The 72,089-nt window shown below is 27.7% G+C and overlaps 7 protein-coding genes across 8 annotated transcripts; 4 read left to right on the top strand and 3 right to left on the bottom strand.

Annotated features, from left to right (window-relative positions):
• The first annotated feature begins 9,906 nt into the window (after positions 1-9,906).
• LOC145831449 (uncharacterized) lies at positions 9,907-13,680 on the top strand. Its single transcript, XM_082938710.1, has 3 exons — positions 9,907-9,916; positions 11,086-11,198; positions 12,566-13,680. Exon 3 carries the CDS (start codon positions 12,575-12,577, stop codon positions 13,670-13,672), a length of 1,098 nt encoding a protein of 365 aa, XP_082794836.1. The 5' UTR covers positions 9,907-9,916; positions 11,086-11,198; positions 12,566-12,574; the 3' UTR covers positions 13,673-13,680.
• Positions 13,681-25,870: 12,190 nt separating this feature from the next.
• Positions 25,871-28,899, top strand: LOC145831779 (uncharacterized). Its single transcript, XM_082939116.1, has 6 exons — positions 25,871-25,910; positions 26,008-26,103; positions 26,358-26,519; positions 27,231-27,365; positions 27,729-27,908; positions 27,981-28,899. The coding sequence occupies exons 2-6, from the start codon at positions 26,011-26,013 to the stop codon at positions 28,326-28,328; spliced, it is 918 nt and encodes a 305-aa protein (XP_082795242.1). The 5' UTR covers positions 25,871-25,910; positions 26,008-26,010; the 3' UTR covers positions 28,329-28,899.
• Positions 28,900-32,882: 3,983 nt separating this feature from the next.
• On the bottom strand, positions 32,883-42,117 carry LOC145831573 (spermatogenesis-defective protein 39 homolog). Its single transcript, XM_082938873.1, has 7 exons — positions 41,945-42,117; positions 38,405-38,731; positions 37,869-38,095; positions 36,796-36,973; positions 34,350-34,604; positions 33,629-33,741; positions 32,883-33,394 (listed from the first exon to the last, which is right to left on the bottom strand). Exons 1-7 carry the CDS (start codon positions 42,097-42,099, stop codon positions 33,183-33,185), a joined length of 1,467 nt encoding a protein of 488 aa, XP_082794999.1. The 5' UTR covers positions 42,100-42,117; the 3' UTR covers positions 32,883-33,182.
• A 9,295-nt stretch (positions 42,118-51,412) lies between these two features.
• LOC145832239 (casein kinase II subunit alpha-like) lies at positions 51,413-52,453 on the top strand. Its single transcript, XM_082939559.1, has one exon. The coding sequence runs from the start codon at positions 51,413-51,415 to the stop codon at positions 52,451-52,453; it is 1,041 nt and encodes a 346-aa protein (XP_082795685.1).
• Positions 52,454-56,038: 3,585 nt separating this feature from the next.
• LOC145832238 (E3 ubiquitin-protein ligase Iruka-like) lies at positions 56,039-56,359 on the top strand. Its single transcript, XM_082939558.1, has one exon. The coding sequence runs from the start codon at positions 56,039-56,041 to the stop codon at positions 56,357-56,359; it is 321 nt and encodes a 106-aa protein (XP_082795684.1).
• Positions 56,360-58,607: 2,248 nt separating this feature from the next.
• Positions 58,608-61,135, bottom strand: LOC145831386 (NHL repeat-containing protein 2-like). The gene has a single exon (XM_082938635.1). The coding sequence runs from the start codon at positions 61,081-61,083 to the stop codon at positions 58,966-58,968; it is 2,118 nt and encodes a 705-aa protein (XP_082794761.1). The 5' UTR covers positions 61,084-61,135; the 3' UTR covers positions 58,608-58,965.
• Positions 61,136-61,436: 301 nt separating this feature from the next.
• Positions 61,437-66,910, bottom strand: LOC145831458 (tRNA (carboxymethyluridine(34)-5-O)-methyltransferase alkbh8-like). 2 transcript variants are annotated; one of them, XM_082938726.1, is made up of 3 exons: positions 66,855-66,910; positions 66,179-66,319; positions 61,437-63,320 (listed from the first exon to the last, which is right to left on the bottom strand). In XM_082938726.1, exon 3 carries the CDS (start codon positions 63,301-63,303, stop codon positions 61,543-61,545), a length of 1,761 nt encoding a protein of 586 aa, XP_082794852.1. In that variant the 5' UTR covers positions 63,304-63,320; positions 66,179-66,319; positions 66,855-66,910; the 3' UTR covers positions 61,437-61,542. The 2 variants fall into 2 exon arrangements, with proteins under 2 accessions (XP_082794852.1, XP_082794853.1); XM_082938727.1 differs by lacking the exon at positions 66,855-66,910 and having other exon boundaries at positions 66,179-66,325.
• Between the last annotated feature and the right edge of the window lie 5,179 nt (positions 66,911-72,089).

Genomic DNA, 72,089 nt, shown 5'->3' with positions numbered 1-72,089 from the left:
ATAAGTTCTGTTTTGGTAGTTTTCTCCTTTTTAGAAGTATACTTTTCACAATTCTTTCACTCTGTTCTGGAAAATATTATAGTTAAATTATTTTAAAAAGGTTAAATGCGATCGAGTTAAAATTTATTTTTGTCTTCTAAATAATTTTCACAAGTTCTTACACCTATGCTTATGTTTATAAAACTACCCAAAAGCTTTAAAATTGTAAATAATAAAAAATATTTTTATTTGACGTGAAATTGTTTTTTATAAGGAACACAAAATATCGAAATAAAAACTTTTAAAAGAAAACAAACTATGGAAATATACCTGTGTTAGACTTTTATTAAGAACAAAAATAGTTTTATACATTGTACTATTTTTTTTAACTTTCACACACCTTTCATAAGCTTAGTCTATATTATTAACAGTTTAGTTTACTATCGTATTGTTAAATAAAAAATGAGATTTTTTTAGATAAAAAAAGCTCTCAAAAAGTTTTGTCTAAGGACCTGATGTACAAAAAAAACCTTTCAGTTATTTAGTTGTACAGTACATGATTTTAAAATTTTTTACGAGCTAATAAAAACTAGATTTATATAATCTAAACTTTCAAATCTTAAGAAATAAAACAATCAATAAAAAAAAGAAAATTAAACGAAATTTAATTAAGCTTTGTATTTACTTAGAAAAGACATATTGTCTCTTGTAAAGTAAAATATATTGTATACGACAGTAGTGTTAAAAGTATAAAAAGTAGCTGCTATTTGAAGTCTTTAACTCACAAAAGCTTATAAAATCTACGTTAAAACAATTTTTATGTTGGTGAATAATGGTAAGTGTATATGAAAGCATTGAACAAATTTTTAAGTTTTAATAGCGTTTAATAATTTAAGTGTAAAGCTTTTTTAATCATAGTTATAACTAAAACTCTATATTCTTATTAATTAAAACTAGGTACATTGCTTAATTTGCTTGCATAGTTTTAAAAACTTTTGTGAAAACCATAACCTTTATAAACGATCGTTTCAATATTAAGTTAATATTTTATTTAATAAATTCAGTAGTGCAATCTATCTATATTTAGTGCACATTCAAAGTTTATACCAAAATTAGGGATAAAGTTTAAGCAGTCTAAAACGTTAACATATAGCACAGTGAGTTAGCGAAAGTTACATAATTAAACTTTATAAAATATTTACTCTTTGAACGTTTGAAATTAAAAAAATGCTTTTTTTCAATGCTTCATATACTGTAAAAAGATCTATTTTTAATCTAACCTCTGACTGAAAATAAGTTTAAATATTACTTTTAACAATTATTTCAAAATTAAATTATTGTATGTATAAATAAAGTTATTTAACTGTAGGCAAAACTAGTTTTTTATACGATTTCGTATCTGACAAGTTCAATAGAATTTATAGCTGAGTTAAATAAGGTACAAAAATAAAGTAAAAATTGTAGATTTAGTATTAAAATTGAGAACTAAACATTAACTTTTTAAACTAAAGCTGCTAATTATAAAAAAATTAAAATTTATTTACTTTTTTGTATCTACTTAATTGTTGTTTAAAGAAAGTTTTACCAAGAATCGTTAAAAAAGTAAAATCTTGTTGAGTTTAACAGTAAAATTAAAAACAGTTGAAAAAATGAAATATAAAATGGTCTAATAAAACTTATTTTATAAATAGTTAATAAGCCTAAAAACACATATTTATAATGTTTAAACAAAGTTCTTTTTAGATAATTGTCGGTTCCTTATGTCAAACTAACAAATATTCTATCTAAAATATTTATTTAATTAAAAAATTTTATTAAAATTAACTTTTATTGACCTATGTACTAAACTTTAAGTTTTATCTACTTCAAATATAACCTAAAAACCCTATCATGCTTTTCTTTTCTTTTCTTTTTTTTTTGAGCATCTTTGTTTAGAAGTAGTTTTCGAAGTAACTAAAATGCATTAAGTAAAAATATTTTAGTATAAAAAGCTAAACTTTTTCACTATTTACTAAGTTTTTTAATAGTTTTGTTGTTCAAGATATTTTTTCATTAATTCTATTTGTTTCTATAAAAATCTTAAGCTATCAAATATCTTTTTTTTTTCAAAATTATTTTTGGTAAAATTCAGACAGATTAGTCACACAATTTTTTAATAAATAAAACTGTTATTGTTTTTTGAATTTATTTTTGTACATTTTTAGAAAGCGAAAAAAAGTTTGTAGTGTTTGCTATGAAGTTTATTAAATAAATATTTCGTAAATATTCAACAAACTAAAAACTATTGTATTGTGTCGTTTTGTACTTTGTTTAGAGTTTAGAGTTTGTGTTTTAGAGCAGTTTAACAGTTAAACCGCAGTAAACAACTTAAAAAGGATTTTTTTAACTAATTAGGTTAAAATTTTAATTATTTTATTATTCACTTAAATTTAAAACTAATTTATAACACAAGTAAACAAACTTGAACAATTCTATTGGACTTCAAAAAGTACAATTTTGCTAAATAGTAAACAATAACAACATTGACTTTTAAAAACTGCAACTAGTTATTATTTCTAATTGAAATATTTAAACTATGAAACAAATATTTATAAACACTTTATACGGGACAGCATAGTTATCATTTAAATCTGTTTTGTAACTACTTTCCCTTTTTCTTACTTTATATCATTTCAGAAACTACTTTCATTTAAATTTTGTTAAAGTTTTAATAGGATAGTAATAATCTATGTACAAATATTGAAAATACTGTGCAATGTTTATAATCTGAAGTTTATAACATATCAACCTAGTATTATAACGCAGCTTTTATACAAAAGATTTTTTTATTTCTTTTAAGTTCGAAATACACAATCATCTTAAAGTAAATAGGTTGGCAGTTTAATTTTTTTGTAATACTTTTATAACCAAACTTTTTAAGCGGTGTTTTTGTAGTTTAATAAATATATATCTTATCTAGTGCCATAACTTAAATTTTCTTAAAGTAGAGGCTGTAAATACTTCGAACTATTTGTAAATAAAAAATAGTAGTTATACTAGTATATAAATTTAGATATAATGAAAATGATCATAACTTTAATTATTAATAATTAAGCCTTTAAGTTACAAGTAAAGTTATGGCACTAGATAAGATATATATTTATTAAACTACAAAAACACCGCTTAAAAAGTTTGGTCTTTTTACCTGGTGTACGAAAAATCCTTTGGGTTATCTAGTTATACACCACGGATGCAGTTTAATTTTTTGTCTGGGACAAGGTATAACAACTATTTATAGAATTGAGATTTCAATATATGTTTAAAAATTATTACAGTTTTAGTTATCATAATGAACTTTATTTTGTCAATTAGCTGGATTGTAGAAATAACTTAGGTTGTAATTGTTATAAAATTTATAATTTTAAGTTAAGTATAAGGCAATGTAAAAAATACATAAGCTCTAAGTGAAAAACTACACACGTATTGAGATTATGTTTTTGTTTATGTTGATTTACTTTGTCAAAAATTTGCTTAACTAAAAAAAATAGTTTTCAATTAACAAAGGTTTATACTAATTAAACTTAAACTCAAACATTGAGTTTTACAAGTCTAAGAATTTCTACGGATAAAATAATATATTTGTAAGTCTTTATAAAAAATAAAGACTGTATTTTTTATGTGAACAAAAAGATTTTAAGATAACATAAACACTTAAATCAAAACAAAACAATTTTGCATAAATGAGTCACAAAAAATTACATTTTTATACTTCATAAATAAAGCTTCTATTGTTTACTTCATAAGTTAAAGTTGAAGAAAACATGACAAAAATTAACAAAATAAACTGATTAATGATTTTACTTTTTATCATACTACTTGTACTGCCTTCGTAGGCATGTACCTTCGATTTTCCAAAGGATTGAATAAGGGTATAAAAGAAAAAAAAAACTTTTAATAACTTATATAAACAAATATTTATTGAATAAACATTTATTTTGTAGTCTAGTAATTGACTTATAACGAAGTACTTTTCTCGTTTAAATGTTTTAGGAAAATATTGTACATCCATATATAGACTAAATAAGTTCCGTATCAAAAGAAAGTTTTAAGTTTAACAAAAAAGTTCAAGCTACTATATTAAGATAATATTGAAAGAATTGTCCGGTAATTTTTTTCTACATTTTCATTAAAACCATCCTTTTAGTTACTCTTTTTTAATAAAACTGTTTTTAAATTAATATTATTTAATATTGACTATTTATCTTTTTTCAACAAAACACTGTATAATACCAATTGACGATCGGCTTACTTTACATAATGAATTGTAAATTTATGGTCAGTTCAATATTTTTTCCTTTATATTATCCGCTTTCTCCTTCAAACTTTTTTTCCCCTTACCTTATTAAGGTCAAAAGTAATAAAATCTATTGTTATTTACTTTTCTATAAAACTTTATTAAAAAAATAAATTAATTTCATACTTAACCTTGTAAAAGTTAAGTTATAGTTTTAAAATCTACAATTTAGTAGAAAATAATTTTGCTTAGACTTTTAGTTCTTAAGATTATAAAGTTTTTACATATAAAGTATAACTAAATCTTCTTTCAAAAATAAAAAAGAACAAGTTTTTGATTTGACTCAGTTTTAGCTAACACTTAATTTATAAACTAACAAGTAGAAAAATTTTATATTGATATTTTTTATAAAAAAAACAAACCATGTGTTAAAAAGTTTTAAAAAGTAAGTTTAAATTAAAAGAAGGGAATTCAAAAAAATAATAATTGAAAAAACAAAAAATAAATACTATTAGTTGTAGCAGAAGTTGTTAAAGGATTTTCGAGGCCTATATAAAAAAAACTTATAGCTATTTATGTGTTACTATTGTTTTCTATTTTTGCCTACGCAACAAAAAATTCAACGATTGTGAAATTAACTTGACCGCGTTTTTCAAGAATTTTATAAAATTTCCAAACTTTGGGGACCTGATTATTGTCTTATCTTAACAGCTAGTTAACTATTTTTTTTTTGTGTTCTTGGCCCTAGGGTACGGTTCTTTGCCAAAATCTTTTGAAAAATGTTTGGTCTTTGAAAAATCCATTGGATTAGGGTTGGGTTTTTTGAGTGGGGCTCCTTAGAAAAAATAGGGTTTTTTTATGAGTTTTTTTATTTTATGAGTTTGAGTATAAAAATCATAAAAAATACAAATTTTTTCTAAGGGACCCCACTCAAAAAATCAAACCCGAATTCAATGGATTTTTTTTAAGTTAAAGGCAAAGGATTTTTTTCTAGAATACAAAAAAATAATTAAATAGCTTCTAAGATAAAGAAAATAATGGGTTCCAAAGTTTTGATATTTTATAAAAATTCTTGAAAAACGCGGTCGAGCTAAGTTCACACTCGTAAAAAATCATAATGTCCTGCTCCAAGCCTGTTAAAAAACCACCATACATGTAAAAGTTTTTAAATAATAGTTGCAATAATAGACTCAGCAAATATGCAAATTAGTTGCATGATTTTAAAGTACATAATTCAAAAACAGTATTGGAAATTTGAAGCTACCCAAAAAAAAGTATGTTCTCAAATATTTGGTCAACTGATTGGTGTTGAGAAAGACTATTTGGTCATCAAGCTACACACTATTAGCTCTGTTCTCCTTTGATAAGGGAAATGCAGTTTGTGCTGTTTCATTAGACTTGAGCAAGGCTTTTACTGTGCAATTAGAAAGATTTTGTTAGACAAATTAGATTATTGGAATAATCGAAAAATGCATAAGTTTTTACAGGGTTGCCAAAAACCTGGAAAAACCTAGAATTTTGAACAATTTTTACATAATATATAGAAAATTTTCAATATGACACAAAAATCTATCATATATATAATTCTTTTTGGTTTTCACATCATCAAAGTGTTTTTATTCAAAAAGCATTTAAAGTAGCTTTACAGTATGTTTTTAATGTTTTTATACTATTTAACACAGTTTTTTACCTTAAACTTAACTTTAAACTAAATATATACTTTATACCTTTAATGTGTACTTGTTGTAAATGTTTAAGCCTATATTAGTTTTTCTAAAAAAAGTTTCTTAACCCTTTGTGCCCTTATAAATACTTAAAAGAAACAGATTATTTTTTTAAAAAGTAATAAAACTAAGAAAATGCAAAAAAAAGTTTCTGCAGAAACATAATGTTCATAGTTTTTTGGTGGACCAAACTTGAAAAGATCCATTATTTACACAACTTAATTATATATAATAAAAAATAGATTAAACCATGTGTTATAACTGAAAAAAAGTAAAAATTTAAGTAAATAAATTTCAAATAACCTGTTTTTTTTTTTCTGTCAATGTTTTACTCTTGTATTCAAAATCTTAATGTTAACTTAAAAAGACTACCTTTTAAAGAAGTAATCTAAAATTTTCATTATCTAGTTAAACATATTGTAGCTATTAAATAATAACTAACAAATTAATACTTTCAATTACTTAGAAATTGAGAATAATATCATTATCTATTACAGGGTTTCTAAAAATTGGCCATATGGCCCCCTTGGGGGCCATAGCAGCAAAGGGTCAACAGGGAGGTCTTGAGGCTATAATTTGAAACTTACACTAGATATACTGGAGTTGATGGTGAAGAGAAAAAAGGTCTTAAATGTAATTTCAATCTTAAACTAGATACTTTAAAAAAAAAAATTAGAAGTTTAGGGTCCCATAAGCTGTAAAAGAGGGGCCATAACTTGATACTTACATTAGATATTCTGGAGTTGTTAATTAAGAGCAAAAAAGGTCTTAAATGAAGTTAAGGGAAGTTTTTTGAGAAATCGTGTCAGAGGGGGCCATAGCTTTCTTTAAAAGGGGCCTTATGAAAAAAGTTAGTATATGCTACTAAAAAAGTAAAATAACTCAATGCATACTTTGTGCAAACTTTATAATTTATAGTTTTATCAGGATACACTTGTTATAGAGGACAACTCTGGTTAAAAACTAGAACCTTGATTTTGGAAAAATGCTGCACATATAGTAATGAATTAGGTTAGCTACTCAGTCCAACTAAGGCTAGTTTGTACTTTTTAATACTCAGGCTGACTCATGCCCGTTTGATTAATTTTTGCAAAACTCAGGCTAGTTTGCTAGTTTAGATACTTTTCTTAAATTTATGTTTTTTTAATGTGTTGGCATTAGGTCATTTTGTTATTATTATACTTTTTTTTTGGATTTATGTGATTGTTTAACAGTATCTTTTTAGTTTTTGGTATATAGCTTTTTTTTTACAACTTTCTAATATATTCAGCCTGTGTTAGGCTAGTTTAACAAACTCATGCTAGTTTTTTTTTGCTCTAAAGAATGGTAACCCAGCCTTACGGTCAACCTATAATGTAATTAAGAGCTTAGTTTTATTTGATCAGAACAAGTAAAAAAAATGACTCGAAAGTTTGTACAAGTAAAAATAATGATCCAAGATATATTTTAGTATGATGACCCCAATGACTCACTTTGGGAATAGTAAGTGTCAAATTATTTTATTTTTACTTTTTAAATGTCATTTTTTTACTATAACTTTTACCCCAACTATTGGTTGGTAACTTTTTGTTTTATTTATTAATTTTTATATATTTTTCTTTTTAACTATTACTGTTACCCCTAACCTTTGCCCTTGGTCGGTATTTTATCATATTATTACTTTATTATTTATTGTTTTCTTTTTTTTTTACTATAACTGTTACCCCTTACCCGCAGATGGTTTTTTTTTCTTTTTAATATCTATTTTTTGTTGTAATTTTTTTAAGCAAACATTTGTTATTGAGCTTATTAACTTTATCACGTAAAAAAATGGCCCCCAAAATTTGGACAAAGTAAAAAATATGACCCCAAAAAATTTTGATCCACTTAAAAAAAGACCCCAGCTTTTAAAAGTAAAAATAATGACCTGGGGTCGTATTTTATACTTGATCTAAACGTATATAGTATAGAAATAGTAGAAGTACTTTATCTTTTGTTTAGTTGTGAATAATTTTTTAATGACAGTACTAATTTTGAACTTGATTTTTATTTCTAAAAATTAATTACTTTTTAAGTTTTTCATTTATACTTTGTGAACAGTAGATAAAAAAAATATGTCCACACTATATCATTGTGTAAATACTTTGTGGTACTAAAATGACTTCTACTTATGGTTGAAATTATGATTATATTATACTTAGTTTTTTTTTTGTAATCAGCAAAGTTTTTGTTTACAATAAACTAAATTGTGCAAACTTTGATTGATACTGCCATAAGCAACAAGCAGCAAATTTACTGAAAAACTTAAATTGTAATTTACTTATCTATCTAGCAATAATCTGTCACTTGATTTTTAGTTGAACTCATATGTTTACATTATTAAATAAATTGTCATAATGATTGTACTATTTTATATAATAGTAGTTGACATACTTTAATTAATCATTTTACTTGTATGATGGTTTTTTAAACGCATTTGTTCATTCAGATTTTTTTTTGCAGACTCTACTTATTTATTTTATATAGCAGTGCTTGTAATAACTTAATTTAAAATGGATCATTTACCTAATGTCCAAATTTAAACTATTTTTAAGGAACATAGACCAAGTGCGTGCAAAAACCCTGACCTTAACAAAGTTTGTGATACTGTCATTAAAAAGCTTAACCTTCTAAAATCTTGCAAGACTAAGTTGAGCAAAGATATTGAACCGTTATGTAAGCAACACACCGTTTTCATGGATAGTTTACAAACTATACACAGCTGAAAAATTAAAAGGAAAAGTTAATGAAGAAATTGCTCTGAATAAATTTGGGCCAAGACTCTCAAAAGTTGATGAGAATATGCAAGCCAACAACTCTACAGATGCTGAAGGACCCCAAGTAAAGTTCAAAGAACCGCATTTTGCTGAGCCTTTACTAGAACTTGAAAAAGCTTTTAAGAAGTTAGAAACTGATAAGCAAAGAGATAGAAAAACAAACATACTAGTTGATGCTCTACTACAGGGTTTCCCAACCTTTTTCGCAAATGGTCCCCTTTAAAGAAATTAAAAAAGCCATGGCCCCCTTCAACAAGATTACTCAAAAGCTACCATTAAAAACAACTAAGACCTTTTTTTTTGCTGTTTTCTGCAACTCTAGAATATCTAGTGTAAGTTTCTAAATTACCATTACAGACATCTAAACTTTTTTTTTGCTCTTCATCTGCAGTGCAAGAATATCTAGTGTAAGTTTCTAAACTACTATCAAAAACACTTAATTCTCTTTTCTTTTTTGCTCTTCATCTGCAACTCTAGAACATCTAGTGTAAGTTTCTAAACTACCATCAAAAACACTTAAGTCCTTATTTTTGCTCTTCATCTGCAACTCGAGAATATCTTGTATAAGTTTCAAATTATGACTTCATGGCCCCCATTGGCTCCTTTACCCCCTATTACCCCGTTGCAACTCGTGGCCCCCTAAGTATCTGTCATGGCCCACTTTGGAAAACCCTGCTCTACAAGAACGGGTTGACAATGAAAATCAGCTTGTAGTGGAGATTACCCATTAACAATTAATGAAACTTTAGGCTTTCTTCTATCTTGTGTCAATAGAGAAGTTTCTTCTCACAATCAGAACCATAGTAAAGATTTAAAACAAATTGGTGACAATATTTTCAAATAATTAAAGGTAGAGAAAAAAAAAACTTCCATGCCAGTTATAATATTAGTTAATAATGTTTAAGTAAATCTAATTTACATGTTTAAAATACTCAGTACAATTTTTTATGGAAACATGTAAAACTGACTGACAATTTGTAAGACTACAAATATTAGTGAATTATGATACTTTTACTTTTTTTTAAATTTCTAAGAATTTTCTAATAATAATGTATTGATAAAAAAATTTTCGGATTACTTAGTAAACAATTCAACATTATTTTACAGAAATAACAGTAATTCAATGGCAGTGTAACACACAACAAGTAATTTAATTTATATTCTCTTTAAGTTTTGTGTATTATTTTAATTGTTACTTAATAATTATTAATGTCTTAGATAATTGCTAAAGTAAAATCAATTGTTAGATTCTTTTAAGTATGGCTGAAATTTTTTTTGTTGATTTTTAAATTAAGTTAAGGTTATTTTTATTTTTTATGTTAGTTTTCGTTTGTAATAATCTCTTTTAAAAAATGTTCTTTATCTGCAGAACCTGTAAAAGATTTTTTTTACAAACTTTACATAAACATTATTGTTGTAGCATTATAAATTAAGTTTTTTGTTATAAATGCATAATAAAAGTAGTCTTGCAGTTTTACTATAATGTCCATAGTAGGGCACAGTAGACAATAAAAAGGAAGGTTCTGTGCATACCAAATTAATTAAAAAACATTTTTTTAAAGAATATTATTTTTAAAAGTCACTTTCCTTAGGTAAAAGTATGAAAAATAATGATAACCATTAGAGATAAGAAATTTTTTCAAGAATAATCAAGGTCTTCTAGCAGTAAAAAATAAACTCCCTGGATTTTTCCTTTTTTTAAATTAGATTTTAAAAGGCTACAAATAATACCACTTCATTTATTTAATGTTTGCTAAAGTTCTGTTTTTCAATTTTGGTACAAAAACAAATATTACCTTTGAATTTATCATGCATAATTAACTCATGTTTTTAGTACATTTTGTTAATTCACAAGTACTAAAGAACCTGTAAAAGATATAATAACAAGTATGTAATTCATGATGCAATGTTTTAGAAAATTTATGTTTCATTAACGTAACTATAATTATAATTTAGTTAATATGTGATTATTTTTATTAAATTAAACTTTAAAATTAAATTAACTATATTAAATTATTGTTGAAGCTTAGCTATAGAGCTGTTCAACCAAACAATGTTTTACCTAATTTAAATTTTAGCTTCACTTCAAAAATTAATTTCAAACCAATATTAATCCTAATGTCTCAGAACAATTTTAAATTACTAGTTTGTTTTAGATTATTCAGAGTTTCTGATAGGGATCAAAATATTGTCAAAATTTTGGGTTTTATAATGTTGTGTTTTTCGGTTTTAAATCTAAACATACTGTTTAAATTTATAAAAAAAAAATATAAGTATTATTTTACAGATGTTAAATGACTTTACTAATTTGCAGAGTGGGATGCTAGTTACGGTGCAGATGATGCTTTATCTAAACACTGAAAATTTACATTCAATAGTATGCAAAAATGTTAAGTTTTTGAACTTTTATAACACCAGACCAACAAAGTAAGCGGAATGTCATGAACTGTTGTTTTGAAAAGTGCAAAATTGTTTTAGTTTTAAAAATTTATGACAGTCAAGGCTGTGTCATAGACTGTGTCTCCATTGTTTTTACTGCTGTCAAAAGTTTAAGTTAAAAGCTTTGAAAAAACTATTTATAATTCTGTTTACAGTAACAATTTTCGTTTACTTCAACAACAATATTGTTTTACTTTTTAGCAAATGCAATTAAAAATACAGTTACAAAAATACTGAAAGTTAGTACATTTATGTAAGTATTTATGTAAATAGTTTTTGTTACGTTTTTCACAATATGTAGACTTTAAAACTTTTAGTTAGTTTGTTTAATATTATTTGATGGTATCAGTCGACCATTTCATACTTGTATACATGGTTGTCACAAAACCTGGAATTTGATAAATTAAAAAAATAAAACAGGAAAAACCTGGAATTTTGTACAAAAAATAATGAAAAACTGGGATTAAAAAAAAAAAAAACAATTTTTTAAAAAATAATAAAAGTAAATTTTAGCACTTTCAGACTTAAAAAAGTGTATTACAAGTTTTTACTTAGTAGTTGATAAATTATTAATTAAATTATTACTAAAAAAACAAAACTACTTTTTTTTTATTGTTTTGAAAATCAAGTATGTAAGGTCAGTTAATAAGAAACTATTTCTGATGCAACTTTTATAGTGTTTAGATTAAGAGCAATATAAAATTAAATACAAGATTATAAAAAAAAGTTTTCAAAAATAAGCTAAGTTTCAATGTCTCTATAAATGTTATTACAATATAAAGGTATTTATTATAACTCAGGATCTTCTAAATCTTTTTGTTTAAATGAAACAATAATTTATAAATAACTTTGTGAATAAATAATTTGTAGTTTTCTCCTTTGATGCAAGTCAAGAACTTTGATTGTTACTCTTGAAATAAACTAGAATATACAACTGTTCAGCAATCAAAAATTATAGGAGTACTTAATATGTAAAGCGTGTTTGAGTTTAGTTCAATAATCAAGACAGTAAAATTGAACAGTAAATTTTGTATTCCTTAAAAAACTGAACTAAACGATATACTTAATTCTTTAAGCACTGAAACAAAGTAATTCGCAATAACTATAGACTATGTTTCAAAATAGAAAACTAATGTTTTGTGTCTTTTGTAAATGCCGAGTGTACCCACAAGTGCTAAATTCCTTGTAACTGTCAAAGCTATAGCTGATGACAGGGCTATGAGTTGAGTCTCAAAAAGTTTTATTTTAGTTTAAAACGTGAAAGATAGTTCTTACTTTCTAGAGTTAAAATCATTTATTCTTCATCCATATAAAAGTTTTCACAAGTCATTAACTATTACAAATGTTTTCTACAGTACTTAAATATGAAAAGTAATGAACTATACAAGCTTTCAAAGTACACTCCGCCCGCGTGGGCAAGCAAACTCACCTTCAAACCCGAGCACAGGGTCAGGCTGGCAATGCTGCCCACCCCCATGTCAAAGTGGAACGTGCCGATGAAACCTCCGAAACTGAACTTGTTCGTCAAGCGAGACGACATGACCGGGAACGCGACCAGCGGCAACAAGATACGAAAGCTTGAGTTCCTGCTGGCCGACGCGCTGGCGAACAACTGCAGGAACGTCGTCACTTGCGGCGGGATCCAGTCGAACCACTGCAGGGCCACCGCCGCCGCGAGCAGGGAGCTCGGCCTGAACTCCTACTTGTTTCTGAGGGCGGACGACCCGACGAGGGACGACGTTTCCGGCAACATGCTGGTCAACCTGATGTGCGGCAGCAAAGTGTTCTTCATACCAAAGACGATGCGGTACGAGGGGGGAATAGAGGAAAGAATGGCAAGACTCGCCCGACATTTGCTTGATAAAAAGGGAGAAAAGTCGTACTGCGTTCCCATTGGAGGATCGAATCTGGTGGGGTCTTACGGCTACATGGAGGCGTGGCGGGAAATGATGGATGACGAATTGTTTGACGTCATCACTGACGTTGTTGTTTCTTGCGGCAGCGGAGGGTCGGCCGCTGGGTTGGCGATTGCGAACCATCTGACAGGAAGCAAGAAGAAAATACACGCCGTTTCGGTCAGCGACGACCAAAAGTACTTCCACAAGCACATCAACGACACCCTGCTTGGGCTCGGTTTGCACGACGTCACTTCCGAGGACATTGTTGACGTCATAGACGGGTACAAGGGGTCCGGTTACGGCGCAACGACCCCTGAAGACCTTCGGGACATCAAGCTGGTCTCGTCTTCAACCGGGGTGTTCTGCGATCCCGTTTACACGTGGAAAGGGGTGAAGGGTCTCCTTGGGGAGTTTGAAAGCAACCGCACGAGGTTCAAAGGAGAAAATGTTCTTTTCGTTCACACGGGCGGGCTGCTGTCGCTTTATGACGGCAAAATGAAGGAGTTGCTGCAGGAAAGTTTTGATGAACAAGCGTTCAATGATCTTGATGATTTTGTTGATTAACTTTTGTGTACTGGCAATTATTCTAAGCATTTATCATTTTAAGTTTTTATACCTATGGACATTTTATAATCATTCAAAATTTTTTATTGATTTAGTTTTGTAGTTTACCAAGTGTAATTGTTCTTAGTTGTTTGTTTTTAAACAGTTATTTTTATCAAATTTAGCATATTACTTTTAAAAATCATTTAAAAATGTTTTTTATTTGTGCAATGCAATCTAATATAAATAGCAATATTGGACTAGAAATCTAATCATAGTACTAATATTCTTATAATTTTGAACTAAATTTTTCTTAATTAATAACTATTATTAACTTAGGGTTTTAGATTAATCAAAAGTTTTGAACAATTCTCATATATAAGTTAGTTTAGTGTCTTGCTTTTAAAAAGTAGCTTTAACTTGTTGAATCTCGAGATTTCTATACACTTTTCATCCCTAATTTTGGTAATTTATTTTTCTAATCATTTATTTTATAAACTTTTTGTTCTAATTTGAATTTTTATACAAAATAAATGAAATAAAACTACAAAAATGTTTAAACGAACTTAAATATATATGTTTTTGACTTTTAGATTACTTTTTAAATTCTTAATCTAGAATGTTTTTACTTAATGTATCTTGCTTATTTGCTAAATTTGTGTAAAGTACAGAATTATGTATTTTTATTTTCTATAATCTTTTACTCTATTGGTACCAAGCATATACCAGGTGTTAATTTTTAATGAGAATATCTATTAATCTCTCAAATACAACTTGGTTTAACTTAAAGGCAGAGTCCTTATAAATAAAGCAATAATAAATCTATCACTTGATGCATGTAGTGTAAGAATGCAATTAAGTTCAAACCACTAAATTTAAAAAAAAAATTTGGTAGTCCTGAAACCAAGTGCATCAAAAAACTCTAAATTGTGGTAACTGTGAGTCATAGCAAATTTAGCTTTTGTGCTACCAGTACATTGCCAGAGAAATAGCTAAAAAGCTGTCATTTTTAAGAAATACATGTTGTTTAAAATTTTCTCTCCAGATAATTTGTTATACTTTACCTTTTTATATGGTAAATATTTATATTTTTTTAACTAACCATAAAACTAACTAAAGTTTATGAAGCCATGCATATATGAAAGTAAAGTTAGTTATGATAAAGTTATAAAAGATTAAAAAAAAAAAATTAAATAGATGAATTATTAAATTCTTTAAATAATTGTTAAGTAAATTGTTTTACAAATGATGGGCAATTATAAATCTAATTATGTTTTTACAAAATAATTTTTAGACTCTTTTAATTTTAATCTGTTGTGCAATTAAAGAAACAAAGGCAGATTTAGACAACTTTGAGTTTTTTTCAATGTTTGGACTAGTGTTTTTCGGAGTTTTTTTAAATAAATCTAATAACTGGAAAGAAATCTCTACATACAAATAAGTTCTTTTTTTCAGAACTTATTACTATATATACCACTTAGTTTTGTTTAGATACTAGTAGTAAAGTTGTACCAACAGCTAAAAAATTTAACTTTAAAGCCAATATATTTTAAGTATTAAATCTGGAACATTAGCTAATTTTCAATGGATCGGACTTTTATTTTACAACAAATATTGCAAACTATTGTTTTTGTAGTGCACAGCTTTGAACATAGACATGAAAAGCAAAATTTTGGTGTGCTGTGTCAATTAAACTGTAAAACAAAAACTAGTTTTTCAAATTTACAAAATTTTATTAAGTTTACAAATAGTTTTGTACATCATCATTTTAATTTACTCTTCGACATAAATAAATTTTTTCAGTTAAAATTTTTACTTTAAGCCTTTAAATCACTGTAGAAATTAAATAAAAAAGTTGTTTTTGTAAATAACAAAAATGTATTAGATTACGGAAAGGTAACGTAATTAATTGGAAAATTGAAAAAAAAAAAGACATAATATAAATCGGAAAAAAATATTTTTTTTTAATGTCACGAAAATTCAAGAAATTTGATACAAACATGCTCTTAATAAGAATGTTTACCATCACTTTAACTGCATTTAGCAAGAGTTGTTTACATAAAAATTTTATTTTGCAAATTGAATTGTCGGACTCATTAAAATATTCTATGATCTCACATGTGTATTTACTATGTGGTTGAGGTACAGGCATATTGCTTATAGAGCTGTTCATTGAAGCACTAAGTCATCGATTTTGAGGGAGGCAAGCATGTTAAGAAGACGCCACCGGTACAAGTTACAGGGTGAGGCTTTGCGCGTGCAACAAAATCTCGGACTGAAGCGATTGTTCTTTCTTCAAAGCTCTAAAAGTTGATCCTGGTATTCCAAGTGCGCCGATTGCTGTGAAAACATTTAGGAACGCCGAAGGAGCGGTCATCATCAGCTGGATCCCGCCCCGCAACTACCGGCAAAATCGAGTACGCGGTTTATTTGGCCGTCAATCCAGCTGTATATGTGGGCAGGAAATATGATATCAGTTTTATCAGGTTATGTTACGAAACTGAGCCAAGTTGCCAGCTAGGCAATGAGCAGATAAAAAATGCTATTATTGAAGCAGTTTCCAAACCAGCCATTATATTCAAAATCGTTGTTAAAAATTCTAGTCAAGGTTTTGGTCCAGCAAGAGAAGTCAGATGGCTTCAAGGTGGTCACAGCTAAAAGCTCCAAAAACAACCAGTCGCTATAGCTAACAACTCTCAGTCTAAACTAGTAAAGTTCATTAAAACTTCCAAAAAAAGAAATTTTGTACTGTCGTGGTAATTACATAAATAAATAAAGTATTTACTGTAAAAGCTGTTTATTTTTTCATAAAAGCATCCAGCTACTTGTTCGAAACATACTGTTGTGATTATATTAAGAACTAGTATTGTGCGTACGTTAATACGAAAAACTTAAGTAGAAGATAATACGCAACTTTAAATACATAAATATTAAAGTTGTCCTCTAAATTGTTTAAACGCGTTGTGCTTCTTAAAATTATCTAGAGACTTGTCTAATATAACGTATTAAAAAATGAATTTTATTTTAAAATATTTTAAATAAAAAGTTATAAATATAAAAGAAAATTAAAGCTATACTAAGCTTAAGACACGTTTGCAAATCTTCCGACCAGACCACTGTGGAACAGATAAGAAATGCAATGTTTGAAGATGTTTCTAATTGCACATCCTGTCAAAACTTTATCATAGTTCAAAACTTTAAAGTTTTGAAACGATGTAAACAAAGCGAACTCTACAACCTGGAACCAATATTGATTGAGGAAGAGCGACTCAAACTAAATACGCAAATAGCATTAAATGGAAAAGCAAAATTATTAACAATTTATTATTAAACATACCTTTACTTTAGTTTTACTTGCAAAATCTCTAAATTTTGTATTTTTTTGAGTTTATTCATACTCATAATTTAAAGTTATTTTTGAAACTGTTTACTAACCAAAAATTTTTTAAAATTTAATTTAACATTTACCACTTGAAAATGGAACTATTATAGTTTTGAAAAGCTTTGTGAAATAAAATATAAAACAAAATGTGTAATCTGTTAATAATAAGTTGCAAATGGTACATACTACACTACTTAAATCATGGGTAGGTGTGGCAACTTTCACATTTCTGTTAAGAGGGCGGTTGGTGTTGTACACAACACGTAGCGAAATTCTATTAAAGGTGGACTTTATAGCTAATGAAGCTTGCTTAGCCAAACTAACTGAGTTTTCACTATTTTTAGCTAGAAACTTAAAAATCATTGGATATAACTAAATGTACACTATATACTTATAAGTTTTTAGCAAGCTTATTCCGATGATGCGCTAAATTAAGTTAGTTATTTTTTTTTCTTTAATAAGTGACTTACGTTTAATTTTTTTTTAGTTAAAACCAGTACCAAAACAAAATTATCTATATAACTAATTATCTTAGTTACCTATTATAGTTACTACTTATCACATAAAATTCCCAATAAACTTGGTTCATCTTTTATACGCTCCTACTAGTTTTATTTTAAAATAACAAAATAGCTTATTATGAAACTTAGCTTTTCAAAAATAAAGTTGTTTAACTTAATTTTGTTTAAAAAACCCTAATAAAACTAACTTAGAAACTTTCACTTTGAAAAACTAACCATTAAAACTTTTTAACTATAGTTTTATTTTATTTTTTAGGTAATTAAAAACGTTTTACAATTTAAATTTTTTAAGTCAAGTTGAAAAAATTAAAGTGAAACAAAACACTTTAAAAAAAATTTAAAACAGCAATACGTTTTATTTATGGGTGGGTGTCACTTTTGCACGAAGTATCACTGCTGCGAAATTTAAAACTTTAGCACGAGCAGTCACTGTTACATAGCGTCAACTAGCACGTATTCGCCCTGACCCTAACCCTGAGTATAACCCTGACACTAATTCTAACTACGCCGCTTATCGTAACTCAGACTTTAACCCTGAGCCTAACCTCGTGCAAAATTGATGCCTTGCAAAAGTAGCCCGTTTTCATATTTACAAGCTTTTAATATTATTAAAAGCAGAAATTGTCTTACAAAATTGTATAAATTTAATCTAGTTTGTACTTTTACACAGCTTTACAGGTTAAATAGAAGTACCTGATTGTTAACGAGCAAACTTTTCATTTATCTAAATGCTGTTTTTGAATAATGATATATAAGAAGTTTATTGTCGAAAGCAAATTACAGTGTAAAACAATTAGATATTATTCACAATACGAACTTCACAGATACTTACAAGTAATGTGGAAAACCTAAATTTCAGTTATTTAAACAGCTTTATTTGTTTAAGGACAGGTTTCACAAGTTAAATTACTTAACTCTTTTTCTACCTTTACTTAGCTTATTGACTGAACTTAAAGAACTTTTTAAAAAGTTACAAAGTTAATTATATTTACTGATGTTTGGATAACATCACTGGTCACTGAAAATTAACTAAAAAAATACGTTTTTTAACTAGTACTTATACTATAATTTAAAAATATCTAAAACTTTAAAAATCTGCAAAATAAGAAACTTTCGGAATAAAATGTTTAAGCAATCTATAAAATAAAAGTCTTCTAGAACCAGTTTTTAGTTTTAAACATTAGAAGAAAATACTTTATTTTTGTAAAATTTTCAACTTTTTGTTTCCAGTAAAGTTTTAATACACTTTAATAACATTTTTTTAAACGTTAGTACTTTAAGTGTTTGTTATAAAAAGAGTTAAATATAGAAAGTCATGTTTTCCTTAGAGAACAGTTTTGAACAAAAAAGTCCCTAAAGGTTAAACTCGTTTGATTGATAGCTTATTGATTAGTAATATGCTTTAGTTAATATAATTTACTTACACTGTATATTAAGCTCTAACCATAACTTTATAAAACGTATTAAAAATTCATCTCTATGAACTTTAAAATTTCTACTTAGTGTACAAAACTAAATTTATAAATTATTATTGTTTATTTAACGATTAAAAAAAAATTTCAAAAAGTTTGGTCTAAAGACCTAGTATACAAAGAAACCTTTCAATTATCGAGTCATACAGCTATTACACATAGTTTTTTTATCATTTAAATATTTAAATCTTTAGTAATAAAACAATTAGTTAAACAAAAAGAGTTTAACAACGATAGATTACAGTATCTTTTTCTTTGGTTTATTAAAATATACATAAAAAGAAATTAAATTTAAAATAAAATATTTTGAATAATTAAAAATCTTGCTGAAAATAAAGTATGATCTCTTCAAAATTAGAAGGTTACTTAAATTTCATGATACAACTATTACAGTTTCGATTACAGAAGTTTAAAATGTCAATTACATGACCCTACTCGTTTTATCACTATTGCCGTAACTTAAAAATATATTTACTTTAAAATAATTATTCACTTGTTGTTTTAATTTACAAGAAAAAAAAATCAACTCAACTTAATTTACGTACACAATCTTTACTCAAGTAACTGTAGTCGAAGTTGTTCATATAAAATTATAATGAACTTATTTGAATATATAAAAATATACGCCGTAACATGTAACAGTGAGTAAGCGTAAAATTATACACCATACAGATTTAATACTTACCAAGTTTTAATCAAGCATAAGACAGTCTCACTATAAAAAAAGAAACCCTTTCGTAGCAAAATACAATAATGCTACATAAAGTTGTATGAAGTACGAAGTTGATATTATATACGCACTCATATAGTTTTTCACTCAAAAACATGGTCTATATTTAAAATATCTTGTTGAAAAGTTAACAATTTTAGCACTACGCGTTTGTATCGATTATCGATAATCTGCTATTTATAAAGTTTATAAATTTAGTAACTGGTATATATATATAAACATTTAGTTTACAAGTTAGTAGTGTCACGTCTATTTTAGATAATTTATTAAAGTTAAAAGATTTGTCTACAACTATTTATATAAACACAGTTGTCTAAATACTTATACACAAAAAGATTCTAAAGCAACGATTGTTTAATAATTTTTTTGATTATTTTTAAGCAGTTATATGTTTCTCTGTCAACTTTAAAAAAAATTTCATTGGTAATATATCAGATCTGAAAACATTTTTTATACTCAGCAACACTGGTCAAACAAAATTTTTTGTTTTTCAACGGTATATATTTTAATAGTTTTCATTTTATTTTTATTGATACCTGTCGAATCTCAAACCACTTACTTAAATTTGAGTACATGTAGAAATCGAAGCAAGTTGCCAGCATTTCGAATATACTTCGCACTTTGCGTTTTAAACAGCTCACAACTCGTCTGTAGAGAAACGCCCGTAATCTCATTTAGAATGTCAAGCTAAATTTGTTCGACATTTCCCGAGCAAGTAGCTGTAAATATAACCGCTGAGCACCTTGCCCGTGACATTTGAATAAAAGGCGACAATTTCACAGCGGCGGCCGTTTCAATCCGGGCGGCCACTCGAAAAGGCTTTTGGAGTGCTTTTCAACGATTTCACAAGTTGTTTGCTTGCGTGCAAGTTTGCTGAAATCAATGTTTCAACTTATGCTGCTCGTTTGAGTTTTGTTTGACAGGTTTGCAAGTTGTTAATTAGTTTTTTATTAAACTGAATTTTTGTTTACTTTTTGTAGTTTTAAACTGAAACTAATTGCAAGCTTCACTAAATTTATATTGATAATAACAAGTTTTTCATTAAGTCAATAAAATTTTAAGTGCTAAAGAAGGAATTTTTTATGTTATTATCGCAATATTTATTCCAAAAATTTAGAAACATATTTAATGATAGCTTTTTGTTATAAATGTTAGTGTGTTTTATTGCTGTACTTGATAAAAACTTAAAATATAAAATAAAAAAGGATAATTTAATTCTACCCTAATTTAATTAAAACAAAAGTGTGTTTTGACAATATTTTTTACAATATCATAATAATAATTGCAGTACTAAAACAAAAATATTTAGATTGAAGCGAGCAGTTTTATTAACTAAACATATTTTTTTTCTACAAGTTTATATAAGTGTATCCTTCTATTGAAGTTTTGTTTTTAGTGAAGTTTCAAAAATATTTATATTTTTCGACTTCTGATTAGAAAACTTAGTTTAAAAAACTTGCTTGTAGTAATAATATGGTAAAACGGGTTTGAACAAGGACTAAAAGAAAATTTCATAAATAAAAAATAATCATCGTCAATAACTATATACAATAACTATAAACAAAATATCCAGTTTACTGTAATAAAACTATTTAAGTATTAGTGAAAAATCAATAACTCACTTCAAATACTTGTTTATTTACAAAACTTTATTTTATTTAAATGAAAATTTATTAAAGTTTTATTGTTTTTAATTTTCCCTTTAGAACAATAAAATTGTATTTTACAACACGAGTAAATATCACTTTTAAGCTGTTTGTAACTAATATTTATCGAAAGTATTTTGTCTAAACGAATTTTTGTCTTAAATTCTAACACCTTACCTTCTGTTTTGAAAATTAAAGAATACTGAGTTACTTTATTGATTTCTTATTACTTTGGTGGTTTTCCTGTAAATAAAAAAGCACAATTTCATTTAAAACACAAAAAAATTCACTTGAAATTCAAAAGCATTTAACAATTTATCATCCTTTGATACTTCAAAATGAGCACTTTCAAAAATTTTAATTCGAAATATCTATTGATTTATTCATGCACTACACTTCAAAACAAAAGCAGCTAGAGGATTATGGTTAATTTTGCATACTGATATTTCTTTTTCAAAAATCTAAAGCACCTTATATTGATTATGTTTTTTTTTGTTAAAGAATATTTTTATTGCTTTTAGAATAAAGTTTCTACTTTTTATCTTTACTTATTGAAACTACCTCTACAAGTGTACTAAATCAACGATTAATAATAGTAAGTTTCTTCAAATTAAAAGTAAATTTGATTACAAAACCACGTACTTTTCTTCTTAAAAAGTATTTAAGTATTATTGTCTGATTAAAACATAAATGGTTGTTTTATTAATACATTATGTGTAATAATATATAATAGTACTTAAAAAAAACAAACAAAAAAGCGTTTAATATAATTTTTTAAGTAAAGTTAACGAAGAAAGTCTTTTCACGTTTTATAAAGCTCGTGTAGTTTCAAAAACACCACAAAACATTAACTTGACATTAAAACTTGCAAAGTGTGTTAGCGCTCGCCAATATTAAATTTGAATGACGTATTCACATCGCTGTTTTGACGTTTCTTTGATACTTCACTTGAGTCTTGTAAAATCCGCAGAGTTTTGAGAAAAAATTGCGATATTTTGGTTAACATGAAAGTATTCATGGCGTTAAAAAAGGTAAAGTTAATCATTATGTATAAGGAATGAAGTGAGCTACTTTTTTTACTTAGTTTATAAAGAATGAGTTTTTAAGAATATAGTTAAAGTTTTAATGTATTTACGAGTAGAAACTTTATACCTTGATCCTAAAAAAAAACAATAAACTTTCATGCTATTTTTAAGGTACAAAACTGATCGCAGTTATTTATGTTGTTGCTTAGCTTTCAAACTTTTAAAGCTTCTACTAAAAGCATGAATAAGTTTTAACATTTTAGTTTATTATTATGCGGTTTAATTAATAAATTTGGAAGCTTACTAACAAAAAACACACTTAAACTAGTTTCGCTTATAAATAAAACTTTTATTTTCAACATTTATATGCATTTAGAAAATATTTATATACAAAGCTTGTTATTAAAACTTAGTCTATATAAACTAATGTAACTTTTTTTTTACTCAGAAACTTACCATAAAACTCTTTACTTAAAAACTTATTCTAAAATATCATATTGACATAATGTTTTAGTTAAATTTGTAAGGTTTTTAAATTATTTAAGAGTTCAAAATTCAAACATTAACTTGAATAAAAGTTAATGCATGTTGTAAAACCCCTATCTATTGAGTTATTCTGTTTTAACGATTGTATTGTGTTCTTAAATAAAGGTCAAATCTTTTGCATTAGTATTTTTGATCCTTGAAATCAATATGCTAATCTCAGTATGCCTGAACAACAAAGCTTTAGAGTCACATGCCGATTTTCCTGTAGGTGTTTTACTCAGTATTTTAGTAAACAAGTTATTTTCTCTGAAATATCATAAAATTTAATAAATAAAGCGTTTTTTTTTTGTAACTTTAACATACTAATTTAAAAAAATTTTCTTATGCTTTCATGTACTTTTATTATGAAATTTTAATTTTTTACAAATTTCCTAAACAACCTTTTGTTGTTTTACACATTAAAAATAAATTATTTATAGATTATTTTTTTGTCTGCATTGTAGCTTAGTAATAATAAATGGGTGCATGTAAGTCTATCTTAAACGTTTTTTAATTTAAAACCTGCATTTAAGAACAAACAATAATTTTTATAAACTTTTCGAAGTCTTACTTATAAGAGAATTTAACTAAAGTTAACTATTGGTGAAAAATAAACTAGTTTTAAAAGTATTAAAAAACATTGTTACTTTTGTTTAATAACACAAAAACTTATTTATTTCAAAATGTTTGTTCTTTATTACCAAATCATAAAAAGGAGTTGAAAAAACTTAAAAACAAATTTTGAGTTGATATTTAAAAGATTTAAACAAAATAGTTTATATTTTCTCTTTTGTAAACGTAAAACAATAAAGTACCAATTTTTTGTTATTTATCTATTTAGTGTACTAACCACAATACTTTTGTTTTGCTTATATGTTTGAAAACCTAGAAAAACTATTTCTTAAGGATCTGATACCTTTATTAATCTGAAAATATATCGTGTGCTTCACAAAACTTACTGCTCCCAAATTTTTCTTTTCAAAACATTGTTAATCTGCATGTTAAATTGATTATGTATTTCTGAGTGGGCATCTGCTAACAAACTTTTTAAAAGCTTATCAGCTTATAATGACTCCAACTTATATAAACAAAATGTTTTTTTAAAGTGTATTTTATAATTTCTACGTAGTTTACTTAGCTTTTGCTAGTTTGTTATAGTGTTTAGTTTTTTACACTTTTAAGTTAACATTTTGTTATAAAACACACTCTGATCTTCTTTAAATTAAAAACTTTTATAACATCTTGTCGGTGTTTTTCTTTTTAAGTAATTTAGGAATAATCCTGTAACGTAAAGAATATTGTAAATACAACTAATGTTTTTTTTCAAAAGTACAAATTTTACTCAAAATTTTTCTTTATTTAATAAGCTTTAAAAATAAAATCAATTTAGTTTTTTTTTTTTTCTAAAACACGGTTTTAAAACAAAACAATAGGCATTTAATATATTCGCGTTTTTTTTTTTATAAAATATGTCTTTTAAAATTAAAGCGCTAAAAAGAATCTGAGATATCTAAAAGTTCAAAGTGTTCTGAGAGAGAAAACATCAGTGTTTCGCGTGCATTAAAGTCAGATAAAATATTAGACATAAATGTCAATAGACTAAAAATACACTGATATTGTCTGTAAAATATGTTACTAGTGTGTAGCATATTAAAAAGAAGTTGAATTAATTTTCAACATCGCAAAACAGAAAAACTTGTTTGAACTGTTTAAATAATTATATACCAGTGTGCTTATAGAGGTACAACTTATAGTGATTTGTAAGAGTAAATTTACTAGAAAAAGTTTGTACATCACATAACTGTTCTTTTTAAACATATAAAAAATTTACTCAAATTCAATTGCCATCTTTTTTAAATTTGTTTAACTTGAAAAAGTTTAATTTGACTCTTAAATTCTTCTTAGTTTGAAGATTCAAATTAATGCTTAGTTGACCATGATATTATGTCTAATTTTTTTTCCAACTAGATCATTAAAAAAAAAAACTGTTTAAAGTATAACTTTGTTAGATTTTGTTGTAATTTCAAACAGTTATATAACTTTCCTTTAAATAAAGAAAATTCATATTATTTAATTTTTTTTTTGTCTTCTACTTTGTTTTTATTTTTTGTAAAATCAATGTTGCTTCTAAGATTATGTAAAATCGATGCTGATAAGTATTTAGCATACTAAAAGTAAGTTTTCAGCAAAAGTATATTTTTTTGTTTATGAAACTTTTTGTTAACAGAGCAAGTAATTGAAGCTTTAGCTATTTTTTAGAAGTTTTTGTTGTTTTATCCAATTAAATATAAACACAACTAGATTTATATGGTTTTTCTTAAGTATATTGTGTTCTATGTGTGAATGTACATAAGACTGTTGTAGTTTACAACAACATTAAAGTTCAATCATTAGCAGTTCTTAACCAGTAAATAACTTAACTGAATAAATGTGTACTGAATCGAAAAAACGTTTTACACCCATGTTTTTCTACTTTAGATTTTTGCAACTTTCCTAGTTTTTTAAATCATTCAAGGTAAATGTTACTTAGCTGCATTTTCATAAAATTTTTAATTTTTTGTTTGATAACTTTGTATTTAAACTTTATAAAATCCCAAATGTACATGCAAGAAAAAAATAGGAAAACCAGTGTAGTTAATCAAAAAGGAGCGCACCAAATTAAACAAGCTGGAAATAATTTGTCAGTCGCAAATTTTCTCTTTTTCAGTCACCCTGCGTTTTATTATCGATTGCCGCAAAATGACGCCGAGTTTCTCTGTGAGGAGAATGACTTGCACTAAAATAACCGTAAAAAAGAAAAAAAAAAGGCAGAAAGCCTTCTTATATAAGCCGGCGCTGAGAAGTCGAATCGCTTATTTTTGCTTTGCTTCATTTTCGGCTTTAGAACACTTTTGGTTTTCTTTTTGTACAATGCGAAACTGTAAAAGCAGACGCGGTAGCCTTTTGGACGAGTCAAATGTATGTTTTTTTTTGTGTTTTAATTTCAGTTGTTTTTCCTTTAGATGTTTTAAAACAGAGATATTACTCAACATATTTACAAAAAAATCTTTTTTAGATAATGGAAGATATTTTATCGAGTGAGCTTTTAGAAGAGTATCGCCAGGCCTTTCAAATACTAGACATAAGAAATGTCAAAAAAATATCAATAACAGTAAGTTGTTTTAATAAATTTAGAAAAAAAGTGCCTTATGTTAAATGACTTGTTCATTTAGCAAACATTTAATTTCTTGTTAGTATTTACTTATTTGAAAACAAACTATGTATTACTTTTGGTAATTTTTTGTTAACGGTTACATCAATCACAAGTTAAATAACAAAGTTGTTTTTTAAACTTTCATTTTGGTCATAGATTTATAACTCAAATTTTGAACCATACTTAAACTATCATTTTTACTGTTTTATCAGGATCTCTCGACTATCACGTGTTCTATCGGAATTCATTTAACCGACGCAGAACTTCGCTTGTACGTCAAGCAGATAACGGGAATTGAAATTGACAGGAAGGACGTTGTGAAGTGTGTTATTGATTTTAAAAACTTCCTGCTTCTGATGGCTGTTATTCTCACCGTGAGTTGGAAGAAAATAAATAACTTGATTTGGCTTTAGAAAAAAAACTTTTGTTTAAAACGTCAATATTTATTTACGTAACTACGTAAATAAAACGATTAGAGTTCACTGCACATAACAAGTTTCAATAAGTAATACTGTATTTATTACTGCAAAAGCTAATAGAAATTTTATAAAAAAAAGTAGTCTAATTTTAATCAACCGTGTTTGAATTACTGATAAATTGAGTTTAAATAGGTTTTCATTGAATTATGAGTTGAACAATCTTTTGTTCTTTAATTGATTTTGAATAAGCCTATTTAGTTTGAAAATTTATTTTTTAGATTTATTTTGGGCAAAGTATTTTAAATACTATTATGTCTTTGTTAAAAATTTATAAAATAAAAGTTACTGCCTGTAGAACAAAGTAAATTCATGTTATCAATTTTTAAGCATGCATAAATTATTTCTACAAAGTGTGCTTGTAGTTTATAATAAAGTATTTATTATATTGTAGTTTAATGTTCTAACAAACTGTACATTAAAACTATTATCAGTGTTAATTTTTAGAAAAGCAAAAATTGTTAAAGGTAAAAATGTAAAACCTTATCAGCTTTGCACTTAGAGTTTTCGAACCTTAAACAAAAGCATTACTACAAATTTATATCAGTTTATGAATGAATTTAAATTTTTACAACTTTGGTAAACTGTTAATTGACAATTTTTTTTCAGGAGTGCATATCTGGTGAGGAAGTTCTTCGCATCTTCAAAGAGTTCGACAGCAACGGAGACGGGTTCATTTCTCCCGATGAGCTGAAAACATTGCTGGCAAGGTACGGCTACGAAGCAAGCGATGCGGAAGTCAAGGTTGGAGCTAATTAAAAATTTTAATCTAAGCTATAGTTTACGTCTTTTTTGTTGACTAATTAATTACACGTACCACAAAAAAACATCAATTTCGTTGTTTAAAGTCTTAAGTATAGTTTTATCTATAACAGGTCATACCTTACTTGTAATCTATTTTCTAGAACAAATTTTAAAAGATTAAAGTTTAAAACCATTATAAAAAATAACTATGTGAATTTGAATTTTAACTTAAATATCAGTTTGTTTCTGAACTCCTAGAAAATTATCTGTTTTATAGCTTTGAAAAAATTTTAAAAGTTAACAATTCAGTAGCTTAAAAAGTTTGACAGTTTAAAACATTCAAAATAATTTAACAATTTGCAGGAAATGATGGCGGAAGCGGACCGTGACGGAGACGGGAAAGTTTCGTTGCACGAATTCATATCCGTGATGAGCACCAGTAGCCTCATGCACACAAGGATATTGCAGAATTTACATCCGCAAGAGAGCGCCAAAGTCGAACCGTCCACTTCGAAGCTTCGCGACGAAACAGAAGCTCAACAGGTCGGCTATTTAAAAAAAAAAAATTTTTTTTTAGTTTTTGTACTTTATTTTTTAATTTCAAACCTTCAACAGACCGAATCGAGCGAAGATTCGTGCGAGTGCCACGTCACCGACGACGACTCCGGTCTCGTCCAGCATCCAATCACGAAGCGGCGGAGAAAAAAGAGCGTCGTCGGTTGGCTGAAAGTAAAATCGAAGAGTTTGAAATCGAACTACCCCACCAAACTGTTAGCGACGTCGAACAACAGCAACAACAATAACAACGACAAACAGAAAGAAGCAGTTCCGACGAAAGCTTCAAGCAACAAAAGGAGGAGAAACAGCCTGACTCAGAAGCTTTCGAGCTCACTGGGATTGATGAAGAAGCAAATTTTAAAATCCCCCAAGCTGAAAGTGATATCGGACGAGGAATCCGACTGAGCGTTGTGGAGTTTTTGGCGATGAAATGGTTTTTGGTGGAAGATGACGGTGGATTGTTGAAAAGCTTCATTTATTGTGAACTGGTTTTGGTAGTTATTTATAAGTAGTCGTTTAAACAAATTCTTCGAGTGAACAATTATAATATGTTGTTATTAAAGTTGCAATGTCGGTTAAAAGTTTATTTAGTTGGAAGTTGTTTTTTTCAAGGTCAATTTAATTATTTTTTTACAGAGCAACTTACAAAAATTGTTGCATGTAAAGTAGTTGCAGCACGAAAATTGTAATCATTGATTATTTAAAAATTCTTCAATGTTAGCATTTTTTAATTGCTGTGATTAGTTTTTTTTTTTTTTATCAATCATTTTTGAACATTTATTAAATTACGTTTAAAGTAGTCCAATTTTTAGTGTGTTACTATAAATTAGAAAACTAACCAAACAACTTTTGGACCAAATTTAAACTTTTTTTATTTATATAAAATGTAATGTTTTATCAAGTTTAGTTGTTATTTGATTTTTATTTTAAGTTCTATATCTACATATTTTAAAAATTAATACTTCTTTTGTTTTTATGGCACAATAACTCAAATATTAGATTTTACTCTAAAATACAGTTTTTAATTTTTATTTTACAAAGCGAGTTTTATAAACGAGTCTATTTTGTATAAAAATAAATACTTCATTACAAAAACTGTATATAAAAAATGATACGTATTATAAGAAAATTATATTAAAAGTAAAATTAAGTATAATTTTTTTTATCGAAAACTTTTATTGCATCAATGTCGTATTATTAGATTCTACTGATTAATAAAAGTATTTTAAGTATTAAATTTAAAAAAATAGTTGTGAAGAGCTCTTTTAGAAAACAGCATTTATTTTCTTTGTTGCATTCTTTTTAAATCTTAGCAAAAATTAAAAATACTCATTTTGTTAAATTTTAAAAGTTTTTATGTCCAACATTACACTGTAATATAACTAGACAAATTATTTTTTTTTTAATTTTTACATTTAGTTTAAAAAAAAACACCGACCAAAAAATAGATAGTGTAATGATGAAATATATACTTTTTTGAAAGTTTGTTTAATACAACCAATACTACTAAAGTAAGATTATACATAAAAGATCAACAGAGAAGTAGTATTATAAAAATTATAAATACAGAGCTATAGTGTTTTTATTTGATTTAAGCTTCTAAGTTTTATAGTGTTTTGTTTGTGCAAACTATCAAAAGAATTATTCTAACTTGATTTAGTCGTAGCAAATTTGTTTAGTATTTATTAACTAAAGATAAAAATTTTAAATCAATCACTTATAAATAATAACTATTCAAAATATAAATTTAATCGTTTGTTTACAAAAGATTCTAGCGAAACAAGTTTACTGGAATATATAATAATAACAAATTATACAGTATCCTTTTTTTATTACACTGACATATGTTTCTGTGTGTTAAACGAGTCAACACACTTCAACTGAGCTCTGTAAAAAAATATATACTGTAAGGAAAGAATAGAAGCTAAAGTAGGTATACATGTATCCATTAAAGATAAAAATAGTTGCTATAAATTTTTATAGGTTAATAATAGATAACATACTAAATTAATTCGGATTAAACATATAAATAATATAAATTTCAAATATCTTAAGTTAAAAAATACGATGGCTGTATTTTTTAAAGATGGAATACAACTTTTTATAAGTTTTTTACCTGTATTCAAATGAAGCAGTCTTTTGTTTGAAAAAATTATTGGTAATACAGAACTTTTATACTAAAAACTTATTTTGAAAAAAAAGCTGTACAGTTATTAACTTTCAGCAAGATATGCTGCTATATACAGTAGGGTTGCCTATAAATAGTGTTAATTTTAAGCTTTCAGCTTGAAAACTTATTTTTATTTGGCAAATGTAACTAAAACACCACCTTCTGTAAAATTTAAGATGTTTAAAAAAATAGGCTATATTCGATATATTGAAAACAACCCTAATTTAAACTGTTAGAGATCCAAAAAGTTCTACCATAGATTTTTAGCTAAAAAGGTGTTTAACATGTAGCAATTATCAAAAAAATACATTGTGCAGAATTTGAGGCGAACTAAATCAATTTTTACAAAGATACTTCTTTAAATTTTTTTTTTAACAAAAAAAAAACAATAATCGCCTTAGTTAAATTTTTTTAGATATTTTTGAAGTTTGCACAATATTTTTATGTGATAATTGCCTGATGTAAAACAAATTTTAGATAAAAACTCTAATGTAGCAATTTTTATGTCCCATAAAGTTAACATTGGGGTTGTTTTCACAACATCGAATATATCCTATACAAAATCTTATTGAATCAGCTGAAAGCTTGCACAAAGTGTTTAGTGATATTTTCCAAACAAAAATACTAGCTAAAAACTCAAAGGTTGAATTTTTTCTAAGTTATTAAAGCTTGAACTCAAGTATCTCATTTAAAGTTTTTCATGTTTCTAGTTTTTCCTTTTGTTAAAACAAATGTATTAATAATAACAATTACATAATTTAAAAATTGAAATATATTTGTGCCTTTTAAAAAAATATCAAACTTCACATTAAAAGTTTAATCAACTTATACTTTTAACCTGATATTTAGTTTTCTAATGTCTAAAAGAACGTGAAGTAGATTTTGATTAAAAAACAACAAGACCAGTAAAAAAAATAGAGTTATAGTGCTTGAAATTTGTTTAAACAAAAAGTAAAAACTAGAAACATGAAAAACTTTAAATGAGATACTTGAGCTCAAGCTTTAATAACTTAGAAAAAATGCAACCTTTGAGTTTTTAGCTAGTAAGCTATTTTTGTTTGGAAAATATCACTAAACATTTTGTGCAAGTTTTCAGCTGATTCAATAAGATTTTGTATATATTGAACATGACTATGTAAGTATATATTCAACACTACTAGTAAGAATTAAAATGAACTTTATAACTTTTTATTTAGCATTTTATCGATAAAATATTCTACAAAAAAAACTTATAAACAGTTTTGTATTTGTTTTTTTCAAAAACGTAATAAACACTGATTAAAAATTATTGATTTAATAATTAAATAAGAGTATTGTTGGTATTTTGTAGTCGGATGCCTGAAAAAGTCCTTAGCGCACCGGAATTGATAAAAAATATTCTCCGGTTGTATAATTAAACATTTATTTAAACTAAATGTTTTTTTTTTTCAAAACTGAGATGAAGAGATAATTTAACTATTTACTTAAAATCAAACAAATTTTATATATATTTTTTTCAACTGAATTATTTTGCTAATTATAGAGTACGTCGCGGGCCAGAGAATTTTGCTTAGTTCTTAAACCAGCCAAAGTTTTAAGTCCATCGGTGAACAAATAAAAATAAGTTATTTATTAAAAACAATTTAATTTAACGAAATTCTTCGAACATTAACATTTGACAAAGTTGTATTGTAATGCAGGCATTTCAAAGCTGAATAGGCAAACAACACTTAAATTAATCTTTATTGTTATGTAGATTTAAAAAAAAAAGTTATGCCTAGTTTAAGGTTCCTTTTCTAATTAATGTCTAAATAAATACTTTACATAAACGTTTTGTCTTGAAACTACTTTAAGTGTAAATAACTACATCGGTTCCAATACTTTTGAACTTTTTTAAGGAAAATTTTTAATGTTATCTAAAGAAACATTACAGCAAAAATAAGTTTTTGCCGACATTAAATGTTCAGTAATATATTTTTGTAATAATAAAAAACCACAGTATTAAGTCTTTAAAGTTTATACAGGATTTTTACTACATAATTAAAACTGTAATGAACAAAACAACTATAATCATTTTTCTTTGGTGCATACTGAAATACATTGTATGATTTTTGATCAAAATGTTGTACACATGTAAAGTATACTAACAATTTTTTCTCAAATATTGCAAAAATTAAAAACTTGATAAATATAAATTAAGTTTAACAAAAAAATTCAACTAGAAGCAACAATTTTACCAAAAAGTTGTAAACAACTTAATTTTTTTTAAAGTGTGCACAATAGTTTATAATGAACAATAAAGATAGAGAAAAGTTAGAGGAGTAAATAAATTATAAAATTGTACCATTTTATATTAAATATTAAGGATTTAATGTTATATGATAAAAAAATAAATACACAAACAGTGGTAAAAAAAGGTTTTATAAATTAGTAGGAAAAAACAATTTTAAGTTTTAAACAAACTAATTTTTATTCCACTTAGATATATAGTTTTAGCTATTTTATTTTGTTTTGTCTAACTATAAACTTGTACCATTATTTTAACAAAAAAAATTAAATTCATACTTATACTTAAGTATAAAAACAATACTGTTTATCTAAAACCTAAAGCTAATCAAAAACACAATAAAATCAAATAAAGTTGTAAAAAATATCTGATAACAACTTTACAGCTATCTAACCTATTTTAAATAAATTTGTTGCAGCTACCAAAAATTACTTCATATAAAAAAATTGGTTAAACAATCTAAAATAATTTCATTAAACTAGTAGTTTTTAAACAATGTTACTAAACAACTTTATCTTTTATTTTGTATACAAGCAGCTAATAGCGTAAAATATTATAAACTAAGAGTCTTAAAACTAAATATTTTATTACGATCTCTTTGAATTCTCTTTAATGATTTAATTTAAATATTATAATCGTACTAAACAAAAATATTTGAAAAACATATCTTAGCTGTATAGGTAACTCAGATTAAAGTTACCGAACTCCAAACAATTCATCTGAATTTTAAATCAAAAATTACGTAACATATTTTAAAAACTGTCCGGAAACCGAATTGAGAATGACGAGACTCGACATTGGGACTTTGAGTTCAATTGTGACGTCACATCTTCCACTTGACGTCGCTCGAGTTGTACTGCCTGAGCGCGTACTCGTGCAGCACGTGCTCGTCGGCTGGCAGCTGCCGGATGTACTGCTGCAGCCCCGACCTGTTGCGCATCTGCACGTGCGCGTCCACCGCCTGCTTGTGGCACCCGAACTTCGTCGCCGTCTTCAGCCTCGTCTCGTTGTCGCCGATCAGCTGGCAGTACTTTCCTGCGGAAAATTGTGTGTGATGTTTACAAGGGGTTTTTGTATTCTCCGGTTGTATAATTAAACATTTATTTAAACTAAACACGTTATTTTTTTTCAAAACTGAAATGAAGAGATAACTTAACTATCTTCTTAAAATCAAAGAATTATTATGTATATTTTTTTCAACTGAATATTTTTGCCAAGTATAGACTACGTCGCGGGCAACGAAAGTTGCTTGAAAAACGCTTCACTCACCCAACACGTCCTTGGGCGCGCCGCAGCTGTACAAAATTTCAACGACTTTGTCAAAACCGATGGTCGAGCTCATGTGAGCGCTTCTGTAGAACGTCTTGCTCACTCTGAAGAACCTGGTACAGAGTAGCTGTTTATACTACGAGACAACAAGCATACGAGTTTCAACATACAGGGTTGCCAAAGGTGTTTTGAAAAATTTTCTTCCAAGATTTTGAAAAAACAAGTTTAAGGTAAAAACCTGTCCTAAAAAGTATCAATTACTGTAATGTATATAGTAATTTATAGCAATGCTACTTTAAATGTGCTTTATAATAAATTAGTTTAAAATTATCAAAAAAAAAATCATGGTATATTTTTTTATCTAATAAAAGTTTCATCGTTTAACATGTTAAATTTGTCTAAAACTCAAGGTTTTTTAGTTTTAACTTTTAGTTTTTCTTTTAGTTTTAGTTTAAACTGTCAAATTTAATATTTTTCGGACTCAAGACTTTTTCGCATCCCTGAATACAGAATAAAAGTGTGAACAACAATATAAAAAATATTTAAATCTAATGAATACTTCTACGTGACTTTAAACTGAACTTTCTCTAATTTAGCTCAATTAACTCAATTACAGCTATAATAAACCACCTCTTACATTTAAAAACTAGTTTCAAGCTGTACTGCTCAAAAAAACATAACCTAGATACTTTCAGCATTAATCTAAAACCACCACCCGTACCTTTCGAGCTCGCCGTAACTCCGCAGCCTGCCGAACGCTTCGGTGACCGCGTACTCGTACTGCTTCTTGCTGATCGAGTGGAACTCCCTGATCCTCGCCGGGTCGCCCTCCGCCGAGCTGCCGAAGTGGTAGAGGCAGCCGTGCAGCAGGGTGTGCGCGACCGGCTTGTACGCCTGCCGGCCGCTCCTCGGGAACGACTTCATGTTCGGGTTGTCCTTCTCCGTGTCGTCGTCCAGCTCGTCTATTTTCACCTGCCTGTGCGGGAAGAAGTTTTTTTTTAACGGTTAGAGCGTTTTAAAATCGTGAGATTTTTTTGTTAAGAGCTTTAAACGTCTTCTTTAATGCAAGTAAGATTAGTAGAAATAAAAGTTGGTTTTTAGCTAAATGCGCATCAGTTTTTTCTTAAGCATTTATTTTACTTGCCTACTATTAATGAAAAATGTAGTTAACTGCATTTTTTTAAATAAACTTCAAAGACAAGCAAAATATTTTTAACTTAAGAAACTAATATATTGTATACAAGTATCTAACTACATTAATAAGTAAAGAGAAAACTACTTTTATTTGTTTAAATTTGGTTAAAAGTGCTCTATAAACAGGGTTGCCACTCATTTTTTCAAATTTTTTTCCAGGTTTTCCAAATTTCTTCCAGGTTTTAAAAAGTACACATTCCGGGTCTATTTTTAGCTTTAAGTTAAGTTTAATGTAAGAAACTGTGTTAAAAAGTAAAAAAACCTTGAAAAGATACTGTAAAGTTACTTTAAATATGTTTTTAAATAAAAAAATTGTTGATGATGACAAAAAATTTATATTTATATGATAACTTTTGTGTAAAATTGAAATTTTACTACTGAAATTGTTAAGTTGAAAAATTCCAGGTTTTTCAAGGTTTCCAGGTAAAGTGGCAACCCTGTATATAAGACAGGTTAGAACAAAATTTATAAATAGTTTAAATCGAACAGTAATTTACACGTGTTTGTTATAATAAGTAAAGTATACGTAATTAAGTTTCAAAAGCTAACAAATAAACGGTATTTAAAATGGTTAAAAACTGCCCGAGTTAGAATGTACAGATATTAAATAAAAGTTTTTTTGTTTTTTATTTAACAAATAGAGCATCTAAGGCCTAAAAACTTTCTCTCCTACTCAAAACTTATATAGCTAATTTAAAAGAAGTTTGACTTTTAATTGATGATGATGACAAAACTTATAAAAATAAAACTTATAATCAAAAAAAAAAATTATTTAATTCAAAATACAAGAAGCATAGTTTAATCATTTTATATTAAAAAAAAAATTAAGTTCAAAAGATTGGATGTAAATTTGAGTTAACTTAAAAAGCACACAATCAATGGACTTTGATACTAATTTAAAACTATAACCTATTTTTTCAATTTATGAAAGTCTATTTAACGTTAACAAGATTATTATTTAGGTTTCTAGGAGGGTCATCATTAAAAAATTCTAAAAGGAAATTTCTATTGATTACATTAACTAAGTAAAAACCAGTGTAACGTATGTAGTCGTATCAACTTCAAAATTAATTATCAGAACAAAATATAAAATCAAACTGTTGCTATTACTTTAAAAAGCAAATCAATATTAAACTGAAAAAAAAGATACTTATTTAAAAAATATCAAACGTTAAAATACATGATAACTATTTCGCTGAGAAAGAACAAAAATAAAAATAGGTAATAAAATTAACTCAGAGTTTAACTATTTTACTGGTCAGAAGTAATAATCCAACAACAACAGCTAACAGCAAAAACTAATAAACTTTTAAAACAACATCTATAAAAATTAAATAGTAATTTTTACACTTATATCTTATTTAAAAAATAATTCAATTAAAAAAAAATTATGTTTAAAATATAAACAAACTGCAAAAGTACAACAACATGCCAAAAATTCTAATAAACGATACTCTAAAAAAATAAAGACATGTGTAACAAGCTGTGTGTTTACTCAGATAAAAATCACAACTTGCATGGCAAAAATTTAAACTGTTCGAAAACATACCGAAATAAAAAACACAAGTATATTTTTTACACTTATCTCTCATTTAAAAATATAAACAAACTGCAACATGCTAAAAACTATATGATGAAAAAAACAAACACCTCTTATGTAACAACTTGTATTTATAACATGACACAATCACAAACTGCATCGCAAAACTTTAAAAAAATCAATAATGTACATAAAGTAAAAATTAAAATACGGGACACGTTCAAAATCCACCCGCAATCAAAATCCACCCAGTTTAATTCGAAAACCGCTTACCGATCAAGGGTTAGGGATAACAGTGATGGTGAAAAACTAATAAAAAATAAATAAAAAATATAAACTAAAAAATAAATTAAAAAATAAAGAAAATATAAAGAAAATCAGGTGGATTTTGACAGTATACATTAAAAAACACATCTGTGACGTAACAACTGACCTGTCGAGCATGGCCTTCTGCTCCTTGATCCACTTGGCCTCGTGGTTGAGCGACGGGTCGGTTTCGAAGTAGGTGAACACGCAGTCCTGCAGCTGGGAGCTCTTGAGCTGGGCGGACAGCTTCGTGTCCATGATGTGCTTGTACTTCACCACCGCCGCCTCCTCGTTCCTTCCCAACCCTGTTTCGAAATTAAGATAAAAAATTCAAGAAAATCAAAAGTAGCTGTAAAAATAAGCATCCTAGATTGTTTTCTTTGACCCTTTTCTTCAGCTGTCTAGTTGTAAGACAGCAACAAGAATATTTATATTTCGCATATATCTTCGGAAAAATTTTACTTTATTAGAAATGTTTTACCAAACTTAAGAACTTTAAAGATGTTGCAGATAATATGACGTAATAATTATCTTGAAAATTTTTGTGTTTTAACCCTGTTTTGAAGTTTGGTTGAAACAGTGTTAGCGTTTTTCTGCGAGTCTTTTCGATTTAGTTGTTGTATGCTTTTCAAGATTAAAACAGATTTTTTGCATGTGATGAGCTGCTTCCCAGCGAAACGACGTTATACAAATAAAGTAAAACAAAAAAACTAGTGTGACGTTGTAAACTAAAAAGAAATGTTTCGTAGACACCTAGCACTGTGCAAAGTTTAAGTATGATTAAATAAATTAAGTAGTTTATGTAAAAAGTTGGAAAAGTTGGAGTTAGTTATGCACACATGACATCTTTGAAAGTACTATAACCTTGAGACGGTTTCTGTGTATAAGATATAAAAAAAGTTATAGTTGTATATGAACGGATAAGAGTATTTGTAAAAGAAAGACAAAAAACACTAACTATAAAAAAATATATATATAATAAGTTAAGTGTATAAATATGAAAATGTCCCCGTAAGCTGTCATAAACAAATGTACAATGAAATTACTGCCTTAAATACTGTAAATTTATTAAACACAGAACATTTTTAAACACAGAACAGTGCAAACATACACAAGTTAATTTTTTGTATGATTTGCATTCAAAACAACTTAATTTTGTAACTGAACATAAAAATTCTTCTAAACAAGCCACGTGCGAACCTGTGAGTGTTTCGTGCAGTTCCTCGATGTCGCCGCTCTGCTGCAAGTAGGCGCAGTAGTGGTCCACCGCCATCCTCCTGCCCATCAGCTCCTTGGTGAACAGCTCCCTCCTCAGTGTGTTCCTGAGGTGGAGCGTGCACGCCAGTACCGCGTTGCCGTCCATCCTCCGTATCGCCCCGTCCAGCACCTCCAGCTTCTCCTGCTTCGACTTGTACAGCTCCAGCACTCTGGAGAAAAATGTATGTCTTATTGAAATATTACAGTGTTTGAGCAATTGCTTGAAAATTTCTAGTACAATCAAATGATAGACAAAAAATATTGTTTTTTTTAACCTTAAACAAAACTTAAAAAAAGATTTAAAACTGAAATAAAACTAATCGAGCAAAGTTATTGTATAAACTTTTAGTCTTTAGTCAAAAATACATTTCGTATTGATAAAACCTTCTCATTTATAAAATACTCAAGTAATACTTGAACAAAGCAATACACGAATGACTGTACAACTTGATAAAAACACACATACTAAACATCAAAACCTGGGCATTTTTCCGGCCATGAACTGGTGCAGCGTCACTTCCACCGACGGCCCCTTCTCGGCCGCCCTCTCATGCTCCTTCAGCAGCCTCCGCAGCCGGCTGTTCTCCGCTTCCAAGCTCACCGAGGCCGCCGTCGTGTCCATCTTCACTCTGTCGCTCAAGCCGGGCTCGTACGAACTCTGGTGGTTCGCGGGCTGCTGGGGGGTTCGCCGGGTCGTGACGGGGGACGGTTTTTTAGGGGTGACAAGGTTGGGGATGAGCTTCTTTTGTTGGGGCGGTTGGGGGTTTGAGAGGGGAGCGGCGGACGTCGGCTTGCGAGCAGAAAACCTTTTGGAGTTTTAGTGTTATAAAATGAATGGTGTTTGATTAATAAAAAAGTGTTTTAACAAAAAATCAACGAAAAGTAGGGTCGCCACTCTTTGAAGAAAACCAGAGCTTATGAAAAAACCTTTTAAAAAAGATTGGCTAAAAACTAATAAATTATCATCAATTTTATTATCATCATAAAATTGAATGAAGTAACAAGTTTTTTTTTGATAACACTTATTGGAAAGAATGGTCCAGTTGTTTAGATCCTTATTTTTGTAACTAAAACTAAATTAAACTGCATATTATTTATAAATATAGATATAACTTCACAATAAAAAAAAAAAGTATGAAATAGTTTACAAACAAAATTACATTTTAAAAATAGAACCTAGTACACAATACTCCTATGTATTTAATTAAGTTTTGAGGTTTAGGAGTGCATTAATAAAAAATCTGATCAAACAATATTTCCGAAAATATACTTTATAAAAACAAAAAAAAAGCATTATTTGTATACTGTATGCAAGTGATATGTAAGAATTCTACATGGTTGATGTCACTATTAGTATTAATCATTTATCACAGTGCCATAAACACCATGGTAACAAGATAATTGATGTCTAGTAAAACATAACTTTTTTTTCATTGCTTAAAACTTTATATACTGTTTAATTATTAATTATTTTTATTGTAAATTGTGTTAATTAAACGTTATATGACTTTGTTTATTTATTGATTTTTCAGCTTTCATTTTAATAACTCTGGTTTCAACACTTTAGTCAAGTTGTTGATAACCAACTTAAAATTTTCTTAAAATCAAAAGTAATGATCAGGATTGCCATATAAACTGGAATCCTGGAAAAATTTAAAACTTGACAATTTATTTAGGCAAAAAACCTGTATCTTGATATTTTTGAAAAAAACTGGAATTTTGAACGAAATACTTAAAAAACCTAAAACTTTAGAAGCATTTTTTATGTAAAATAATGAAATATTGATAATATAATAAATAACTCTTGTATATAAGAGAAAAATTATTATATACTATTTATTATAAAGACGTGTTACGGTATTTTTTATTAATTTTACAATATATAAAAATAATTATTTTAAATTTAGTTTTTTACTAAAAAGGGACAACAAAACTTGTAGTTTTAAAACCTGGAAGAAAATCAGAAAATCTGGATAGAATTCTAAAAAACAATTTACCATCCTAAATGATTAATAAAAATATATTAAATGAAATTTAAATTTGATTTTCAATTTAAATAGCTGAATATTATAGAATTAAGCTATATAAAACAATTGTACTATATATTTTTTAAACATTACATTTTGTAACTAATTATATACACATAACTTAATGCGAAAATTCGAATTTAAAAAGTACAGAACATATGTTTCATAAAAACAATGAATAATTTTTAAATAATTCAAATATTCGCAATAAATTATTTAAAAGCCCTGCAAGTGGGCTCTGTGGTTTTGTTTATACAATCACATTATTTTCTATATATACATATATATATATATAATTATTTACTTTTTATTTAATTAATTATACAATAAAACAAACATTTGAAGTCGAAATTAATTTCAAACAATACACAAAAGGTACTCAGTGCAAATATATATAGTACATTTTATGTAGTAGTAGTATATTTATATACATATAACTATTTAAAACGATTTAAAGAAAGTTTTATGTTGGCTTTTATAAACATAAAATAACTGGAAATTAAAGAAAACTTACAAAAAGTGATAAAAACTACATAAAATCACTAAATGCCACCATAAAACTTTTCCTAAATTGTTTTAAATTGTTCACAATGTGTTTGTGTGATAATTAGCCACATGTAAAAAAAGATCAGCTTAAAACTCCAAAGTTGCATTTTTGGACCCCATACATTTTTTTTAGTAGTTTTTAGAAAATTGGTTAGTGCCAAAGTTAAAGTTTCTTGGAATCATCTAAAACTTTGCACAGGCTTTTTTATGATATTTCAAAAACATAAAATTTTTCCAGACGGATAACCAAAAGTAGCTTTATAAAAATAAGCACCCTAAGTTGTTTTTTGACACTTTTCTTTAGCTGTCTGGTTGTAAGACAGAAACAAAAAATATATATATATATATTATCTTTGGAAAAACTTTACTTTAAAAGAAAAGTTTAGTGATTTTTTAAATTTCAAAGAAAATTGACCCCAACAATTTGTGGTCCATACAATTTGCAGTTTGTCAGAAACTATTTACAAAAATTATATTATCTCAAAAGTTAAATAAGATTTTTCAATTCTATAAAAACTGGCTTGTAGTTTGTAGTTAAAGCTTTCATATAAGATCCATTGTTATTTTTAGTAAAATAAAATGTTGGACCTCCCTCTGTTCTTAAATAAATAACAAAACGAAAAGCAGCTTATACTTAATCTCAATTAGATCAACAACAATATTTAAAACCATTACAATGTTTTAATATCAATAACATTTGTAAAGTTTAAATACATTATATATGTGTGTACTTATAAAAAAATCAAAAATTTTCAACTTCAATTTGAGCTTTTTTTTAATCAAAATTGATTGAAATTATATAACAAACAATATCAGTAAAAAATGTATGCATTGAATTAAAATCAAAATGTTCTAAAACCGATTAAAAATAAAAATATATATATTAGTACAACAAGAAAAAATAAATGTTATACACAATTTGTTAACCCTTGAGGGTATGTAAAAGAGTAAACAAAAATTTTTAAACTTAAAAAAAAAATATTTTCAACAGAATAGTTTCTAGAACTTGTATTGAGTGAAAAATATAAAGATAAGAAAAAATTTATAACATATTAAAAATACTTTTCATTACTTAAACTAATGTGTTAAAAAAATTAAAAAATATATATATAAATTTTATTAAAAACTAAACAACCTTTAACAACTATTTTAAATACAATTTATAAACTTTTGGTAGGTACTTTACAAAAAAAAATTAAGTTATAGTAGTTTTGTTTTGTTTTTTTATTATAATTAAGTTGCAATTACTGAGAAATAGCAAAATGGAGGGAATAACAAAAGTTTGCAGTTCAAACTTGATCACTTATTGACGTTTTTGTTTTACAAGAATTTTATTTTGTTTAAGTACTGAAAGAAAATCTTTAAACATGACTAACAAAACAAATATTTAGTACAATACTTCTTTGATCTTCTATAATCATTATATATAAAAATATTCAAATTAACCTGGCAGACTTCACTTTATTCTGCTGGGTTTTTGCGGGTTTTCCGTCCCAACCAACCACATCATCATCACTTTCTCCATCATCAAACATACCTCTTCTTTTCTCCTTTGAATCCCAGTAAGAATCTATCTCGTCTTGAACTTTCTTTGATGACATGTTTCGCTTAGTTTAACTGTAAGTCTGTAATTTTTGTACTGTGTTACATTTAATTTAGAGCTTGGTATATATACTTTTTAATTCTACTAAATTTTCAAATATTTAAGTTTCTAAGGTATTCAAGTTTAAAGCAGTAGTGTTAAATGGTTAAAAATTATGTAATTAAGTATTTAACCAAGTTAGGGACATAACTTTTTTTACAAAAATTAACTTAGGCTTTTATATGAAACCTTCAAGTACAAACTACAAGTCAATTTTTATAGATTTCAAAAATATAATTTAACTTTTGAGATATTTAATTTTTTGTAAAAAGCTACAGACACAAACAAATTTTTGGAGTCAGTTTTCTTGGAAATTTTAAAAATCACTAAAAATTGATGATCCTCCTTCATTTTTCAAGCAATATTGTTCAAATTTATAGGAAATGTTCCTTATATTATAAAAAAATGTTATTTATGAATTTTAATAATTAAAAAAAATATAAATTTTGTGACAAAAGTTTAAAAAAAAAGATTTTTTACTTAAAACATTTCTTCAAGTTCAAATATCATTTATTTGTTATTGTATAAAGATTAGACTGTGAAATTTTGAACAAGATTGCTTAAAAAATGTAGGAGATAGATTTTAATTAAAATAGTCTTTTTTGCTGTTTGTTTTCCCTCCCAATAGGGGACCTATTGTGCGGCCTGACTTTGACCTGTCATATCTCAAAAAATAGTTAGAATTTTTTAAAAGCAACTTGAAGCTTAGTAAAAACTCTATAAAAAAAGATCAACTTGCAAAAAACATGGCTTACCCCCCCCCTCTATGGCCTTTTCTTTAAATAATTGAAATAACAGAAAAGGTTTTTAAGTTTAAAACTTTAAATTTACTTAAAAATAACAAATTTTAAAATTCTAGCTGATAAACTACTATATTTCAACAGAATAGTAAGTTAGTGAAAAGATGTTTCCAAAAATTAAAATACTTCTTTGTTAGTATTTGATGTAACTTTTTTTTTTCCACATTTCAAAATATGATTCAATTTCAATAAAAGTATTTGTAAAACTTGTAATCGTTATGATTCAACTTTAATAGGTAGAACTTTTATTAAGGTTGTTTATGTATTAAAATATTATTTAAAAAAAAAAAAAAATTTTCTTCTAATTTACTAATTGTTTTACACTACATAAGTTAATAACCTTTAAACTTGGATAAACAATAAAAAGTGTTATTCTATAAGTTAATTAAAATATATGCATGATTTAGTCATTAAAATAAATAACAGAACAATAATAAAAAAATAAAAAAAAGATAAAAAAACAAAATCTTAATATTTTTTTAAACCAGATTAAGTAAGTCTTTAAAGAACTTAAAATGTTTTTAATATTGTACCACTATTGGAGTTTGTTTTAATATTTATCTTTAAAAAAGTAAAAGTATTTAATTTATGGAAAGTTAAAAAACAGTTTCCAGCAAAATTTAAAAAAAAGAAATTTAAAATAAAAATTCCGTAAATTATCAATATATAAAATGTTATGATATTCCAAAAATTTATTTTAAGTATACAAACTTCTTTAACTTGCTGTCCGTTATTTCTGTTTACAAAAACTAACTAGACTTTTTACAAAAAAAAGATTAAGAAGTATTCATATTAAAACATATGAACTGTTACTAATTCTGTATAAAATATATCAGAGCAGTTCATATAACATATTAGTTCATAACAAATGTTTACATCAAAGAAATTAATGTTTAAAGTTGTAATTAATTTTTTGACTGTTAAAAAATCAAATTTTTAATAGTTTGAATTTAAAATAGACAAAAATTGGAACTGCTTTTTGAACTAGCTCCAGAATGACCATGAGTTAAATTAAACATTTAACAGTTTTTATACATAAGTTTAGAAATTTATTAATAACTTAAGGATTGTAACTAAAAATGTTTATAAGATGTTTTTTGATCCTTTTTTAAATTTCAATTAATATCTACAAAACTACTCAAAGAACAAAAAAAAATTGATATCTCTTTTTTTTTAAATATATACTGCAATTAAAAGTTTTTTTATTTAAAAAAATTATAAACCAGATACCTTTACGACTGAAGTATGTTATCGTTATTATTGTACAAATATCAATTAAGAAAAAAATTACTTAGCAAATTATTTTGATAAGCATTAGATTCTGTTTGAAAACCAGTCATAGGGTAAAGATATAATTAAAAACTAAATTGTTAATAAAAAAGTTTGTTAAAAAGTTATTAATGAATAAAAGTGATTTTAAATGGCATTTTTACTTTTTATTTAAAAGTTATCGAGCAAAATTGCAGTTTTTATAACTGTAGATAAACTTTATTGGCTGTCGTTACCACTATAATAAACTTAATGAAATTAAATACATGCTGTATATATGTAATTTTGAAAGGCTTGCTGATTAAAAATAATAAGTTCCTGTATTTCTTGTGTGTAAATTTTAATAAAGGTTTTTGGAGCTTGCTAGCTTTTTTTGGCACCAAGTTATATTTAAGTACAATCTAAAGCAAGTAACTCTTTGAAGTAAATTATAGTGGCATTGTAATAACTTTGTGAGTATAATACTTGGACTATTTGAGTTATTAACGATGGTCAATGGTAAACGGGTTCTACACTTTATTTGAAATATTATATGGGTCTTAAATGAAAGCTTAAAGTATACACTAAAATTCAATTTTTATAAACTATTAAAATACTGATTAGTTTTTGAGATATAGACGTTTTTGTAAAAAAATTTTCAATATAAAAGAATGAACCGCAAACTTTTGAGATCAATTTTCTCTAAAGTTAAAAAACTCACTACACATATACCTACTTTTTTATTTTTAAAGCTAGATACTTGAAATTTTCAGGAAATTTTCCTTTTAAGATTTAAAAGAATTTTAATGTGGGTTTTCAAAAATATTGAAAAATAAAAAACTTAAATAGAAAATTTTAAAAATAGGTTTTTCTTTTTGTTAAATTCTTATTTTTAATTTTTTTTAAATTTTTGCATCAAATGGATTTAAATATTAGTAATAGAACTACTGTGAAAATTAGAAAATAATGGTTAAAAAATGAAGGAAAAGCTAGGCTTTTATTGAAATAGTCTTTTTTTTTGTGTTTTTGCCTTTCAGTTGAAACCTACCAAGGTCTTACCTACCATACTTGATAGCTTATATTTTGAAAATAAACTACTTTGAATTTTTTAAGCAGTTAAACATGTCTGATAGCTCAGATTAAACTCTATAATTTAAGATCAACTTGTAAATTTTAAGGTGGATTCTCCTATGCCCATCAAAATGTTTCATGGTTTCAGATACAAACCTATGGAACCAAATTTCTAATTCTAAATTTGCTCAGGTATATAATTTTCTCTAAAATCTATCTACTTTTTTTAGCTAGAGACCTCAAACTTTAGGAAGATTTCCATATAATAGGTACATCTCAACTTTGTTGATGATGGCCAAAATAAATACTGGCTAAAACTGATAAAACAAGTGTGGAGAGTAAAATCTCACATTAAGCTGACAATGTCTAAGATGTTGGGCTGTGAAGATTTGCCTGCGTCAGTTTTTCAGACTTTACCCACAAACGGTTGCTTCAGTACTTGGTACTTAAGCCCGCTTGGTTAGATAACAACAGCGTTTTCTTACAACTGTTCCTGCCTGATAAGACCTAATTAGGACAAAACCGGTCGTAGGATTGTCTTGGATGCTGCTGTTGTTGATCGTGCAATGAAGTTCATTGTTTACATATAATAGGTGGAAAAGTATACTTTGAAAATATTATTATGTAAAAATAGTGTTTTTATGTTTATTTTAGAAAAAAATTTTAAATAAAGAAAAAAATTTCCAAATAAATGAATTGAATATAATAAACATTAGACTTGGACAATAAAAAAAAGATTACCAAAAAAGATTAGGAGTAGGTAGATATTTAGTGATTAGCGTTTTTTCAGGCTGACCACCGGTTTTTTATAAACTTCTTTCAGGTTTCCTGATATTCTGATACACTTTTTATATAAAATTTTTGTCCAAAATTAAACTTATAGTGAAAAATGTTTTTAATAGTAGAAAACAAACACTACTAAAAAAAAGAAACTGTAATACAATTATAAATGTGTTTTATTTTTTATTTTTTACTTTTTTTGTTAGTTCTAGTTTTATCTTGCTGGTCGATGTAAAATCTATAAAATATTCAAAACTTACTATAAACTATAAAGTATATAACTATAAAATATAAACTATTCAAAATTTCAGGTTTAGACAAGTTTTTACTATTAGTTGCAAGTTTTAAATTTTTTTAATGTATCAAATTTCAGGTCTCAAAGTAAAATAGACACTTGGTTCTTTTTTTTTACGTTAGCACATTTCATAAGGAATCTATGAACTGTCTAACTTTTGAAAATGTGTGATAAATTTATACTCACTTTATTAAAGCTTTATCAATTATATCAATTTTTCAATATTAAACAATAAAAGATTTACATTATTCCTAAGCTACCTTGCAAAAAATGACTCTCTGAGTAAAAGTGATGCAAATTGCATGGTTGCCACTGATCAAGCTGAGAAAAATTTCCTGACTTTTCCTGACTTTTTCCTGACTTTTTACCAAAATTTTCCTGACTTTTCTAAATCAATCTCTAAGATTAAACTTATTCTAAAATACATAATCTAACACTTAAAACTATATAAAGCTTTCAATCTAATTTTATTACAGGTTAAAAACAACAGTTTTTTTGCTAAATTCTATCATCAAACTTCCAGTACATCACTTAAACCATCTGTGTATGATTGATGTTTGTAATAAACAGCTCTATCAGCAAATGGTTGTATTATTACCTTATAAACACAGCTTGTCTGAAAAAAGACACCATTTTTTAGCATTTCCTACCATAAATTTATCTAGATAAACAAATGACATATAAGGAAGTTATACAATTAGAACCTTGAATTAATAACTAACTTTCACAACTAAAATCTTAGCAAAAACATTTTTTTACAGTTTAAACCTTAAAACTAAACTATATATCTGTTGTATAAAATATTTCCTCTTATCATTTAGTATAAAATTTGTAACAAATAAATATAGTCTTATTTACTTTAAAAACTTAAGTTACTCTACAAAAAATACAAATATTAAGAAAACTTAATCTTGGCATATACCTCTCTTATAACTTAATTTATAAATTTAAACAACTTTTAAATAATTATAAAGAGGTAAAGTTACATAAAATACTAACCTAACTGAAACACTTATAAAGAACTCAATTATTTACTTAAACAAAAACCACTTTGATTCTAAAATTATGCTAGATAAACTTTTGTGTATATATCACAGTTTCATTATGGAAGTGTCCTTGCCACAGATCATCAATACTAAAAAGCTTAGAAAATCTGCTTGTTCAAGTAGGGTACTTGTTCAATATTTTAAAAGAAAATTTTTGCAGTTTTATAAGGAATATTTTACTAATTTATACCAGATGAAGGCATTGGAAATAAAATTAAATATTTTTATAAATTTCTAGGAAAATTTTGGATTTTTTATCTGACTTTAAAGGACTTTTAATTAATTTTTACAATTTAAAGGCTTTGGAAAACAAGGAATTTTGTAAATTTAAACTGACAAAATCTGACTTTTTTTTTAATTTTATCAAATTTCCCGACTTTTCCTGACTTTTTTCAAAACCCCCCATTTTTTCTTGACTTTTCCTGACTTTTGACATTTTTTTGAATTTTTCCTGACTTTTCCTGACCGAGTGGCAACCCTGAAATTGATTGGGTGGAAACTGATTAAAACAGTGGGTGGAAATTAAAAGCTAGTTGAAACTGGGGAACTGACTCAAATAATTTTTATTTATGGATTTAGTATTATTAAGATGGATTGTGGTGTACGACTCGGTGACCATAAGGTTCCTTTGTACACCAGGTCCTTAGACCAAACTTTTTGAGTTCAATAAACAATTATTATTAATATATAGTTAAAAAAATTGTCTTAGTATTTTCCAAAAAATGTATAAACTTACAAAAGGGGCTGTACCATCTGTAATAACACGTCCACTCATAAAATACTAAAAAGTATTTTCAAGACTTATAATTTTATATAACTTTTAAATAAAAGTTGTTATAAACTAAGTATTTTATAGTAAATTGATATTAAAAAAATATATATTTCTATAATTTATAAACTTAAAATTTTAACAATTTAATCAAATCTTTTACAGTAAAGTATCAGGTAGAAAACGACAAATTAAAGTTTAAAGAATTTTATTTTATTTTTTCAATTTCCAACTATAACAAATTTACAAAAATAGAAAAATAACATTCATATATAACTGTATACAAAAGTATGTAATCGCACATTTAAAAAAAGTACAAGCAAAACGACTGCTACACTATTTTAGTTAACCGTGTAACGTTGACTATTGTTAGTTAAACCATTTATAAACATAAAATAGTTATTAAATAACTGATTTAGACTATTTTATTAGACCAAATAAATTTGTTTATAACGTTTTTAACAAAAAATAACAACATATACTTACATAAAATAACGAAGCTCACATTAAAGGACTATCGGAATATCTAAAAGCTGTATTAGATTTTAATATATTCCTAAATAAGTATGATAATTTTTAGTACAATGCTTTCAGAAATATACAAACATTGACAGTGGTCAAATTACAATGATCTGGAATTTACAACTGTGATATATTATAGAAAATTAACATCTATAAATAATTAAGTAATAAAATATCAGATAGCCTAAGAAGTAAGACTAAGAACTAATTCAAGTTACTGTCTAAAGTTAAAGCTATAAGACTTCAAACAGTTACATACTACAAGGATGTATGCAATTTTATTTTTATTAATTAGTTTTAAACTTTCTTCCACGATAACACTTAAACTTTAATTGTAATTACTAGTTGAACTTTTCAAGTTTCAAAGATTTTTATACTTCTATGAATATTTTTTCTAAAACATACAAAATTAAACAATACGAATAACGAATCGGTATCGGACTTATTGCTTCATACTTTCGAGATGCTAAACTAACTTAGTAATACTGATAGGAATCGTTAATCGTTGTTTCCAATAACATTGTGGAGTCCATGTTTAAAACATTAACGGAAGAACATCAGTTCAACTAGTAATTGAAGACTAACACAGAAGTCTTCAGAGTAGTTTCAATTGTTTAAAGCACAGTATTTTGTCAAAGAAATGTCTCTGGATTGTAGTAATTGTATAATAAAACTGATTAAAATAAAGACATTGTTTAATGATAGCCATATCAAGCCATTGTTAATTCAAAAGCTTTTTTTGTTGTTTTTATTTAAGAGAGGAAAAATAAGTTTACGTACATGATAAGTTACTATAATAAGTTTTTTAAAATGAATTCTTTTTTTTTGATAACTTTTTGATTAATATTTAGATAACTTTTAAAACAAATTGAAATTTAATCAAGTTTAAGATACCTTTACTTAAGTTTGAAATGCTTTGAAAGCATAAAAAGTTTTTAATGAATCTTTGAGGTCAAGCTAGATTAAATGTTCAAAATTTTTGTTTCTGTCCAAGTTTTTCAGTTCAGAAATTGAAAATTTAAAAAAAAATTATAAAAAAATAACATTACAAAAAGTTCCATTTTAATTGTTGCAATTATTATATTATGATACTTACCTTTTTAAAACTTAATTCGTATACATTTTAAAATTCTTACTTTTTCGAAATTACTTGTCGATCGATAAAAGATGTTTTAATATTTGCTCAATTTTGAGGCTTCCATTAGTTCTTGGAAATCGACAAGTTTATAATTCTACTTTGGAAATATAAATATTTAAGTGGGTCAATAATCAAGACTCTATAAAGTAAACTTTTTAAAGTTTACTTTTATTTTATTTTTACTATATGGAAATTTTATAAGCTAGACATCAAGCTACTTAATTTAGTTTAAGCTACCAATCATAGTGTTAAATTCACATAATTTAATAAAAGTTTAAATACTGTATGTGAGGTAGTTTACTTTAATTTTAAACTCGCAATTTTTTAAAATCGATCATATCAAAATCAATTGTATCAAACTTGGTTATATTATGATCACTTTTTGAAGTATAATTTTTATTCTGTGAAAAAATTTAATAGACCAAAACTCTGAATTGGTTAGTTAGTTGAAGCTGGATCAACTAGTTTTACTTTTTCTGATAGAAGGTAAATTTAAAGACCTGTAAAACTATTTAAGTAAAGAGTACTTTATTTGTTTTCCGATTTTTTATTCATCATCAAAGAAAAAATAAGTTTGAAAAAGTACAGTGAACTGCACGCTTTAAGAACATTTTTCTTAAAGCGTGCAGTTCACTGTAGTTTTTGAAACTTGTTTTAAGGAGAAATCTAAAAAAAATATCAATACTAAAATTTTACTTAGTAAGTTTTAAAAACTATGTTGTTGTGTATACAAACTAATTTATTTAAATTAAGTTTTTTTTTTAAATTTTGTAAACACTTAATATCATACGGAAAATGTTTTTAATCAACTAATCAAATTCTAAAAGCCTTTATACTATTTTGTTTTATTAAATAAGTTTGTAAAGCTAAATAAATGGATACACTAATTACTAAAAACCATACCTAGTTCAATTTAATCAAACATTTTAATTCTGAAACAAGTTTTAAGTGGTAAAAGCAAAGTTTTTAATTAATTTCGAAGATAAGTTGTTTATTTTACTAACATAAGCTTTTGAAATCATCACAAACAAAAGTATTTCATTTTGTTTCAGGTATACTAATGAATTAAACCATATGTTCCTTATAATATTTCATCTTTAAAATAAATGCAAATGGTTTGACTGTGATATGAATTCTTAACTGCTAGATATTTAAACTGTAAACTGTATAAATTAGAACTTTCACACATATACAGGGGCATATTAACATTGACTTAAATAGACTTGAAAAAAAAATGTTTAGATACTTATATGAAGTTTTTTTATATCTACCATCTGTACAAAAATTAAGATATATCAGCATTTAAACAATTAACAAAAAAACTTATCAGTTATGAATGATTACTTCATTTACCTTTTTATAACTTTTTCTTACTCATAAGGCTGTGTCGCTAGTTAGGTATATTCTAAAATTTAATTAAGGTTTTAAGTTATTAATGTAACAATTATAGTTCTTAGTATTTTCTTATAGATGTTTTTGTAAAAAAAAGCTTCATGGTAACAAGTTATGTAAAGTGTAAAAAGTACGTAATATCTTTTTCTAGTAATTGGTTTCTAACTTGAAGTATTATTACAGTGTTTTGTAGTTTTAATTTATAATCATTATGGTTATAGTTAGCAGAGCCCGAGTTTATACTGAAGTGAACAGTCAAAAGCCTAAAGAATACTACAGCTTTGAAAACTATCAATTTGGAACTAATAGTGTTGATCCTTACCTAATAATGAGTAAGCTTGGACGCGGAAAATACAGTGAAGTATTTGAAGCTATCAATATCCCTAAAGACAGTAAGGTAGTATTAAAGGTGCTGAAACCTGTTGCCCTTCATAATGTTAGAAAGGAGATTAAGATTCTTCAAAATCTCTCTGAGGGCGAGAACATTATCAAGCTACTGAATGTTGTAAGATCTCTACCATACACTCCAACCTTAGTATTCGAGCATGTAAACAACACTAATTTTAAAGAGTTGTACCCAACGCTTACAGACCATGACATAAGGTTTTATGTGTTCCAGTTGCTGAAAGCTCTCGACTACTGCCACAGCATGGGTGTTATGCACAGAGATGTTAAGCCTCACAACATTGTGATTGACCACGCAAACAAAAAACTTAAGCTCATCGACTGGGGTCTTGCTGATTTCTACCACCCTGAAACAAACTACAACACCTGGGTATCGTCACAGTCTTACAGACCGCCTGAATTGTTGGTGGAATACGGTTATTACGATTATTCTCTCGATATTTGGATGGTCGGGTGTGTGCTGGCGAGCATGGTATTCAAAAAAATCCCCTTCTTCAACAGCCCGTCTCTCTCCGACCAACTTGCGAAGATCTCAACAATACTTGGAACTAAACATTTGTATGAATACCTGGAAAATTACAACATTGATCTCGACCAACACGTTCAAGGAAAATTAAAAACCCAAAAAGGAAAATTGTGGAATAGTTTTGTTGATAGCGAAAACCGGCATCTGACATCTCCTGATTGTTTCGACTTGCTGACAAAGTTACTGAAGTATGATCATCAGACCAGACTGACAGCTAAAGAAGCAATGGATCATCCGTATTTTGCAGAAGTAGTCAAAGAACCTCAATCTCAAGAAAATGCTGCTTCTTCTGTTCCTGTGAAAAATGAAGCTGGTAAATAACCACACTGTCATTTATCTCAATTTTAGTGAAACTAGTTTGTATTTTGTGAGTTTTTTATTTTAGTTATATAAAATACTAAATTGTTCAAAGTCATTTCAGTGATCTTTAATATAAAATTTTCGAAAACATTTAGAAAAATTATGTAAAATTCTAAACGTCCTAAATTTTTTAAGATTGTAAACGTTTCAGTTTTTTACAAGTTTGATGCTGTTATTAATAAAAATAAATATGTTTTATAAATTGAGAAAGTAGTCTATTAATTTTTAATTGATAAAGTTTTAGAGACAAGGTCTTATATCTTTAAAACTTTAACTAGTTGAAAACTAAATATATAAATACCAAGGAAACCTAAATTAGTTGAATCAGATAAAAATTAAACTGAAAACTATAAAGTTTAAAAGAAATAACTTTCAGTGTTTCATATATTTAACATCAGTCATTTAGAAATCTTAAACTACCAAATGATTTCTATTTCAAAGCTAACAGGTGAAAAAAATCTGTTTTCTTTTATTTTTAAGTAAAATGTTTAAACATTTGTACTTTTTTTCATAATATGTTTAAGTATATCTGAAAGTAATGATAAAGTTCTAAATTTGTAATTAAATTAAGAAAAATAAATTTTAAATTTTTAAAGAAAGATAAAAAAATTATATAATTTTAATTCCAGTTTCAAAGCACCGATAGTATTTCATGTACCTTCATCTAAAGCACTGTTTCCCAAACTAAATCGCCCCATTTTTTGAAATTTGGAAAAATGATTCCCCCTAGGATTTTATAAAGTAATTTTTCTCTTGAATTTTTAGCCAAAAAAATGTTGGAAATGTAGTATGGACTTGGTTCTTTTATTTTACTAGCTTATTATTTAATATATTTTAGTTGTTTTACAATTTTTTACTACGATCTAGAACACTTTTGGTTAAAAAAAAACTGTAATTAAAGTACATGGCAGACTTACAAATATTTTTCTCTTATCTCGTTGCTATCAAACAAACACTTTTGGTGAAAAAACAAAAGTGAATTTTGTAATTGCACTTTATTTGACATACCAAACCATAGGACACGCTCCAACAGTTCCGACGCGAATCAACAACCACCGCACAATTCCCACCCAAATCAATTCCCAACCAATCAATTTCCATTCAAATCAATTTCTAACTATAATAATAATAAAACTTAAAAAAAATCGGCAGGATATGATCAGGTGGAAATTGATTCGGGTGGGAATTGTAAGTATACCCAAAACCATAGTTGTATCAATAAGGTCATATAGATTGATGAGTTCATATGAAGTTTACTTCCTTCCTTACATCGCAATTAATTTTATAAGTAGTGATTTATTATTTTTATTAATTTAATTCATTCCTAAATAAGTCAGTTTTTTACATTTTTTAAAAGTTCTATAATAATTTAAGGCATCTTTTTTAGTCAGAGGACCTAAAATGGCAGCGTTTTGTACATCACAGGTTATTTGTTAAACGCTTTACTTCTGTTAAACTAGTTATCTCTTAAATTAGTTGTATCTAAAGAAAACTCTACTTATATGATTCAAAAGATCACACAGCTTATATTTTACTTAAAACTTTTTCAAACACACTGTTTTAGGCATTATGCAACATTTAGAACAAATAAATTTGCAAAGCACAATAGGCAAAACTTTTTAACTCAAAAAATTGTTAATTAAAAAAAAACAATCATGATAATTCATTTAAACATAGTTTAAATTTTTTATAAAGATTTTTAAATGAGATCCGGATCCGGCCGTTTTTTCTATGACATCCAGGTCCGCTTTGATCCTCATTTTGTGGACCCGGTAGGGGTAAATCACTAATAAGAGCCTTACATTTGTATTACTGTTTACAAGAAAATAATTTGTAAAATACTGATACAATTGAACCTAACTATTAGATATACCCACTACATTTAAATTTCTATAATTTTAAAAGTATAATAAGAAATCCTTTTTTCTACGTGTTAAAAAACAACAATATTTAAACTTTAACAATTTAAGTTCCGAAAACTCACACTCTAACAACTATTCTGTACCATTACAACTTATTAATTAAGAATTTATTATTTTTGAGAACAAACAATTACTCAGTTTCACCGCAGAGCGGATTTTAAAATTGTAAATCTGTAGTAAAATAATAATTTTAAAAATGACAAGTAATTAAAAATTGGTTTGAGTTAAGTTTTTATACAAAAAAAAATTAATAAATAAATTAAAAATTATATTGATGCTAAACAACCTTTAATTTAAAAACTATCAAATTATAGTCTACAAACAATACAATTAAACCATGGTATACAGTGGGGTATTGGTATCTAATGGATTTAAAAAAAAAAATATATATTTGCTTGCTTTTTTAATTTAGCTTTTAAAGAAAACCTCTTAAGATGTTTTTCAGTACTAATGTATGTAAAATATCGTTTATAAACAAAACTTAATTAAAATCAAACGTATTTTTTGAGTTAGGCTTACATACGTGTAGTACAAGCACTTTAGCTCCTTACATTACAATTTTTTGAACTATGGTTATTTTGGCAATGCTTAACAAAATGAAAAACATACTTGTTCATATTTTAGATTTTATGATTTTTTGATAAGAAGATGATGCATTTAAGAAAAAATAGGTTTTAACTTAAAAATTTCAACACTTTAAAATTTATTTTAATAAAAAAAATAATACACGTTTTAAACTTCGCTTACAAATTTTCTTCAAAACATTCAGTACGTTTTTTTATCGGTTTAAATAATAAATGTTTTTTAGAAATTATAAAATATTTTAACTGTAAGTTTAGCTTCATCAAAAATTAGCTTTGTTAAGACCAGTTAATAACTTATCAAAGTAATAATCTTTAAAAAGCTACATTGTTAGTGCTCTTAATTACATGCATAGAAATGATTGTTAAAGCTTTTAATCAACTTAAATCCCAAACATTTGTTCAATTGTGAATAATTTGATAGAAAATAAGTAGTGCTTGCCATAACCTAAATTTAATCAACATTAACATTATCTTGTACAATTTGAGATCATATATAGCTTAAAACTTTAATTTTTAAACGAGTTTGAACTTTTAACATTGAAAGTATAAATCCTTATATGTTATTAATAATCCACTGTTGAATCATAATAAACAAAACTTATAGAAAAAGATGCAAAGGATTTTTTTTAGTTTTTTAACATGTTTTAAAACTCTTAATATTTGTTCAAGATATATACTTGTTATTTTATTTTTTTTCAATACCACATTAAAAGTCTGAAGGTTTTATTAAAATGGTTATTTAAAAACATGTCAAATACTAAATACTACTTAAACTACCATACATGTGTTAAAAACTGTTTTTCAATTATTAGGATAATCTAATTATTAATATTATCTATGCATCGTGGATAAAAGTTTATTTACTATTAAGTAACTTCAAACTCTACATGTTTCAGAAATTTTCTTAATAACACTTGATTTGAAAAATATAAGTATCATTAAAATTAAAGCATCAATAAAAAAGCTAATTATCTGCATTAATAAATTAAGATTATCAACAAACTTATGGCTCACAGGTGCTAGTAAAAAATTCATAAATCATGTGTGACAGCTGTTCTTTTTTCGACACGTCCGCATCAATCGAAAATTTAGACGACTCTTTTCATTCGGATTTTGAAGTTGACGAAGAGTATCAGCCGAACGACGGTCTCCCTGCTGGCAAGGTGGACGAGTTTCCGACGTTCGCGGCTGACGACTACTGCGTGTACGCGGGCTGCACCATCTGCATCGACGGGGTCCGCGTGGGCAAGCAGATGATGAGGCTGGGTTGCAGCCACGTTTACTGCGAAGACTGCATAAGAGAGTGGTTCGAGAGGAACTCCACCTGCCCCCAGTGCAGGATGCGCTTCCGTGATGAGTGAACCGTCCGTTTGAGCCGCTGTTTTTTTTATTTGTGTATAAGTTGCAATTTGTTTTTGTTGGAAATAAATTTTATAAAATTTTGTGCTGAAACTGTTTATTGTTTAAAAAGTTATTAATAACTTGTTTATAAAATAGTAAAATGTATTATGATTTATTAGATCTTGTTAAAATCAAGTAGATTTAAAATGGCTACGAAAACTTGTTAAGTAAACAATTTTCTTAGCCAATAAGGTTAATAAATTAGTATAAGTAACTCATCTTAAAACATAAGAACTGTAATTTATTGTACTAAAATATAATTAAATTAAGAAATTTTCTTGAATATTATCTTAAGATGTAACAGTTGCTAATCAATTTTCTTTCAAGCAATGGTTGTTTTTAAAATGTGATTTATTTTAAGTTTTCAGAATATTTTTTTCAAATATTTTTAAAATATGATCTTAAATTTCAGTTAAATTTATGAGTTATACAGAAATAACTCTATGTAATACATGTTGAGCAACATTTTAGTCAACGAACCAGGTTATTAGCACCTGAAACCTAGGCAGGCCGAACAAATTCCTTAAATTAGGTAAACTACTTAACCACCCAGTTTATTTAAGCTCTTCTCTTAAGACCTTAGAATATCTAATGTAAGTTTAATAGATTTACTTTCAGGGGCCGTAGGTTCTTCCTTTTATAGGCCTAAATTTTTCGACTTCTGATTTAGTGCAAGTTTCAAAATTCGAATAGTAGGCCGTGTTTAAATGCTCGAGGGTCTAACTTTACCATTTTGAGGACTGGAATTTTTCAATTTGCTATAATAATGGGCCGGTCAATGACACTCCGCGGGAAGGGTCCGGCCCTCAAATTGCCCACCCCTTTATATCGTTATAAAGTGTTTTTAAACATATAACTAAAAACAAAATAACATCAGAGCTTAGTGTTTGTTGTAGTGTAAGACAAAAGACCAGGGACTTAACAAAACTCAAGTTTGAATTAAAAGTACTAAGATATTATTTTAAAGGTATAATTAAAAATTTTAAACATCGTCTTGATATCCTACTTATTTAACCATTTGTAAAGCGGCAATATCGTTTTGTTTATATTTGTTGTTGCTTGCAGTATATTTCTAAAAATTTAAACTCTGAAAAAAAATGTGGTGTCGTCTGTAGAATCACAAAATCTTTGGCTCATAAGTGCGTACTCACGGAAACAGCGTAACTGAGAAGTACGCACTCTCAAGCAGAATACTGTATTTAGTATAATAAATTGTATTTCCTATTTTCTTAAGTCTTTATTTCATATCCTTGGTCGCTTACAATTATGTAAGATCTTTTTATCAAGTGTTAAAGCTGTTGTTAAATACTCATAATTATGTTTATTGGATTATGTCCTAAATATGATTTTTGTTTAAAAAAAGGTAACTATTTAATGTAAAACTATTTAAATATTAATGCTACTACTACCAATTAACAATAACAGCAACTCCTCAAATACCTATTAACAGCTTTAAGTTATTTATTCTAATACTCAACTTTACCGAATATGGTATATTAGAATCGCTAGATAGTTTTTAAAGAAATTGATTATAGATATAACTAAATAGTTTGCTTGTCTATGTTTAAGTGTGCATACGTTATTTTTATGATTTAGTTTCAAAAAAATGCTTAGGATTTACTTTAAATATTATAAATCTAGGTTGTAGAGGACTTGTTTAATCTAAATAATAAATATGGTTTTTGAAGTAAAACTTTAGAAACTGAAATCCTGACTCTCAAATATTAAAGTATGTTTTTTTTCTTAAATAAAAATTAAGCACTTAAGCATTAATTCAAATTGATATTTGTTTTCATAAAAGGTATCTATTTTGCTCATTTACTTTTAAGTTTCTTTCATTTGAGTAAATAAAAGACTTCGAATTTTCATATACATTGTTGTCGTAGGATAGTATTAGTACTTAATTGTCATATAACCAAATAGAAAAACTTAAGTCTGTTTTCCTACATTTAAACCTTTTCAAATTTTGATTACAGGGATTGATAAAGTAAAATTATGGGTGATATTAATCATTAAAAATAGCAGGATATAAAAAGTCATCATAGTTTAATGATTGAGTGAAAATTGTGAGTAGGTAGAAATGATAGAAAAAATTTAAAATCCTCGATAAATATAGTAAAATCTAAATTCATAATTTTAAAATATGAACAAAAGAAAAAGAAAATCAAAAATTCATTAAAAAAAAGTCTACATAAGAGTCATGCAAAAACATATTTAGAATTATTTTTTCAAGTGCGTTTTAAAGTTAAGTTAAAAATGTTAACGAAAGATTGTATAAATACTTTTTTAAACTAAGTGTTTATAAACGCCTAGTTTACCTAACTTAAGTATAATGATTTTCGAAATTTAACATTGAAACGACAAAAAAAATAATAAAAATACTTTGTAAAGGATTGGTAAATACAATGTTTTTCAAAAAGTTGAACTAGAAGGCATACAAACAAAAAAGTCTCGAAAAAATAATTTTAAAAGCTTAAATTTTTTATCATGATTTTTTTCAATCAAAAATAAAAAGCTTATATGTATACAATTTTTCATTATGGTTATAGTAAATCAAATTTTGATTCTAATACACTATATCGATTACATGTTCAACTTTATCATCAGTTCCGTTTGAAACAACATTTACTGGAACTCGATGAGTGAACTCGTTCTTCATGCAAAGTCCATCGTTGCAAGTAAACAAAACGCTTTCAAAAATCAAATCACAACCTTGTTCGCACTCGAACAAAACATCAACATGATTGTTTTTTATCTTTCCACTATTTATTTTCATATAGTTTCCATTTTTTTCCTTGCCGACTTGAAAGTTCGACGGCGCGTCGTCTGAAAGCTCGCCAACTTTTTCAAAGTTTAAAACAAACTTGAACTTAAGCTCTTTCTCGTCGCTGTGTACTGTGACGTCATTGCAAACTATTTCTTCGTGGCTTTTTCCATCGAACAACTTCAGCTGTTTGAGTTCAACTTGCGTGTCCTCGACGGTTTCACCTTGCCACAAACGCACCTCCTGCGACGAACCCGTCTTCAAGTCCAGCTCGACGACCCTGTGGTTGTTCGAATCCGCGATGTACAGAACGTCCTCGTCCAAGCAGATTCCGCCGGGGTGATCCAGGCTCAGCATTTGCACCTCCTCGCCGATGCTGAAACCGCTGAAACTTTCGTTGCTGACGTTCTCGCGCGGATCGGACAAACTGTACCCGACCTTCTTCGTGGGATCCACCAGCTTGATCTTGTCGTTGAAAGTGTCGGCGACGAACAGCACCTTCCTCACCTCGTCGACTCGCACCGCCATCGGGTGCTGCAGCTTGCAGCTTCGCCCCTTGCCCTCCTCGTCGCCGTACGAAAACAAGTCGAGCGGATCAAAGCCTCCGCCGATCACCAGGCTGCATCCGGCCCCCTTCAGGAAGTCGATCTTCCGCACTGTCGAGCTCTCGCTGTCGGCCACGTACAAGCAGCGATTCGATTGGTCGACTGAAATACCGGACGGCTGCGCGAGCCCCACCTTGTGACGGTACGAGTTGTTCCTGTTCTCCTCGCTCCCGCTTCCCACCAGCCTCACGCAAGTTCCCGCCTCGCATTCACCCAGCTTCAGCCAATCAGGAGCCAGATCGCTTGTGAAGTACGCCCATATTTGGTGCGAGCCAGCCATGGCGATTAGCAGCACTTCAACATCTTCTACTTTGTAAAGCTGCAGGTCCCAGGGGGAGTTTATCTCCTGGTCGGTACCCTTTTTTCCGCCCTCCCTGTCCTGTCCCATGACGCCGGCTTTTCCCACCACAGTTTCGACGGTTCCCTCTTCAAAGTCGATTTTTCTGATCAGGTGGTTGCCCGCGTCGGCCACGTACAAAACGTTCTCGTTTTTGAAAACCACTCCGTGCGGAGAGTTGAACCTGCACTCGCTGAAACCCCCGTCGGCAAATCCGGCGCCACCACCTACTTGATGAACGACTTCGAACGAAGGTAGGCTGCAAACGACTATCGTGCTGTTTCCGGGGCAAGATATGGCCATCAGCGAGCCTGAGGGGCTCATTGCGAGCTTCGACGGAAAACTTAAAACGCGGTTTGTTCGATCGACAAGAGCGCAAGCGGGTTCTACGTACTCGATGCTGAGGTCGGTGAGGCTGTTCTCCGCTTTTAAATGTTTCATGGAAGCGTCGATCAGCGTTTTTATTGGCTCACAGTGAGCCTCGCCTGGCAACGACAAAAGAACCCTCCCCTGCGGGCTGACGACCAAAAAAGTCGGCCAGCACTTTATGCTCATCCTGTTCCAAATTTTGCAGGTGGCGTCGTTTATCACCGGGTGTTTAATGCCGTACTGCTTCAGGAAGCTGCCGATGTTTTCGCTTTTCTTCTCGGTGGGAAACTTGGCCGAGTGCACACCGACAACCACTAGACCCTCTTCGACGGAGTATTGCGACTCGATCTGGTGCACGAAGGGGAACATGTGGATGCAGTTTATGCAGCAGTAGGTGAAGAAGTCGACCAGCACGAGTTTGCCGCGCAAATTTTCCGAACGCTCGCAATTCAGCCATTCGTCGTTCGCGCCCGCGTCAAACAGCAGCGGGTCGGCGAGTCCCAACATGTTTTTCAAGTGTTTTTCCGCCAAACCATGCTTTTCGTTGTCCGTTCGAAGCTGTTTGAACTCGGCGGAATATTTTAAAGATTCGGCTTCTATTCGTTCCATGGAAAATTTTCTTTTGTTAATCGAAGATAAATTATTACCTGATTAATCGTCAGTATTTAATCTAAAGTATAGTGTTATATATTTTTAAATTTTAATTAAATATGTATTAAAATCATTAATTAGATATTTTTTTAGACATTTTTTATGCATAAATCTATTTAGATATTTTTTATAAACGATTCAATTAAAACAAGCCTAACATTCATAGAGTAAAAATTAAGCTAAGTACAAAAAAATAAATACTATTTATTATGCGCAAAGTTAAAAACGAACAGTTATAAAATATAAAATTCCTAAAAAAAATAACTAAATAGTTAACTGTGTCTTAAACTAAAAAACAAAAAAAATTTACATAAACATTTTTAGATACAAATAATAAAATCATTAATTTAAGTTTAAAATTCCTAAAACATTTGTCTAAAACAATTAAAATAACGAGATTGTAATTTTATTATTGATCTAATTGTCTTTCTGTATAATTGTAGCCCAGTTACCGTTGTCGTGATACGAATGAACGATCGAGCAACCTCCGACAGACAAACACAAATCATTAAGTTCTCCTTCCTTGAACACGTGGTAAAACCTGTAATGCGTGTTTTCGTCCGTTTTGCTCTTCTTCTTCAGCTTCCACGGTACGAACATGTCCTGCTCGGCGAACTTGTTTCGGTTTTTATGGATGGGCAGCGTGCAACTTTCTTCTTTCCCGCCGATCGTCAGCTTTTCCAGCTGGCCGGCCTCGCAGCGTTGCTCCTTCGGCTTCAGGTAGCTCGACTTCTCGTTCTTGTAGTCCTGCTCGGAAGCCCACACGTAAACGAGCGCCCTCCCCCCGGCCTTCAAAATTCTCAGTATTTCCCTCACCGCCAGCTTTCTCCTGTCCTCGGTGAAGTAGTGGTGTATCACGGCTATGCAGATGCACGCGTCAAATTGGCCGCTCTTCCACGGCAGCGTCAGCCCGTCGCACACGGCCACCAGCGGGTGCTTCGAGTCGCAGATGCTTACGAGGGAGGAGCTCCTGTCGCACCCGACCATGCAGATGTCACTCCTCACTCTCAGGTACCGGCCGCTGCCGCAGCCCACGTCGCACACCAGCGAGTTCGCGTTGAGAGACTCCAAAAACTTGACGACGTTCGGCCACGGCTTCTCCCTGGTGGAGGCGAAGTGCTCGGCTATCTTGTCGTACACCGCGTGCACGTGCGTCCGCTCCACGTCGACCGCGCAACTCGAACTTTTCATTTTGCCTTCCTCACTTTTGATCTCGACTTTCCTGAAGGTCAGCGACCACCTGACTCCCCGCTGAACGAGAGCTTCCGCTTTCGACTCCGGGTCGACGACCAGGTCCACTTTCCTGGCCTTGATCCCGTGCGTCCACTCGTACCTGGACTCCCCCCGCATGGTCAACAAGGACCTGGGCTTCAGCAGAAACGAGTGCATGCTCCCGTTCGGGTGCCGCAGCTCGAACACCGTGGCCGAGCCGAGGCTCAGCGAGGAGACGGTGGAAGAGAAGGCGCCGGGGTTGTCCACGTGCTGAGGTATGCCGTGGCCCGGCTCGTACCTGTTGACCGTGCACTGGTCGGGCTTGGACTCCCACTGGTCGTCGGGAAGTTTGTCGATCACGTCGCTCACGTGGTCGGGCATGCCCTCATCGTGCAATGGGTCGTTCAAGTCGACGTCGTTCGTGCCGTACCTGAACTTGTACCCGTAGTGAACCACCCTCCTGTGCTTCAGTTCTTCCTGAACGTTGCCTTCGCTCTGCTCCCGAACGTCCCTCTCCACCTTTCTTATCAGTTCCTTCTCCTCCTCTTCCGTGATGAAGTCTTCCGTGACGCTCAAGCCTTCGGGAGCCCGCTGAAGAGTGTTTGTTGCAGTTTTATCTGAGCAGTACGAAGCGAGGTAGTAAAAGTACAAGGTCGCTTTCGGCCCGCCGTCCGACTTTTCGATCTCGGTGGCCTGCAAGCTGCCGAAAGCTTTCTCCGACGACGTCACCGACGCGTAGTTGACGATGACGTAAGACTTTCCCTCGACCACGTCGAAGCTCGCAACCTCGCCCGCGCTCTCGAGAAGCTCCAGGAGCGCGGACGGGCAGACGCCGTTGTGCACTCCGCCGTTTCCCACCACCAACCGCTCGCAGCTTTTCTCCGTTCCGACGCGCAGCCCTTCGGCGAGCAGCTTGGTCCTGATGCTCTTGAACTTCTTGTGCTGCTTCTTCGAAAGGTTTATCATGTTTGTTTAAGTTAAGTCTGCGAAAATGTATTTGGATAACTTGTTTTTTAAATTTTAAACTTACTAGTTATGTTAGTGTATTATTACAAAAGCAATGTTTTACTCTGGAACTGCTTACAAAATAATGCACTTGTCTGCTTTAAAATACAGAAAGCCATTATAGAAAAAAATGGTTATAGAAAAAAAAAGATAAAAATGTTTAAGATATTCATTAATAAATAATATTAGCCTACATTCAAAAATTATCGTTTTATCATTGTATATAAAAATAACTTACCTATATCTAAAACATCTATTAGTACAATTCGTATAATAATAATAAAATGTGAGAAGGATAAAATTATAAATTTTATACTTGATTGTTTTATACCAAAACATAAGTGATTTTTTTAATTTTATGACTTACACAATTTTTAATATCAAAAAGTTTACAACTAATTGTAAATTAATTCGTAAGATGTCAACAGAAAGCACATGATTGTAATTAAATATAATTCAAACTTTTTTGCAAAGAAAAAAATCTCAATAGATATTTTATAAACTCCTAAACAAAAGTAAAAATAAATAGTTTACATTAACTAAAGAGTTCCGCTTATTCAAAAAATACAGTTCCTTTTTCAACACAACTCAGCTGCAGGCTTAAGCTGAGAATAGCTGAAGAAAATTAAATATTTATAGACTATATGGAAGTAAAGTTTAAAAGTGATGTATTCATAATTTTTAACTAGGTGTGTAGAGTAATCGTTTTAGTTTTATTGACAAAAAGTACAAAAAAAAAAGGATAAAGATTTTCATAATTTTCACGAAGTTTTCAACAGTACAATCGCTAAAAGTACAGGTTTTTGTTATTGTAACTTCTGGAACATCAGTAAGCAAACATTTAAATACCAGCAGTAGCAAACTTAAGTTTGAGGTTTATACTACAAAACCGAACGAACTTTATTTAATAAAGCATTTAATAAACAATTAATAATTTTTTTTTATTGACAAAAGTAGTTTAGATAAAAATTATCATGTAATTAACAATTTTATCAAATCAAAAAATCACGTCAAACATAAAAAAGCTTTAAATAAGCGAACGTTCTACAAAATTATATTTAGCCGAAGCCAAACTAAAAGTTAACCCTAAAATTTACAGAAGTTTTATTATTTGATGCTGCATCTGTAGATGAAAAAAGTAAGAGACACACAAATTATCTATAGTAGAAAAAAGTATTGAACGAAAACTCAGTTTTACAATGATTTCTTGAAAATAAGTAGAAGTTTTTGAAAGATTAAAAATATAAGAACATAAAGATATAAAGGTATATTAAAACAAGCGTTTAGAACTATTGTTCACTACAGCAATGAAATTAAATTTATGGAATAAATTTAAATTTTAGCATAATTAACTTTTTGTATATACGTTTAATTTCATACTTGATTCGTGACAAGTTTCAAAAGTAAAACTTTATTAAAAGTATTCAAGTAAAATAACCTTGATTTAAAAAACTTCTGAACTAACATAAAATAATTGATGATAAACAGACTCCTTTGCCTTAACTCTAGTTATAAACCAATTCAAAGATGAAAAATTTTGTAACTGACCCATTACATGCATGAAACTGATTCTGTTACTTTTTAAGCGAAATAGTGTTTTGAAATAAACTCTAAGAATGACATAGCTAAGATGGATAATTGTTCAATAAAAACTTAAGGACTTAAGAAACTATTCAAGGACATTTTAACAATAAAGTTTACTTCTATTTTCTAATTGATACTAAATTTTGAACAAAAAATTAATTAAACAATTTAACCTACTAATTATAACGGTCTTGCGTTAACATATGTTTCGTTTAGTTTTAAATAATGTTGAATAAAATGTTCAATAAAAAAGAAAAACATTAAGACTTTGTGAATCAAGTGTGTTACTTTTATACAATGCATAAAAATATCACAGTTTCATACACTATGCTAATCCTAAAATAAAAGCAAATTTTATGATAATTTATAACAAAGTTATTAAATTTAAAGTTTAATTAATATTATCTCTACAGACTCCCAAACATAAAAAACACAAAACACGTATTAGAATTAATAAGTCAATATCTAGCTATTTAAACTCATATGAACTTTGTTTAAAAAGTTGTTAACCATGAAATTCATTTAAAAGTATTTGATTTAATTATATTCTTATTTTTTAAATAAACTTAAAAAAGTATTTTAATTACAGGCTGTAGAGCCTTATACAAGTTATGTTAAATTGTATTTAGACTAACCTTCTGTAAAAAAAAAACTAGTTAGAATAAAAAACAATAAGCATTTTTTTAAAGTTAGAAATATTCAAAATTACTTATTTCTGCTACAAACAGAAAAACATTGCTAACTGAATGGGATTTATTAACTTAATATTACGTAATAAATGACAATCTGCAAAACTTCGCCTGAATTTGGTTTCAGCTCTCTCCTATTCCTTTAACAAACTTCTTCATTGTTTCAAAGCTTTATAAAGACTATACTTCCATATTACATTATCAAAAATTTATTTACAACCAAAAATATTTTTTTAACGATTGTGCCCTTGCATCAACTTAAAATTTAAAAAAAAAGTTTAGAAAAAATATTAAAATAAAAATAGTAAATATGTGCTGTTTTATCATAAGCGTTAAACGATGACCAGTTTAAGGACTATACAATTTTTGCAAAAAACAATTGCAAAAAAATACAATTAAACTTATAATTAAATTTAATACACAAAACCTTTGAAAATACTCTAAACTTTTAAAGAAGTATATTAATGTAAATATATATATTTTAATTCTTTTTACTTTCAGGGTTGATTTTTATTTATTAATTTATTCAAACTTGTTTTAAGCAAAAAAAAAAGCAAAACAACCTCACGCTGCTAGGCGACATAACATCAGTCGTAGTTGATTTTTTTAATTGGTATAAAACTTAAAGTTCATTATAATATCAGCTTTTTGATTACTAATTCTCAATGAAAACTTTATTTTCTACTTCTAGTTGTGAGTCCTCTCTAAAATAAGTATTATTAGTTAATTGTTATTGAGATTAAAGTTTTACACGTTAAAATTGAACTACAAAAAAAAATTGTTAAATAGTTTTACTTTTAAAACTTTATATTTTTAAAGACCTTAAGCAATTTACTGTTACTATTTAAAATATTCTATGAAACTTTATATTAAGCGTCTGCAAGTTTAGGCCTTTATTTTTAGTGATTTGACTGCCTAGAAAATTTTTTTTTGAAAATTAAAACTTTTTGTCGCATCTTCGTCTCAAAAATTTGCATTTAACCATTTCCAGTGCCCACAATATACCATCAGAATAATGTGCAAATCACTTATTAAGCCTGAAGGCATGCTTTATATATTATAACAGCTTAAACTAATAATTTCCACCTTTTAAACTTAAGTTTAAAAACTTAAAATAAGTAAAATTTTATGGTTTTGGTTTCAGTTGAAAAGACTATCTTGATTATAGCAAATTTGATTTAAAAAAAATTATATTCTACTTTATTAAAAGAATGCAAAGATAAATAAATAAAAATGTACCTTACTGAAGTTCTACTGTCTTTTTTATTATTTCTATTTATTTATTTAAAAGTTCTGAAAAAATAAAAACATGATAAACATGCAAAAATGTATATAACAAGCATTTAATACTTAAAATTACACAAAACATTAATTTTTAATTATTTTATCTTTTTTTTAGGCAAGTATTTAGGTTTAACACAAAATAAATTACTTTATATTACTGTTTTTGTTTACACAGTTTACATCAATTAAAATTATAGTTTTTTAGTTATCTAAACATTGCTTTGTAACAGAAAAAGCAATACAAAAAAAAAGCATGATAAAAGTACAATATAAATAAATAACTTAATATATAAACTTTAAAACGGATAAAACTAAAAAAGGTAAAAACAAAAAATAAAGAACAAATCGTATTACAAAACTATAAATACTATAATCTCCGTAAAATGCAACAAAAAACTTATCACTAAATAAAATAAATCATCTTTAAAACAGATGAAAACATAATAAAGTCTTGTGTAGTAAAATTTTTGTGTCAGGTGTTTAAACAATGCTGAACACAAGACTTTCTTAAACTAAATGTTGTAAATCTGATATAAACTACATGATTTATAAATTAGAACTAACACAGTAAAAAAATAATTTAACAAAATATTAAAGCAGCTTGTATTAATGAATTTGTTATGATTTTAAAAAGTATGATAAAGTTTGAATTCAAAACTGTTTCATTTATAAAAATTGAAGCTATCTAAAAAATGATTTTATGAGAACTAATAAATTGCACCTTAAAAACTAAAGTTTAAAAACTTAAAAAAATTGAAGTTGATCAATAATAATATCAAAAAAGAGCATTTGTAATAAATAACATGCTTATTCTTTATCTTAACAATACTTAAGAAATCTATAAGCTTACAAAAAAAATTGCTGCCACAGATTACTTATAAATTAAATTACTTTTATTGATTGTACTTTTTTACAAAATCTGATATAATTTCTAAACCTTTTTGATCATAAACATAATTCATAAAATTAATCTAGTTTTTATTTGTGTATGTTCTCCATTTTTTTATTTAACATTTACTGTTAGGATTAATAAGCTATGAAATTCATGTTTTAGAAATGTTTAATAGTAAGCTGATGAAGCAAACACATATTAGAATTACAGTGCAGTAAATATTTAAATATAACAATAAAAATTTGAGTAATATAAAAAAAATTCAAACATAAAAAAGTAAAATTTGGTCAATTTTTTTTCAAGGTAAAATAATGTTGTAAATAACTTAGGAAACATGCAAACAAAAATGAATAACAAGTTATCTTTTCATGATAGTACTATTTTCATTAAATTATAATTTAGATGGATGAACTTTTATTGCTAGATTTGCAAACTTTTGAAGCAAAAAAAAAAGCCTGATTGACAAATAAGCTTAACATAGACCTTAAAAAAAATTATTCAGTTAATTTTATACGTTACAAGGTTTTTTTTTTTTTTCTTAAAAAAACACGTCAGTAATACAACCTCAAATAAATCATCATTTCAGACACAATATCAAGGAAGTAAAAAAGAAAAATTACTTGAGTTGTGCAAATAAAAACTTGAAAATAGCAACATGCTTGAATGGCAACCATCATACTTGCATTCAAATGCAATCTTGTTCAAGCATTTAGGCGTGTTTAGAGAAAATGAGGAATAAACATTATAAGGAGAACTCCAAAAAACAGTATTGTGAACACGGCAGCCATACAATACATCCGGCAGCCTTGATACGGTGACCGGCTGAACTGTTTGCGTTGGTGGTTGGTAGACATATGATTGGCCAACAGCTTGGTTTTGTGATACAGCTTGGTTGTAATTAGGAGGCGGGCAACTTGTAGGTGGGTTTTGTAGGATGGTGTCAACAGGCGGGGCTGTTGGTACTTTATTGAAACTGGTGTAATCCATTCACTTTGTAAAAACTGAACTGTTTTATAAGTAAGCTGCTAGATCAGGAGAGCTTATAAAAAAAATTAAAACACAGTATTAAAATACAATGTTTATAAAGTAAGCATATACAACTGAAATATTATATGACTGAAAACTAATAAAACAGCTATAAGCTTTAAATTTTGATAAAGTTAACAATTGACATAGAAAAAAAACTTACAAAATTTTAAATGTGCTTGTTCTAATTTTTTTTTACAAACTACCAATTATTTTATTTTCAGTAAAAATAAGTTTTCACAGGGTTTGTACAAAACATTTTGCAATTTTAAAGTGAAATTTTTCTAACCCTTGACCATCGAGGCCAAATAAAACATATAATCTATTGTAACCTAATTACAACAGTAAAACTTTGTAGACTAGAAAGAATAAGACTTATTAGTACTTTTTTTTTTTTTAGGTATAGTATCTGAAAATATCCTAAGAATTTTAGTTGTCTAGACTCGAATTTTCATGAAACCACCACTACAAACATATATTCTAGTTTCATTATATTAGCTCACATAGTGCTGGGCCAAAAAAATACTTATCTAGAAAAGAAACTTTTTAAAAACATACATAAAATCTTAAATCTTTATTTAAAATTATAAAAAAATTTAACATTTGTACTGACAAATCCTGACATTTTGTCAATAATGTCTTGATCTTAATAAAATCACAGTTACAAAGAACAAAGGCTTGTTTAGAACAAAACTTACAATTTAATAATATTTTCAAAAAAAATATCTTTAAATTATATTAAATCTTATAACTTTTTAGCATTTACTTTGAAAAATCTTGACGTTTTGCCAATAATGCCTTAGTTTAATAAAAAATAACCTAAAAAATCAATTATCTTTAGAGAGGAATTAAGCTACTCACAAAAAAAGTTATTTTCAAAATAAAGATAGAATTAGGTTGCATTCTAGACGTTTTTATGAACTAGATGATATTGTGAGGTTTGGTTTATAGGAAGGAAAAGGTCTCAGCTTTGCTAAAGATAAAAAAAACCTTATTACTAAAATAACTTTTAATAACTCACAAGCTTTTGAGCATTTGTAATAGTATTTTGCCAACATTGTTAAAAAAATGATTATGCCTAACACAATGAACTCTGTTTAAACAAATTTTCAATTTTAAAAAGTATAGAAGTACTTTTAAAAAGTATTTCAAGAATATACCATAATTTCTAAAAAACAAATTGAGGAACAACTAAGAACTCTTATAAGAAATTCTAAGTATAATCAAGGTATTTTTTTCTAAGTTTTCTGTTCAATGAAAATCAATTAAGCTATAACCATTTATTTTAATTAAATAATTGCTTAAAACAGTTTTAACAGAGAAATAAATTTAACGTTTTATGATTTAATTGCATTAACGTCAATTATTGGTTATTTGTCATTTTATTGTTATTTCTACTATAATACTCCAAAAAATGAACAAAGCTTTTATTTTAAGCTTATTATTATTGCTTGAAGTACTTTTAAATGCATCTTCAGCAAGCAAGTGAAATTTAAATAAAAGTTTAATAAAAGATATCTATTGGCCCATACTTCAAGTTTTTGAAAAGGGTAGCCACTTCTTAAAGTATAAAACCAACCTAGGATACTTCAAACTAGCCTGGATAGAGTTTCTACAAAAAAATTTGCAATTTCAGACTAACATGAACTAAGACTTTTCCCAATCTTAGTTGGTTGGCGTTCAGTTGGGCTTATGACCAGATGAAATGATTTAGCATATTAGATTATATGTGAAAGTGTAGCCAATAATTAATAGAACTTTTTTTTAATTTAATTATAAACTATCTAATAAACAAATATGATCGCTCAAAAATATCTTAAGAATTTGAGTAGTTGGAACTTGATCTATCATGTACTTGAGTAGTAGTTTGCTCAGCTTTAAAGTTTTTAATAACTTTAAACTTTAACTACAGTAACACCTATACACTCACTTTATGATACTTCTCTCTAAATACAGACATCTCTTTCAAAATATATCTAAATATTCCAAATAAAAAGTTTAAAACTGATAAATCCCTATTTTTTTTGAAAAAAATCAAATGTCCATCTAGAATAAAAAACACAAATTTGGTATTCTAAATTTGTTTTTAAAAATCAAAAATATTTAAGCACTTATTCTAAAAAATTCTGGCATTATATTACTGTTGCATTGACTAAATAGGTGTATGTGGTTTTATAGGTACTAAATCCAAATGCTTATTTAGAAAGTAATTAAATTACAACAATCTACACAAAGAAAAAACTTATTTATATTTTTTAGAAACTCAGAAACTTTAAAGTATTTGAAATGACAATAGCTAAAATATTGTCACTATTTCCAAAACAATGATTTAAACTGATGCATAGGAATCGTGCCTGAGTTTATGAAAAAGTTAAAAACAAAAGTAATATCAGTTAAAATTTAAAAACAATTAGTTATCATTGTAACAACCAAGGACTTTCAAGAAAAAAAACATGAAAAATAAAAATTTCAAAAGTCATAAAAACTAGCAAAAAATTTTAGAATGGTTTTAAAACTAGACTGTTTTTTTTTAAACCTGAAAAAAATTTCAAACTAGCCTAAGTTGTCTCAAGTACCTGAGTGTGTGCCAACCCTTCATACAGGGTTAAATTTAATATAATAGTAGTATTGGGCAATGATTCAATATACAGGGCTGCCAAAAAAAATTTCAAATTTACTTACAGGTTTTATAAATTTCTTCAGACTTTAGGAAGCACAAGATTTAATGTATATTTTAGTATAAAACTGAGTTTAAGGTAAAAACTGTCTTAAATAGTAATATTTTGAAAAATACTGAAAAGATACTGTATTGCTTTTTAAATTTGTTTTAAAATAAATAAAACTAATACATGATACAAAAAAAATTTCTATGATAGATCCTTTGTTTTTTATCAAAATTTTGTCATTTTACATGCAAAAATTGTTAAAAATTTCATTTTTTTTTTTAATTTCTTAAATTCAAGGTTTTCTTGCCTAAATTATCAATTTCCATGTTTTCTAGGATTTTAAGTTTTTTAGCAATCCTGAGTAAAGATTATCATATTTTTGCTAGTAAAAATATTTTAACAAGAGAATTTTAGTACCTATACGAGGTCGTATAATTAGTTAAAACAGCTTTTTAACTTAGCTTTTAATGTCTTTTTTACTTTTATTGGACAGAGTATACTTTTCTTTATTGGATTTCTTTTTTTCTTGATCGTAGTTAATTATTTAGGAAGTTGTACTTCAAAAATTTTAAAAAGAATTTACTTTTATTGGAAGTTTTAAATTAG

This window comes from Thalia democratica, chromosome 3 (assembly GCF_965202585.1).
Source record: "Thalia democratica chromosome 3, ktThaDemo2.hap1.1, whole genome shotgun sequence".
Lineage (NCBI taxonomy): Eukaryota > Metazoa > Chordata > Thaliacea > Salpida > Salpidae > Thalia > Thalia democratica.
Note: the sequence above shows the minus strand (reverse complement) of the source record. Positions and strands in the feature narration are given on the sequence as shown.

Coding starts and splice junctions, on each gene's coding strand:
- LOC145831449 (XM_082938710.1), top strand. CDS start 12,575: ATGAAAAGTAATGAACTATACAAGCTTTCAAAGTACACTCCGCCCGCG.
- LOC145831779 (XM_082939116.1), top strand. CDS start 26,011: ATGGAAGATATTTTATCGAGTGAGCTTTTAGAAGAGTATCGCCAGGCC. Junction 26,520..27,230: donor TGATGGCTGTTATTCTCACC/GTGAGTTGGAAG, acceptor ATTTTTTTTCAG/GAGTGCATATCTGGTGAGGA. Junction 27,366..27,728: donor CAAGCGATGCGGAAGTCAAG/GTTGGAGCTAAT, acceptor AACAATTTGCAG/GAAATGATGGCGGAAGCGGA.
- LOC145831573 (XM_082938873.1), bottom strand. CDS start 42,099: ATGTCATCAAAGAAAGTTCAAGACGAGATAGATTCTTACTGGGATTCA. Junction 34,605..36,795: donor CAGAAGGCCATGCTCGACAG/GTCAGTTGTTAC, acceptor CTTCCCGCACAG/GCAGGTGAAAATAGACGAGC. Junction 33,742..34,349: donor AGTTACGGCGAGCTCGAAAG/GTACGGGTGGTG, acceptor ACTCTGTACCAG/GTTCTTCAGAGTGAGCAAGA.
- LOC145832239 (XM_082939559.1), top strand. CDS start 51,413: ATGGTTATAGTTAGCAGAGCCCGAGTTTATACTGAAGTGAACAGTCAA.
- LOC145832238 (XM_082939558.1), top strand. CDS start 56,039: ATGTGTGACAGCTGTTCTTTTTTCGACACGTCCGCATCAATCGAAAAT.
- LOC145831386 (XM_082938635.1), bottom strand. CDS start 61,083: ATGGAACGAATAGAAGCCGAATCTTTAAAATATTCCGCCGAGTTCAAA.
- LOC145831458 (XM_082938726.1), bottom strand. CDS start 63,303: ATGATAAACCTTTCGAAGAAGCAGCACAAGAAGTTCAAGAGCATCAGG.